Consider the following 65,570-nt stretch of genomic DNA (forward strand, 5'->3'; position numbering starts at 1 on the left):
TTGGTGAGGAATGAGATTCAGTCCTTAGCAAGAGGTGACTTGGGAACAGGGGAAGTAGAGTCTGTGTGGATTGAGCTGAGGAACAGTAAGGGTAAAAAGACCCTAATGGGTGTTGTGTACAGGCCCCCAAACAGTAGCGTGGATATTGGGTACAAGTTGATTAGGGAGTTAACATTGGCATGTGCTAAAGGTAATGTAGTCGTTATGGGAGATTTCAACATGCAGGTGGACGGAGAATCAGGTAGGTGCTGGACCCCAGGATAGGGAGTTTGTGGAGTGTCTAAGGGATGTATTTTTGGAACAGCTTGTGCTTGAGCCAACCAGGAACGAGGCTATTTTGGACCTGGTGATGTGTAATGAACAGGAATTGATAAGTGATCTTGAAGTAAAGGAGCCATTAGGAAGTAGTGATCAGAACATGATAAGTTTTTATCTACAATTTGAGAGGGATAGGGGCAGATCAGAGGTGTCAGTGTTGCAATTAAATAAAGGAGACTACGGAGCCATGAGGGATGAGCTGGCCAAAGTTAAATGGGCGGATGCCCTGGCAGGAAAGACAGTGGATCAGCAGTGGCAGATATTCTTGGGCATAATACAAAAGATGCAAATGCAGTTCATTCCAATGAGAAGGAAGGATTCAAAGAGGGGGAAGGGGCCACAGTGGTTGACAAAGGAAGTCAGAGATTGTATAGCATTAAAGAAAAAGAAGTATGACAGGGCTAAGATGAGTGGGAATACAGATGATTGGGAAAGTTTTAAGGAACAGCAGATCTTAACTAAAAAAGCAATACGGAGAGAAAAAATCAGGTATGAGCTCAGTCTAGCCAGGAATATAAAAGGGGATAGCAAAAGCTTTTTTAGCTATGTGAAGAGAAAGAAGATAGTTAAGAACAATGTTGGCCCCTTGAAGAATGAATTGGGAGAAATTGTTATGGGAAACAGGGAAATGGCAACAGAATTTAATGCATACTTTAGATCTGTCTTCACCAGGGAGGACACAAGCAATCTCCCAGATGTATGGATGGGCCAGGGTCATAAGATATCAGAGGAATTGAGACAGATTGACATTAGGAAAGAAACTGTGATGAGTAGACTGGTAGGACTGAAGGCTAATAAATCCCTGGGTCCAGATGGTCTGCATCCGAGGGTTCTAAAGGAGGTGGCTCAGGAAATTGCGGATGCATTGGTAATCATTTTCCAATGTTCCTTAGATTCAGGATCAGTTCCTGAAGATTGGAGAGTGGCTAATGTTGTCCCACTTTTCAAGAAGGGAGGGAAGGAGAAAATGGAGAACTATCGCCCTGTTAGCCTAACGTCAGTCGTGGGGAAGATGCTTGAGTCCATTATTAAGGACGAAATAGTGGCACATCTAGATGGCAGAAATAGGATTAGGCCGAGCCAGCATGGATTTACCAAGGGCAAATCATGCTTGACTAATCTGTTGGAGTTTTTTGAGGGTGTAACAAGGATGTTAGATGAGGGTAAGCCAGTAGATGTTGTGTACCTAGATTTTCAGAAGGCATTCGATAAGGTGCCACATAGGAGATTGGTGAGTAAAATCAGAGCTCATGGCATTGGGGGCAGGGTTTCAACATGGATAGAAAACTGGTTGGCAGATAGAAAGCAAAGGGTAGCAGTGAATGGGTGTTTCTCAGACTGGCTGGAGGTGACTAGTGGGGTACCACAGGGCTCTGAATTGGGACCACAGCTCTTTACGATTTATGTCAATGATTTAGATGAGGGCATTGAAAACTATATCAGCAAGTTTGCTGACGATACTAAACTGGGTGGCAGTGTGACATGCGAAGAGGACGTTAGGAGAATACAGGGAGACTTGGATAGGCTGAGTGAGTGGGCAGATACTTGGCAAATGTCATTCAATGTGAATAAATGTGAAGTTATCCACTTTGGAAGCAGGAACAAGAGGGCAGAGTATTGTCTGAACGGTGTCGAGTTAGGTAAGGGAGAAATGCAAAGAGACCTAGGAGTCCTAGTTCACCAGTCAATGAAGGTGAATGAGCAAGTGCAACAGGCAGTGAAGAGGGCAAATGGAATGTTGGCCTTTGTTACAAGGGCAATTGAATACAAGAGCAAGGATGTTCTTTTGCATTTGTACAGGGCCCTGGTGAGACCACACCTGGAATATTGTGTACAGTTTTGGTCTCCAGGTTTAAGGAAGGACATTCTGGCAATTGAGTGCAGCGTAGATTCACTAGGTTGATTCCTGGGATGGCAGGGCTGTCTTACGCAGAGAGATTGGAGAGATTGGGCTTGTACACGCTGGAATTGAGGAGATTGAGAGGGGATCTGATTGAAACGTTTAAGATAATTAAAGGATTTGATAGGATTGAGGCAGGAAATATGTTCCAGATGTTGGGAGAGTCCAGTACCAAAGGGCATGGATTGAGAATAAGAGGTCAGTTATTTAAAACAGAGTTGAGGAAGAGCTTCTTCTCCCAGAGAGTTGTGGAGGTGTGGAATGCACTGCCTCGGAAGACGGTGGAGGCCAATTCTCTGGATGCTTTCAAGAAGGAGCTGGATAGATATCTGATGGATAGGGGAATCAAGGGATATGGGGACAAGGCAGGGACTGGATATTGATAGTGAATGATCAGCCATGATCTCAGAATGGCGGTGCAGACTCGAGGGGCCGAATGGTCTACTTCTGCACCTATTGTCTATTGTCTATTGTCTAATTCTTAAATAAAAGTCTTACTCAGACTACGAGAGTAGCTCTTCTGTCTCCCTCGTTCAGAGTGAGTGAGTGAGTGAGTGTGTGAGTGTGTGTGTCTCATATCTGTCTATCTATATATATATCGCTCTCTCTTTCTCTGAGCTGAGAAAGCTGCCGGCTGACGTCACTGTTTGTCCTGCCTCGGTCAGGAACTTTCTTAAAGTGACAGTCCACAGCAATCGAAACCTAGGGATTCGTAACACCTGAGAGAGGTTGCTGCACAGATAACAGATGCAATGGTCATGACCTGTCAAAAATCACTTGACAAGGGGTTCCTTGCAGAAATTCACAACAATGTGGTTAACAAAATGAAAGAAAAATCGAAAGTACATGAAATACAAATAATAAGGCAGTTATTTCTGCACTATTCTTGGTTGGTGTGTCTGTAATGAAACCCAATTTCCCTCAGGATCAATAAATTATGTCTGTCTGTGCAGAAAATGCCAAGTGAAATCAGACACAATCCAACACATTTCAGGACCCTACAGCAGTTTAACTCAATCTGATTATTTACAAAGGTACAATCATTGGCAAATATGATTCACCAAAATCTTGCTTTAAAATACAAATGCATGAATGCCCACTATCACTTCATCGAGGAACTGTAAGTTCAAGCCTGATCCACTTTTTGAGTGAAAATCTTACAAATTATATGATAATCAACACATTATATCAGACAGGATATCTATAATAACCATCTGGATATAATATTACAGGTTAAACAAGCAGGAACAACTCCCTCAATAGACAAAACCATTCTCAACACACTCACGTTCCTTGGACAGTGCCGCACCTCACAACAGATATTGTTTGTGTCATCAGTCAGATAACTGAATTATTTTCTCTGCCAATCAGCTTCCAAATGTTGCTACTCTGTCATTTGTTGCCACATCCTGTTGCTGATTCCCTTCTCCTCATCATACGTTCTTAACCCGACCATCATCCAGAGCCTCAAACACTACCCTGTGTGGACCTGCCTCTGGTTTCTGACCCTGCTCTGTTGAACATCCAACTAATGGTTTCCCATTCTGCTTTCAGGGTTTGGAGGACTGTGCTTTTTTCTAACAACCCTTTAGAAGCAGGAAAAATGACTCATAATGTGGAAATGAGCCCTGAATAGGGAGGTTAACAACCAATGTCATTCTTCCTCAGCCCAGAGATTTGAGGCGCGAAGAACATCTCAGACAGAACTGCAGTCAGCTCGACTTCTTCATTCTGCAGAAAATTCAAGGGAAACCTCTTCACCCACAGAGTGGTGACAGGAACCCCTCCCACAGGGAGAGTGACAGATGAACAACAGGGGAGGATTTAAAAGGACTGTGGCAAACAGTATCAATGTCAGGGTCCAACCGGCATGAGTTAACTCTCTACTGTACACTAGGTGTGTTATAAATTCACTAACTACCAGAGACAGTTTAAAATTTATTTGTCACAGATCCAGTCCCATTAAAGGTGAATATGCAGCACAAGGAACTCCTCCCACGTCAGTGACCAGGGTGCAGAACTGGGTGTGGTGAATAGCAGCAATAATTGTAGAGTTCTGCACCGACAGTCACTGTCGAAATTGCATTCAGCAACGGCGATGGACAAATATCAAGCATGCACCTTATTGAAACTTTCTCCCCAGTGTGAAACCGCCAGTGTCTCACAAGTGTAACATGCTGCAATGTAACACACTGTAAGGTTTCACTGCTAATGTAATGGCCTCTCTGTAATGTTTCACTGCTGAGGTAATGGTTTCTCTGTAGCAGAGATAACAGGGTTTTGGAGTGCGGTGCTATCCAATGGGAGAAATGTTCTTTCTTTCTTTGAGTCTGGAAGAATAATTTTCATGGTCACTTGCCGGGACAGATGAGAAAACACAAATGGAGAAAATGGACCCTTAGTTTTTCTTTACTAACCCTATAGTCAAAGTAAGATTTATAGAGATCAGTCCTTTAATGACATATTGTGTACTGTTTGTTATTTCGGGGTACGAATCAGGGGACACATTGTGCAGCATCCACCGAAATAAGATTTCTTATGTTAAGCCACTAGGCGAAGTGAGAGTTACATAAGGTTAGATGACTGAGTGAATCCCTCTCCACATACACGGAGCAGATGAATGGCCTCTCCCCTGTGTGAACTGACTGGTGTGCTTGTAGGTTGGATTACTGACTGAATTCCTTCCCACAGTCTGAGCAGGTGAATGGCCTCACCCCAGAGAGAACTCGCTGATGTACCTTCAGTTGAGATGACGAAGTGAATCCCTTCCCACAGTATGTGCAGGTGAACAGCCTCTCCCTATTGTGAACTCGCTGGTGAGCAATTAGGGTGGACGACTGAGTGAATCCTTCCCCACAAATTCAGCAGGCGACCAGCCTCTTCCTAATGTGAACTGACTGGTGTGTCCACAGGTGGGAAGACCATCTGAATCATTTCTCACACACAGAACAGGTGAATGGAATTGTCCCGGTGTGAACGTGCTGATGCACCTTCAGTTGTGATGACCAAGTGAATCCATTCCCACTGTCTGAGCTGATGAATGAGTTCCCCCCGTGTAAGATGATGGGCATGCCAGTCGGTCAGATGATTGAGCAAATCCCACCCCACAGTCTGAGCAGGAAGGATGATTGAGTGAATCCCTTTCTCCACTTCTTAAATATCTGGACAGAGACAACAAAACTGGTGTGTTGTGTTTGAGATTCACATAGACAAGTTCCTTGTCATTTTTAACCTGTGAAAAAAATTACAAAATCCATCAATGGGTGTAGGGCATCATTTCAGATGAGTACTCTTGGGTTATCAAGGTGTCATCTGGCATTACACTGTTCCAATGAAGTTCAACCCAAGCTGGAGAGAGAAATCATCTTCCAACTGGGCACAGTGGAATGACCCTCAAATTCTCTGATGCTGTTCCTATCTGTATAAGAATGGGGCATTTCTGCCATGTACAATCTGTCACCTGGCTCAATTTGACTGTCTGCATTCCCTGTTCCCACTGAGCTGCATGGATTCCTCGAAGTGGAAGCATTGGACAGGCAGGAGGACAAAACTGTAGCTAAACTGAGAAGCCAAAGCCAACATAAAAGCCAAAGAGAGGGCAAAATATAGAGCAAAAACTATATGGAAGGTTTTAGAAACCAACAGAAGATGACTAAAAAAAAGCCAGATGAGCTCAGGGCATGGGATTATGATATGGTAGTCATTAATGAGTCTTGGTAGCACCCAGAAGTCTGTGGCATTTACGGAACCAAAATATCCCGGGCCTCAATATCTCTTGAAGACGAAGGTTCCCTGCACCAGTTACCTTTCAACATTTATTTTGGTAGGCACATACAAACATTACACCCTCAAAATTTCACTTCTGAAGGCCTCCCACTTACCAAGTACTCCTTTGCCAGAAAACAGCCTGTCCCATACCACACTTGTCAGATCCCTTCTGATACCATCAAAATCGACCCTTCTCCAATTTAGAATCTCAACCCGTGGTCAAGATCTCTCTTTTTCCACCTTTACTATGAATTTCATGGATTATGATCACTAATTTCTGTCACCAGCCCTGGATCACTTCCTAATGGCTTATTGCACACTTCTACATCAGGAATTCTACGTACTGATTAAGGGCACATCTGCCGCATCTAGTCCTTTTACAGTATGGGAGTCCCAGTCAATATATGGAAAGTTAAAATCATTTACTGAATCAACCTTTGTTTCTTGGCATGGTCTGCAATCTCTCTACAAATTTGTTCCTCTAAATCCCTCAGACTGTTGGGTGTAAGCAAGTCCCAGTGATGGCTACAATATCATAATTCCCTGTCCTGAGTACAGCTCAGCACATTCATCGAACCATGCTCAGCCACTTGATTGCTGACTCTGTCTGCGGTCTGAAAAACATCTGATTGGTATCAAGAAAACAACCTCTCCCTCATTGTCACAAAAACAAAGGAGCTGATTGTGGACGACAGGAGGATTGGAGACAGGCTAACCCACATTGACATCAAGATATCAATGGATCTATGGTTGAGAGGGTGAACAGCTTTCAGTTCCTTGGCAGAAACATCACCAAGGATGTCACATGGTCTGTACATACTGCTGTGTTGTGAAAAAAAAGCACACCAGCAAGACTTTCACCTGAGACGGTTGAAGAATTTTCGGATGCAGCCCCAAATCCTCAGAACTTTCTACAGGGAAACAATTGAGAGCTTCCTGACTGGCTGCATCACTGCCTGGTATGGGAACTGTACTTCCCTTAATCACAGGAACCTGCAGAGAGTGGTGCGGATAGCCCAGCGCATCTGTAGATGTGATTCAGGATATTTACAGAAACCGGTGTGTAAAAGGGGCCCAAAGGATATTGGGGAGCCAACTAACCACAACCTCAAAGTGTTCCTGCTGCTACCATCCAGGAAACGGTACCACAGCAAAAGGACCCACAGGCTTCATCTTCTACCAGGCCATCCGACTGATTAATTGATTTCTATGTTATATCGACAGTCCTAAGTACAAGCTATTTATTATAAATTACTATAAATTACACATTGCGCATTGAGAGAGACGTAACGTGAAGATTGCTACTCCTCATCTGAATGAAGGATATATGTAATAAAGCAAATTCAATTCAAATCACCCTCTCCACTATCTGTTCTGTCATTCTGGCTCCCATTCCCCCTACAACTTATTTTAACCACATCACCCCCCCCCCCAACACTAGCTCTAGTAAGCCTTACCACTAGGATATTAGTCCCCGCTTGCACTGTTCCCGTAACTAACAAATCCCCTATCAGCCCTTTGACTTTCTTCTGCCAGGTAGAGCCCCCCGCAACCGTTTCTAAAGTGGTCCACCTGCTGTTGTGTTTGATGGCCACAAGAGTACCCTGCAATGGCTAATTCACCCCTATCCCCTTCCTGACTCTCACCTAGTTTCCTGTGTCCTGCACCTTGGGTATAAATCACCTCTCTTCATGTCATATCTATCACCCCCTCCAACTCCTGGATGATCCAGAATTCATCCATTTTAAGTTCCAACTCCTTGAAGTGCAGGGTTACAAGCTGCAGTTGGATGCACATCTTGTAGGTGAGGGTGTCAGGGACACAGGAGGTCTCCCCACCTTCCCACCAATGTCCTCTCTAAGTTGTAATGACCATGTACTGTCCATTTTTTACCCAGTGACAACATGTGCACAGTGAATTTTATATAGAGAGGAATTCATTTTAACAGCTAGCAAATCACTGTTTATAGGATCTTTGATTTCCTTTTGGTTCAGTCCAGTTCATCTGCACTCTCACACAACCTGTGTAACAGGCTTATAACGGGTAATGAAGGATTTTCTCACCAGAGCTTTTGCACATTGTCCATATGTGATTTGCTTGCTAAATTACACTTAAAAAAGTCAGATTTCCAAATATCACTCCACTTATTCCTACCTGCAAATTCGCCAGCAAATTTTATACACACAGGTAACACCACTTTCAATATGGTACTGTAAAGGGGGTTTCTTTTTTTTCTTTGTTACTGTTGGGAAAGGGTTTCCTTTTGTTAACTAGCAGGAATGCTAATTTACTGATAACGAGAATGGTATTCCTTTGTAAACCAAATGGGGATTAATGTTCATTCTTCTGAGTCTGTAAGCTTTTGTTGACGGGCTTTTGGGCAGATCGGCGCGAGGGGGTCGAGAGAGAGGACGCAATGCTCTAAGCTGGGCGAGGATCGGACCCCAAAGGGGGGTCCGAGGCCGGGAGATTCTCCGAGGAGGGGGGGGGGATGAAGCTAGATGTGCTTGTTTGACCACTCGGAGGGTCCTGAGCTGCGAGACGAGGAGTTCGGAGGGTCCTGAGCTGCGAGTCGAGGAGTTCGGAGGGGATCGAATGGTGGCCAGAAGACTTCAGTAATTGAGCTCCAACGGCTGTGCACGAAGTGGTTTGGACTTTGATAAGTTTGGCGCCTTTTCTTTAATTTTCTCTTCATATATACTGTATCGTTATTAATCACTTAGTTATAGTAACCTTTATAAATTGTACTCATTTAATCGCATATGGTGTACTGTCTGGTTTTGGGCGAGGCGGGGACATCACACAGCATCCACACCAGCTGATTACCCAGTTTGGCGGGGCCGAAGGCTGCTCCCCCTAGACAAGAACGAGCTGAGCGAGCCTGAGGCGACCCAGGGAGTTGCAGTACATAAATATTTCCCCTGAACTCTCCCCCAAATGACTGATGGTGGTTAACTCAGTGATGGCAATGCCAGTGAATATGAAGAGAAGGGCTGTCTCACTAGAGTCTGGCACATTTGTGATGTGAAAGCTACGTTGCCCAGGACCAAGGTGTTTGATATCATTATGTACCCAGAGAGAATGGATCAAAACATGTCCTCACTGGTAGAAAATTCCAGACCAAGAGGAGGTAGAACAAGCAACACACACAAAATCCTGGAGGAACTCAACAGGCCAGACAGCATCTATGGAAGAGTACCAGTGCTGAGTTCCTCCAGCATTTTGTGTGTGTTGCTTGGATTTCCAGCATCTGCAGATATTCTCTTGTTTGTGATTGGAGGTAGAACAAAGGTGATTTTCTCAACAGCTGATGGAAACGATTTTGTTCCCTTTCTCTGAGTTCCCAGTCCTCGCATTTAGATAGCTGGAGCTCAGCTCTATCTGAGAGATCCATTCCCTCATCAGCCAGAAGCCTCCCGGGGCTCGTGTACGGAACGCGGGGCTGTGAGAGAAGGAAGAGAGCGGGACTGTCCCGTGATTGCGAGTCAGGATGTGCTGAGTTCACAGCAATAGCCCCTCAGTTGTTAGTGAAAAGGCTAACCCGGCGAAACACTTACCATTTACCGAGGCCTTTTGTGTACTTCGCGCATGCGCGATATTCGGGAACATCTTGAACCCTGACGCCTGCGCATTCGATCGGTGCATCAGCAACAGTGAAAATTGTTCCGCAGAGCTTTCAGCGTAATCACGGTGCCATTAAAGGTTTCTGCAAGCACCGGTTCCATTCCAGACCTCAGTTTTGTTCTTGTGTGGAAAACTCAGCAGCTCTTTTAACGCAGAAAGCAGCTTTTATAAAACATTGCACTTAATACCAGCAAACGTTCCGCATTTCTAATGCCGAAGTAGAACCTTCTTACAAATGCAGATATAAAACACAAGAGATTATGCTGTTGCTGGAAATGTAGACACGTACACACAAAACTGCAGATCAGGTGGCAACTAAGCAGAGGAGTGCACAGTCTAGGCATGCTGAACGGGCTCGGACTAAATGTTGCCTATTTGTTCCTCTCCTCATTTGCTGCCTGATCTGTTGATTTCTAACAGTGTCTTGCAGAAATAAACCACTTTTTGTTTCGATCAAATAGTTTCCAAATGTTGCTGATCTTTCATTTGTAGCCACATTCTACTGGTCTGATTCCTCTTCCTCCTCCTCGTAAACTCTAGACCCAATCCCTTTCCGGAGCCCCAATGCCCTGACTCAGGCTGGCAATTCTTTGGTTTCTGAGTCTGCTCCATCGAAGATTCACTCGCTAGTCTGCTGTCAGACTATAGAGGTGCATTGCAGCAACCCAGCTGTCTGTGGCACAGTCCTTTGAAATGAGTGAAAATGACCCAAAAAGTTGAAAAGAGCAGGGAAGAAGGAGTTTAACCACTTCAGTTCGGAGCCCTGGAGAATTTCGAAACCATAGTGTGTTTATTGTCTTATTCATACTGAAGAAAATCATGCGGGAAATTCATGCAGGTGTATAAGATGAGGAGAAGCAATGGTTCTGTGGATATGCAGAGGCTTTTCCCAAAGACTGAAACGGATAACACGAAGCGGCAAAAGTTTAATCTGCTTGTAAATAGGTACAGAGGAGATATCAGAGCTACGTTTATTGAACAATGTGTGTGGAATGCACTTCCAGCGATGGTGGTAGAGGCGGATACAATAGGGTTTTTTTAAGAGACTTTTAGATAGGTAAATGGAGCTTAGGAAAATAGAGGGCAATTGAAAGATCGACGGAAATAATAGAGGAAAGATTAGAGGGAAATTGACAGAGTATTGTGTGTAGTTTTGGGATCCTTATTTTAGAAATGATATACTGATATTGGAGAGGGTTTAGAGAAGATTCAGCGAATGATTCCAGGAGTGAAAGGTTTACCGTATGAGGATCGTCTAACATCTCTTGAGCTGTATTCCATGGAGTTCAGGAGAATAAGGGAGATCGCATCTTGAATGTTGAAAAGCCAGAACAGATTAGATATGGCAAAGTTAACTTCCCATGGTAGGCAATTCTAGAACAAGATGGCACGACTTCGGACTTGAAGAACGTCCATTTAGAACTCAGGTGCGGGGAAATCACTGTAGTCAGAGGGTGGTAAATCTGTGTAATTTGTTGCTCCGAGCATCCATGGAGGCTAAGTCATTGGGCGTATTTAAGACCGAGATAGATAGGTTCTTGATTAGGCAGGGCATCAAAGGGCATGGGGTGAAAGCAGGAGAGTGCAGATGTCTGAGATAATTAGATCAGCCCATGATTCATTGGCGGAGCAGACCCGTTGGGACGAATGGCCTACATCTGCTCCTATATCTGGTGGTCTTATGGATTCACTTCTTCGTGCGTCTACATCCGTCTGAAATTTTCAAAAAATATGTACATTTCTGCTGCCACTACGGCCGCTGGCACACTGGCATCAGCGCTGGATTTCGAGACGAGAGGTTCTGAGTTCGAATCCAGCCTGATGCTGGATTCCGGATGCGACATACCCGAAAAAATGTTCGTTTCAATATGTTAAACACGTGGATTTCAGCAGATGCTGTAATCCCAAAGCAACACACACAAAGTACTGAAGGAACTCAGCAGATCGTGAGGCATTTATGAAGATGATTCCACAATGGAGCAATAGCAACATAGTTCCTCTTGTCCTGCCCTACCACACATTGACCCTCTGCAATCAACGAATTCTGCTCATGCAAGCGGGCAGTTCGCTCCACTTTGTCCATGGAGTTTCACAGCATTGATGTGTGTAATGAGGTCGACGATGTCGACGCCGATCTCTTTAAGTTTCAGTTCCAGCAAAAAATTTACCTGCGATGAGGACCTATCCGCGCTTCTGTCCATCGATCTATTTTACTGTCTTCCATCTATTTTTCTGTTCATTCCTCCCTGTCACACACACACACACACACACACACGCACACACGCACACACACACACACACACACACACACACACACGCACACACACACTCACACACACACACACACACAATGGAAATTCGTTTTTTCTTCGGTCTTTTTCACTTTTTCACATATTCTGCGCTTATCTTTTCACCGTTCACTGCACCTATGGTATTCGGGAGTATTTATTGAAATTCATGAAGAAGTGCCAAATGGATTTTAGTGAGAATTTTGATAATATTCCCCAAATTAGGCCGGATCAGGGTGGCAGGAAGCATAGATCCAGGGAAACTTGGCTTTGCGGAAACCGAAATGACTTGACCACAGGAGGCAGAGGGTGGTGGTCGAGTGAGAAGCGTATTCTCTCTGGACGTCGTTACCCAGGAGTGTTTGGAAGCAATCTGTTCCGACAACACTGTTCGTTGTGATTTTTACTGCAAAGCTGCAGGTTCAATTGCAGCACTGAAGATAAGTTTGTGTGGGTACATGGATGATGGAAGTATTGACATCGAGAGTCTAGGTGCACGTGGATAGGCCCAGGCAGAAAATAGCACAGGCTACATGGGCCAAAAGCCCAGTTTCTGTACTGTAAGAGAATGAATTACACTGTCCGTTCGACACAAGTCCATTTCCCAGGAGACTTAAATCATTCCGACGAAATATTCTAAAAAAAAACAGCAAATCAAAGAAACACTTAACAGACAAAGAGTATCTGTGGAGAGGAACAAAGTTAATCTTTCAACCTGTGTCGAAATGGCTTCAAACAATTTCTGATGTGACTTCAGGTCTCCAGCATCTTGAGTGTTTCTTTAATTTCCAGCTGCTCGCAGACAGACGACAGTGAGTGGGAATTCCCAAACACGGTGAGGATACTGAACTCGAGGTAGATAACCGACGATGCAAACACTGAACAGCTGATTCCAGGTACTCACTGTCTCTGTGTATTGAGATTACCTCGCAGGTCTATTCGATTTGTCTGCTCTTTTCTATCTGTGGCCACTCAGTCCCTCTAACGATCAACAAGATGGTGGCTGCTCTTCCACCTCAGCGTGTTTCTGCCTGATCCTCATTTCCTCGATCTCTTCGGTCTCCACACATCTGCCGGCCTCTATTTTGTGTGAGGACGTTCTTTGAGTCTTCACCGCCCTCAGTGGTGGGGATTTACAGACATTCACCACCCTCGGAGTGGGCACATTTCCCCTCAGCTCAGTCCCGGACAGTCCACTCCTTTTTCAGAGACTGGGATCCCTGGTTCAACCGGTAATGATGTTGCGCATTTCAATGCGTTCACCTCTCAGTCTTCGATTCTCTAAATGAAAGAGTTATTGCATTTGATCTTTCTTCATATGATGACCCACCACTCCAGGGATCAGTCTGGTGAATCTTCATTGCACTCCCTATAACAAAAACTCTCTAACCTCTTTGTTAATCTTCTATGGAATCAATTTCCATCTTCAGCCCTGTGTTGCCCCAACCACTCACCTCCCACCCCTGTCGCTATTTCCACCTTCCCACCTCACCCTCACCTCGATCTACCTCTCACTCTCCAGCTTTTGCCCCATCCCCACCCCTCACCTCTTTTCTCTGACTATTTTCAGTTCACTCTCAGTCCAGAGGGAGGGTCTCGGCCCGAAATGTTGACGGTCCATTTCCCTCCACAGATGCTGCCCGACCCACTAAGTTCCTCCGGCAGTTTGTTCTTTGGTCTGTATAACCCGTGTTAGTCTGGGGAGCGGGATTTTACACCATATTCCAGGTACAATCTCAACAAAACCCAAATAATCGTCACATTGCCCGGACCATTGGCCCCGCTTGCAGGGCAAAAGTCTGCCGGTATTTGACCTTCATGTGGTGAATCCCTCTGCTCGCCACCACCGTGGGCTCAGATATTTCCACAGATGAGCCCCTCCTGTCCCCACCGGGACAAACATCCTGTCCGCCCCGTCTCACACCATATTCATCCTTTCAATAAAATGCCCCACCTCACCCTTCCCAGCCCGGGGAACGACATCAAAACGACGGGCCGAGCGGTCTTCTTCTACCTCTCAGCGATACGCTTCACAAACGCCCCCAACTTTCCTCGGAGGGGAATGGAAATAAATCAGAAAGCGGACATTTACTTTGAGGTTTTTCCGCTCTGATGAGGCGGTCGGGGCTTGAACGGGAGATGAACGAAGCGGTGGTAACGCCCACTCCGCTTGTCCGCCTCCGAGATTGAGGTTAACCAGTGATTGACATCGCTTCGCACCAATAGGAATAGCGCAGCTCCTGACTCCTCCGTTGACAGCGGTGGTGGAGTGTATGGTCACGTGGTTAGTAGCCACGCCGTTAAACCGATAAAGCTCGAGCTCTCCAGCGCGTGGGTGACGTAAGACACCGCGCACGCAAGGGCAGGTCCAGTTGTGGGGAGCCCATCTGTGACGTCAGGCGTGTGGCGTGTGTGTCTGACGTCACCTGTGGGAGAGCACTCACATATAAAAACACTTTAATTGACTTTTCTGATGATTTCAGTGGGCCAACAACATTAATCACGGGTTTCATCACTGAATCCAGTGTTGTGTGATGTAAAGTCCCCTGTTATGTGTCCGGCTGTGCCGTGTTGTTGGTGGAGTGGGCAGCGTGGTGTTTGTCTCGATTTGTGTCTGTCTCCTGGTAAACTTAACACCTTGACAATGTGAACCACAGTTACCCATTCCTCACCCGCCCCGTTTTTATTCCGATACGTTTCCCCGTCCTTCTCAGTCCTGAAGAAGGGTCTCAACGGGAAACGTCGACTGTTGACCCTTTTCGATAAATGCTGCCCGGCCTGCTGAGTTCTGCCAGCATTTTGTTTGTGTTGCTCTGGATTTCCAGCATCTGCAGACTTTATCGTGTTTGTGATTTACCTCTCCGTTGTCGCTCTGGCCTCCGGTACCTCTGTAGGGAACTCCGGTTCCGTGACCCGGGTCAAATAAAGTTGTAAACAGGGGAGGATCTGCTCCGTTGTATCGGACGCTCGGGTATCCTTTTAGGAAGAAACAATACTCTCTTCAAATTAATTATTGTCTAATCTTGATGTTAACATTGTGTTTGTTACAAGGCCCCAGTGTCTGGGAACAGTTGTCACCGTCATGGGCTGCGAGTGTGGAATGGGAATGGGGGAGGGGTGGCAGTGAACTTGCATCAGAGAAAGACACGTGTTTGTACAGCCTCTTGTAAGATGCAAATGTCCCGACAGTGGATTCGGATCTGCTGGCATATCTGGGGCTGAGGATAGAGAGTTTTAACTAGCGAACCATCGTCTGGGGTGGAGGGGTACAGGAGCTGCCTGATAGATGGTTTTAATTGTTTTATATATATATAATCTCACAGATGGTGACTGAGGAAGAAGCTTGTTGAGGGAGGATATCCAGAGGTGAGCAGGTCATGCACAGTATCAGGAGAGTGACAGAGATGTGATTTCCTGTGTCACAGGTATAGACAGTCGTCTCAAGTGAAGGGTTTGTGTGGAGATGCAGCTTCCCTGGAGGTGGAGGAAAGAGGACACACCAACAGGAGGACCAGCTGTGGGAAGACATGGTTTGTCAGGTCTGACGACGGGCTGAACGTACCTTCAGACTGAATCAGAAAACCATTCTGAGGGTGTTCGAAATGTCACATGTGATCAGATGTGCAGAGGGCAGAGGTTGGCTGTCCATTACACCCTCAGCGAGATGGCTCCAGTTGCAATGTGCAGGGATGAAAGCATAATGTTTGGGACCTGAGTTAATCATTGATTCCGACACACTGTGAGGTTAATTTGCTATAAGAAACACCAATAATGGAAGAAGATACAGGAACTTCATCAATTGCCAATTGCTTTGCAAAGGGTTGCCGGTTAGGGGTGGGGTGTGGAGTTTTGAAATCAATGCCTTGCGGTGCCACCATCGTTAATTTAGCATGTCCAGAGTGGAGGGTCACACAGCACGGAAACAGGCTTTTGGCCGGCCAGACTTGTTCTCACTATCCACTCACTGTCTACACTGGTCCCATTTAACAGCACTTGGTTCAGAGCCGACTGTATCTCGGCAGTTGCAATGCTCATCCACTTCGTTAATGTTGTGAAGGGACCTGCCTCCACCACCACCTCAGGCAGTGTGTTGCAGATTTCAACTATCTTCTGAGTGAAAAATCTCTTCCTCAGATCCCCTAAACCTCTTTGCCCTCTGCTTCAATCTCTGCCTTCTACTTGTAATATTTGACACTGTTCCACACTTGGAGATCCCACACTCCGCCGTGTCCTGATAAGCTGTGAGACCCTACACACAACGAAGGTTCCTGAGACACAGACCCACATTCCCCTGGTAGCGTCCTGACACACCTAGAGACCACACAGATCCCTGGAAGAGGTCTAACGCACTGTGAGACTTCAGACACCCCTTGAAGGATCCTGATAGACTGTGAGACCACATACACCCTTGGGAGGGTCCTGACACACTGAGACACCACAAACCTGTTTCAGTACTCACTACGGAAAAGGACCTTGGCGACTGGAGGGATGACTTACAGCGGACTGAAAAGCTTGAGCATAGACGTTAAGAAAGAGGAGGTGCTGGAGCTTTTTGAAAGCATCAAGTTAGTTAAGTCACTGGGGCCTTATATTGGCAGCCCAGTAGTAAAACCTAAAATTGGGTAGGGCTAGTCCACCCATCTCTTTATTTCTTTGTAAGTAAACTTTACTTAAATGAGCTTGTTTGTTATTCCAAATATAAGAGGTTAAAATTGAATCTAGAGAATCAAAGTACGTCTTAGGAATAAAAATAGGTAAGGCCTGAAAAAGATATAAAAATTTAGGAAGAATCTTCATGTTAATAGAATTAATTAGGTCAATTAGGGATAAAGAAAGAGGGGACCATTTAGAAAGCGTCTTTTTCACATAATTCAATAAGGGTTTTAAGTTTTCTTCGAATAAATTCTTGAAGTTTTTAGTAATTGTTACACCTAAATATGTAAATTGACTTGTAACAACTTTGAACGGAAATTTTACTTCAGTGGTTGGTAAGTTGATGGAGAAGATCCTGTGAAGCAGGATTTATGAAAGTTTAGAGGGGTATAATATGATAATGAATAGTCACAATGGCTTTGTCAAAGGCAGTCTGTTACGAGCCTGTTTGAATGTTTTGAGGATGTGACTAAACACACTGATGAAGGTAGAGCCGTAGATGTAGTGTATATGGATTTCAGAAAGTCGTTTGATAAGGTACCCCATGCAAGAATTACTGAGAAAGTAAGGAGGCAGGGGATCCAAGGGGACCTTGCTTTGTGGATCGAGAATTGGCTTGCCCACAGAGAGCAAAGTGTGGTTGTAGATGGGTCATATTCTGAATGGAGGTTGGGGACCAGTAGTGTACCTCAGGGATCTGTTTTGGGATCCCTTCTCTTCATGACTTTTATAAAAGACCTGGCTGAGGAAGGGGAGGGATGGGTTAGAAAGTTTGCTGATGACACAAAGGTTGGAGGTGTTGTGGATAGTGTGGAGGGCTGTCAGAGGTTACAGCAGGACATCAATAGGATGCAAAACTGGGCTGAGAAATGGTAGATGGAGTTCAACGAAGATAAGTGTGAGGTGGTTGCAGAATCGTATGATGGCAGAATAAAGTATTAATAGTAACACTTTTGGCAGCGTGGAGGGTCACAGGGATCTTGGGGACGAGCAGAAAGGAAGAGCGATAGAATCTTCATCTATATTCTGAGGAAAATGAGGGGAAACGTTTTCACCCACTGGATGGTGAGAATGTGGAACGAGCTGCTCCCGCATTGGTGCCTGTGAGCTCGTTTTCAACGTTTCAGAGAAGGATGGATAGACACATGGATGGCAGGGGCATGGACGGGTGTGGTCCGGGGCAGGTCGATGCGAATACGCAGTCCTTATTCACAGAATAGATGGGCCGAAGAACTGTTTCTGTGTTGTACGTCTCGATGACTCTGTCTCTATGTCTCGTTATTGGAAATCAAACCAACATCCAATTTCCATTAGTTCTCACTCTCACCGTCCTCTGAGCCAAGAGGTTTCCTCTGATGTTCACCTTAAATATTTCACCTTTAACGTCACATGACCTCTAGGTCCAGTCACACCCAACCTAACCGGAAAAAACTTGCTTGCATTAACCCTGTCTATACCCCTCAGAATTTTATGTACCTCTGCACTGTTCCCTACGCCACAACGGAGGTTTCCTACGCACAGTACAGGTCTCCGTATCCCACGCTGCGAACCCTTTCCTTCAAGCTAACTGTTTCGCAATCTCTTGCTCTCTCCCTCTCCCGCGTTCTCTCCCTCCCTCCCTCTCCCTTTCTATTTTATCTTCTCCCTCTCTTGCTTTCTCTCACCTATTTCTGTGCCTAATCTAGGTGTTTCTCACTCTCCATCTGTATCTCAGACTTTCTTTCTGTCTCTCTGTCATTCCTTTCTGACTCTCTCCCTCACTCTTTCCTCTCTCCTTTCCACCGTCTCTATCTGCCTCACTCTCTCTCTCATCCTATCTCTCTTCCTCTCTGCCTCCACCTATAACCACCCTCTCCCACTTTCACTCACCCTCATCCCCTTCAACACTTTCCCTCTCACTCACTCATCGTTTATCTCCTCCTTCCCTCCACCGTCTCCCTCTTCCACTCACCAATCTCACTACCCGTTTTTCTGTTTACTCTCTTCCTTTCCAAATCTCTCTTTCTCTCTCATCCCTTCATCTCTCCTTCCCCCGCTTTCTCCATTCACCGCAGTCTCTGTCTTCTCCACTCATTCTCTCTGCTGTAGGCCATAGCCTGGCTTTGGTCTGCATCCACTTAAATATTTAAAAATTGGAAATCATTCTTTTCCGCACCCAATTTTCCTCCCACACAACTCCCTGGCTGGTTATTATTTTCCACTTCTACGCCACTCTCTCCATGACAGCCGGGTTAACTGCGGTGAAGACTATCAGTTTCCCCGACAGCCATTCTAATGACAGTGAGGACGCCCGTCACAAGTTCGTGCGTCACTCCCTCAGTCGCGCCCATTTCCAAACAAGCTCTATTGGCACAATTTCTGGCCATTTAGAATGGGAGTCTGTTAATAAAGATAAATTACTCAAATCTATCTGGCTCAGTGTGAATCAACAACCCGCTGGTTCACCGAGGGCGAAGGTGTTTCTTGTAGCAAGAATTTCCCGGATGGAAATACAATAATCAGTTAATTCTGGTGTCAATAAATGAATAATCATAAACTTCCCTGAATCGTACATGGGTGAAGAGGTTTGGTTTGTTTCCAGAAGAAAGGATGAAGTTGCGTGTTCCGGTACATAGAGTCATATAAAACGACAGCACAGAAACAGGCCCTTCAGCCCATCTAGTCAATACCGAAACCAGTTCATCTGCCGACCCCCCACTGACCTACACCGGGATAATAACCCTCCATATCCCTACTAACCAGGTATCGATACAAACTTCGACTGAACGTTGAGATCTAGCTCGCCCGCACCACTTGTGTTGCAGGTTCATTCCATACTGTCACGGACCTCTGAGTGAAGACGAATTACTTAGAGGTAACCCTAGGTAATTTCTAAAGTAAGTACATGTTCGGCACAGCATTGTGGGCCGAAGGGCGTGTTTTGTGATGTAGGTTGTCTATGTTTCTATGTTTCCCCTCACGTTCCCCATAAATTTCTCACATTTCACACCGATTGTAGCCCTACCCAACCTAAGTAGAAAAAGCCTGCGTGCATTTACCCCATCTATGCCCCTTGCAATTATGAACACCTTTATAAAACCTCTTCTCAATCTTCCACTTTCTGAAGAATCTAGTCTTACCCTGTTCAATCTTTCTTTATAACTGAGCTCCCGCAGAGCCTGCACCACCCTTTTATATTTTTCTATACTCCAACCTTGTTAACACCTTTCCGGCTGTTTGATTACCAAAACTGCACATAACTCTCCAAATTAGACTTCACCACCTTTTGACCGTGGTTGGTCGGAGAGAAGTGCAAAACCTTGCTCTTTTCTGCATTAAATTCCATCGGCCATTTTTCAGCCCATCTTTACAGCTGATGCAGATCTTTCTGCAAGCCATGATGCCGTCCTCATTGTCCACTACAGCCCCAAACCTGGTGCTATCTGCAAATCTGCTCATCATTAAACCAGATTATCCTCCAAATCATTGAAACAGATGACAAACAACAATCGACAGAACACCGATCCCCGTGGCTCTCTATTCTGAGGCTGTGTCCTCTTGTCCTAGACTCTCCCACGTCCTTTCCACATTTACTCTGTCATTCGAAGGCATTCAATGAGATTCCCCGCCCCCTCATCCTTCTGAATTCCAGTGAGTGCTGACCCAGAGTCATCAAACCTTCCTCGTGTGATAACCGTTTCGTTCCTGTAATCGTCCTTGTGAACCTCCTCTTTTACCTCTCAAATACCAGCACATCCTTTCTAAGCTGAGGGACCGAAACTGTTCACAATACTCAAGGAGATGCCTCACCCGGGCTTTGTTAAGCCTCAGCATCACATCCTTGCACTTGTATTCTAGGCCTCTTGAAATGAATGCAAACATGACATTTGCCTTTTTGACCACCGACCCAACCTGCAAGTTAAACTTCTGATTGTTCTGCACAAGGATTCCCAAGTCCCTCTGCATTTCAGATCCCTGGATTTTCTCCCTATTATAAAAATAGTACGCACATTTCCTTCTAATACCAAAGTGCATATCCATTCATTTTCGAGCATTTGCCACTTCCTTGCCCATTCTCCTAACCTGTCTAAGTCCTTCTGCATCTTACCTGTTTCCTGAACTCTATTTCCCTGTCCACCAATCCTTGTATCATCTGCAAACTCGGTGACAAACCCATCTATTCTATCATCTAAATTTTTAATATGCAGCTGGAAAAGAAATGCCCCAAAACCGACCCCCGAGGAACACCACTAGTACCTGGCAGCCGACCATAAAAAAGACACTTTTATTCCCACTCGCAGCCGCCTACCAATCGGCCAAGGGTCTAAGCACCTTAGAAACTTTTCTGTACTACCATGGGTTCTTATCTTGCTGAGCAGCCTCATGTGCGGCACCTTGTTAAAGGCCTTCTGAAAGTCCAAATATGCAATATCCACAGCATCCCCTTTATCTATCCTACTTGTCATCTCCTCAAAGAATTCCAACAGGTCCGTCAAGCAAGATTATCTTTTCCTGTGTCACCAGCTGCACTATTATTTCTCTTTTATTTTTAATATACTTGATCAAGAACTTTTACTATCTTTTACTGTCTTTGATATTATTTGATAGCTTTCTTTCCTATTTCATTCTTTCCCTAATGATTTTTTAGTTGCTCTCTGTAGCTTTTTAAAAACTTCCCAATCCTCTACCTTCTCACTTTTTTTTAAACTTTGTTGTATGCCCTTTCTTTTGCTTTTACAATAGCTTTGACTTCCCCTATCAGCCACGGTTGCACTATTTTGCCTTTTGCGTATTTTTTCATTTTGGAATACTGTAAGCATGTCCTGCAACTTCCTAATTTTTTTCCATAAACGCACTCCATTGCTCCTCTGCTGACATCCCTGCCAGTAGCTCCTTCCAATTTACATCGGCCAATTCCTCTCTTATAACACTGTAATTTCCCTTACTCTACTGAAATACTGCTACCTCAGACTTCACCAGGTTATCATTCTGGTCTTCCAGAGGTCCAACTTTATTCAGTGCAATTCTTTTGCTTGGATCATGTTTGTGGAATCCTCAAAAATTCCGTTCAGCTTGTCTATTAGAGGAACTTAGTGCCTCTTTTAGCCTCCCGGATTTCCTTCTTGAGCGTTCTCTTGCACTTGTTACACTCCGTAAGGGCCTCATCTGATCCTACTTGCCATTCTCTGCTATGCACCTCCTTTTTTCTTTTAATCAGCGCCTCAATATCTCTTGGATTTCAAGACTCCTACACTTGCTAATCTTACCTTTCATTCTGACAGGCATTTGAAAGCTTGCAGTCTAAAAATTTTGTTTTGGAAGGCCTTACATCTTCCAAGTACAGTTTTACAGAAAGCAGCCTGTCTCAATCTACACTTACCAGATCAATTCTGGCACCATCAAAAATGTGCTTTTTCCAATTTAGAATCCCAACCCACGGGTCAGGCCGAAATTTCTGCATATTTACGTGGACATTATGGCATCATGGTCAGTGGATGCCAAGTGTCCTCATACACAAATTTCTGTCTCCTGTCCTGCCCCATTGATTGATTACAGATTCAGTATTTCACACTCGCTCGTGGTGATTTCCGCTTACCGATGAAGAAAACTTGGAGTACTGTGCTCAGTTCTGGTCGCCTCACTACAGGAAGGATGTGGAAGCCATAGAATGTGTGCAGAGGAGATTTACAAGGATTTTGCCTGGATTGGAGAGCATAGCTTATGAGAATAGGTTGAGTGAACTCGGCCATTTCTCCTTTGAGCGACGGAGGATGAGAGGTGACCTGATAGAGGTGTGTAAGATGTTGTGAGGCGTCGATCGTGTCGATTGTCAGAGGCTACTTCCCGGGGCTGAAATGGTTGAAAATGGTTGAAATGGTAGAAAAATAGAGAGCTTTAGGTAAGCCTAGTAATGTCTGAGGACGGGACATGTTCAGCACAGCTTTACGGGCCGAAGAGCCTGTATTGCGCTGTAGGTTTTCTATGTTTCCACGTTCTACGCTTCTGAAACGTTTGACAAACTCTATCCCACCTAATCCATTTACAATCCGGGATTCCTGGTCATTATGTGGAAAATTAAAATCACAAATGTGTTCCACTGAATCTCTAGGACAGTTGGGCTGTCTTGAATGTAGTCCCATTAACGGGGCCATACATTTCTTATTTCTCTTTTCTATACAGAACGCCTCACTAGTCGCGTTTACTATTTTTTTCCTGACGGAACACTACCGCAACATTTTCTCTGACTGATAACGCCACTCATTCTTCATTCATTCTCCCCGCTCTGTCACGCATTAAATAATTTGACCCCGAAATAGCTGTGACGGGTGTGGAGTGCCTGAGTTGAAATTTGCCCTGCGCTGGACAGTCCCTCAATCCGGCTGGATCAAATTCACGGCTGAATTCACGACAGGCTGAATAAAACAGAAGCTCCGCCCCGCTGGTTGCGTCGGGGGAATAAGGAGGAAAAGAGAGATGTACATGGAAGTCCAGACAGAAACTACTTGCGACAGCGAGGGAAGGTTCACACAGCCTCTGTAATTCTGTTTGTGTGGGTACATTTTTCCTAGCCCCCTCTCCTCCCGCTGACGAGCCTGTACCAGGCTGGTGAGAAGGTTTGGGACCAGATCATTAACCCCAGCTCGTCGGGGCCTGTCTATCTGTAATGAGTGACTGACACTCTAACCCAACAACATCGGGAGCAGCAGCACAAACTGAAATCTCGGTGAATGGTCGGCACATTTGTCATCCGGGACAGCACTGAACACCGTCCGGTATCAACATCAGAGGTAAAAGTTATCTCCGATTCTGTAAATCAGTGGGCGCTTACAGCGGGGCTCGGTTTCTTGTCGGAATTTAGAGGAAATACAAGGGCAGAAGGGAGCTCTGACACGTTCAAGTTAACGAATTAATTATTGACCAACTGTATTACAGGAAACGACGTCGTTCCCTTCAGTCATTCATATTCTCTCGGGCGGTTTCGACTGAGTCATTGCAGATGAACCTTGCGCACGGATAATGATATTAAAAATGTCCCCCGGGACAGGGCAGGGTCCCTTCTAAGATTTTTTCTCTCTTTCTGTCAGTCACACAGAAACACACAAAAACGCAAACAAAATAAAAAACTAACTACTCAGAATAACAGGGATGTGCGGAATGTCTGTTCGGAATGTCACAGTGAAGAATGCCACAACGCAATTTATTTAATTAAATCGCCAAGAATGATATTAAAACTACAAATGAAAGGAGTGGGGTTAAAATTAAATACTGATCTGTCTGGTTGCAATTGTAACAAGTGGTTATTCAGGTTGCAGACACTGGGGAGCTTTCTTGTCTGTATCGATGGGTGTTTATCGTTTTATTTTTCTGTAACAGAAATACTTAAACACTTAAAGCCACCTTTGTGCACAGCTGAAGTAGAGCGTCGAACTGGTTTGTTCGGTTTCAGCAGAGAATCCGCCCTGTGGACAGGCTGCAGCTTGCACACGGAAAATCGCGCTGTGAGTCTCGCAGAACAACACCGGCCCCTCCCCCGCAGCTACTATATATCTGTCGCTGGTTGGGATGAAGTTCGCAGAAAAAGACTTGAAAATATATCGACACGGAAACAGAGCATTCATGGTGGACTGAGGTGAGACTAATTAAGCTTCCGAGATTTATTTCGAAACTTTATTTCCAATCTGTGTTTTGGATCAGTGATCAAGAAGTCATCATTTCTATTGTAACCCGCCTCTGGCGGTGGTGGGGTTAAGTGATCCTGCAGTTTATCGTCTGCTCGTGTGAGATATTCCACAATTTATGTCCAGGTTAAAAACAGTTCTCGAACAAATGGTTACGATTTCAAAACCAGCGTGCGAAAAGCTGTTTTGCCAACAAGGGTCCCGTTTCGAAACTTGTCATTTCCGATGAATGCATGTTCTTTTCTCTATGTGACTGTGTTGATTGTGAGTGCTTCGAGCTGATCTCTTAAACGTCATGTAGAAGCAAAGACTTTGATTTTGCTTAAAGCCTCGATACATAGAAAACAGTTGGGCTGAGTGATCAATTTCTGCGCGGTATGTTCAGAAGAAACGATCTGACTAGAATTAAAGTAAACCAATTTAATGCGAACGGGCCATCTCACATGTAAATTACCTGTCGCTGAACCGAAGCCAAACATTGCAGCAATTATATCATCCAGACCGTTAACATAGATGATAAGCAACAACAGACCCAGCACCGATTCCTGGGGCATCCCACCACCCACTGTTCGCCAGTCAGAAAGTTAAACTATCTTTTACCATTTGCTGGCTTCTCTCGCGAAGCAGATGGCGAAGCCAATTTTACACCACATCCAGCATTTCTAAGCCCCTGAACCTCTGACCATTAGACCATAAGAGAGAGGAGAATCATTAGGCCACTCAGCCAATCATTCAGGCCATTCAATAACGGAATAGTCCACTCCGCTATTCCGTTATGGTTGCTCCCGGATCTCACTCAACCCCATACATCTGCCTTCTCGCCATATCGTTTAATGCCCAGACCGATCAAGAGACGAACAACTTCGCCCTTAAATATACGCACGGACGGCCTTCTCTGCAGTCCGTGGCAGAACATACCACAGATTCACTACTCTTTGCAAAAAAACGCTTCCTTACCTCTGTTCTGAAGGGTTGCCCCTCAATTTTTAGGCTCTCTAGTTCACCATCGGAAACATACCCTCCACATCCATCCTATCTAGTCCTTTCAGCATTCAGTGGGTTTCAATCAGATCCCCACGCATTCTTCTAAATTCAACAGTACAAGCCCAAAGCTGCCAAACGCTCCTCATATGTTAACCCGTTCTCCAATGATAACACATCCATTCTGAGAGATGGAGTCCAAAACTGTTGGTAATACTGCAAGTGCGGCCCAGCTAGTGTCCTATAAAGGCTCAGCATAATCATCTTGCTTTTATATTTTTTTCCTCTTCAAATAAATGCCAAAATTGCATTTGTCTTTTCCCAAAGATACAACCTGTAAATTAACCTTCTGGGAGTCTGGCACGAGACTCCCAGAAGTTCCTCTGCACCTCTGATGTTTGAAACTTCTCCCCATTTAGATAATAGTATGCGCCATTGTTCTTTTTACCAAAATGCGTTGTCATACATTTTCCAACAGTGTGTTCCATCTGCCACTTTTTGCCCATTCTTCCAATTTGCCTAAGTCCTGCTGCAATTGTATTGCTTCCTCAGCACCGCCTACTTCCTCAATCTACATTCGTATCTCCACAAACATTGCCAAAGAGCCATCTATTACATTATCTAAATCATTGAAAAACAATGTGAAAAGCAACGGGCCCAATACTGAACTCTGAGAAACACCACTACTCACCGGCAGCAACCAGAAAAGGCCCCTTTTATTCCCACACGTTGCCTTTTGCTTGTCAGGCATTCCAGTCTCCATGCCAGTATAGTTTCTGTAAGGCCATCGGATATTATCCTGCCTCATGTGTGGCGCCTTATCATATGACTTCGGAAAATCCAAATAAATTATATCCGTTGTCTAAGCCCTTCTGGTATTCATAAGAAAATCTTAATATTGTTTTCTTTACTATTCCGAAAGCATCATATCTGAGGCCAGCCTAATAGTGCTATGGAGATGTGACTTTAAGATGACTGGGCCCAGTTGCTCGTTATTACAAATTACACGGTGCTGTGTAAGAACAGCAGGTCAAAGGGGAAAAATCGGCGGGGATGGTAGCTAAGGAATCCGAATGTTCTTTAATCGAGATATACATGTAGTATTGATGCAGAATGTGTGATTTTACGCACTTAATAGCAGGGAAAAGGGAGCTACGGCGATGGTAAACACCAGAGATTCTGCAGATGCGGAGAAAAGAGATTCACACGGGAAATGCAGGCCTGGCAACATCTATGGAGAGGACGCCTGTCTATTCCGCTCCATAGATGCTACCTGGCCTATGATTTCGACCAGCATTTTGTGGTTGTTGTGGTTACAGTGTCATAGAACACAAAATAAGATGTATCGATTGGTTGCCGGTAAGTAGCTTTTGAAGTTTTGCAGCTACATATTGACAGACGAGCCAATTGCCAAGGCTATCGTAATTTGTCACATTCCCTTTTAGAGTGTATGTTATAAACTTATGTGGGAAACAGTTATTTTGGGTTTACTCGTTTTGTGCAACAAATTCGGATTCATAAGAAACATTTTGAGTGGCGTAGTAATGGTCTTCCTAGTTATCCTCCTGCTCTTGATGAATGTATAGAATGCCTTAGGATTCTCCTTAATCCGACTTGCCAAGAATTTTTCATGACCCGTCTTAGCTTTCGTATTTCCCTTTTTCATTTTTTTCTGGTGTCTTTATACTCCTGATGTGCTTTGTCTTATCGTAACATCTGAAGATTTACATAAGTTTCCTTTTCTTTCTTGCCCAAATTCATTGCGTCTCCGGCGAAACGTTCCAGTGTCGTTTCATCCCCGTCCTTTCTTTTAACAGGAACTTTTGATAAATATTAGAAGTTGAATGAGTCACACAGAATTTCCCCAAGACCAGTCAAACAGCGTTTGACGTCATTGCATACTGTCACACCCACTTCCCTCACAACTGATGAAATGAAATGGAACCGGTTCGACAATTTTTTCTCATTGAGGTGTGGACAAAGTCACTTTAATATTGTCTGTAACCATTTCTGCTGCAGTGTAGAGTGATAGAGCCTTTAACGTGATATAAATAACATCACCTAGGGTCTCGAAGCCGTAACGTTACCAGTTACATTTGCTGCCCTGATTGCTGTGAGTTTACAAAATTTTATTTTTACCTCAACTGTCATCATCTGCATTTACTTTTCTTTGCTGATGACACAAAGCTGGGTGGCAGTGTGAAATGTCAGGAGGATGTTATGAGAATGCAGGGTGACTTGGACAGGTTGGGTGAGTGGGCAAATGTATGGCAGATGCAGTTTAATAGGGATAAATGTGAGGTTATCCACTTTGGTGGCAAGAACAGGAAGGCAGATTACTATCTAAATGGAGTCAAGTTAGGAAAAGGGGAAGTACAACGAGATCCAGGTGTTCTTGTACATCAGTCAATGAAAGCAAGCATGCAGGTACAGCAGGCAGTGGTGAAACCTAATGGCATGCTGGCCTTTATAACAAGAGGAATTGAGTATAGGAGTAAAGAGGTCCTTCTTCAGCTGTACAGGGCCCTGGTGAGACCCCACCTGGAGTATTGTGCGCAGTTTTGGTCTCCAAATTTGAGGAAGGACATTCTTGCTATTGAGGGAGTGCAGCGTAGGTTCACAAGGTTAATTCCCTGAATGGCGGGACTAACATATGTTGAAGTATTGGAGCGACTGGGATTGTACACACTGGAATTTAGAAGGATGAGAGGGGGATCTGATCGAAACATATAAGATTATTTAGGGATTGGGCACGCTGGAGGCAGGAAGCATGTTCCCGCTGATGGGTGAGTCCAGAACTAGAGACCACAGTTTAAGAATAAGGGGTAGGCCATTTTGAACAGAGATGTGGAAAAACTTTTTTTACCCAGAGAGTGGTGGATATGTGGAATGCTCTGCCCTAGAAGGCAGTGGAGGCAAGTTTCTGGATTCATTCAAGAGAGAGTTAGATAGAGGTCTTATAGATAGCGGGGTCAAGGGATATGGGGAGAGGGCAGGAACGGGGTACTGATTGTGTATGATCAGCCAAGATCACAGTGAATGGTGGTGCTGGCTAGTAGGGCCGAATGGCCTACTCCTGCACCTACTGCCTGTTGTCTATTGTCCATTTTTCAAGATACCTTCAAATAAACCAGTCCGTGCCTTTAAATTAAAGAACGTTTTGGAAACTTCAGCGTTCGTAGTCACAGTTCCTACGAAACTTGTAACTGCTATTGATGTAAGGGTGAGTGCAAGGCGATGACTGTGAGGGGACAGAGGAGAGTGATGCGGAGAGCAGGGTAAGGGAAGGGTAGGGTGAGTGTGTGGAAGATGGAGAGGGGGAAGATGAAATTGTGTGGGTGTAGAAAGAGTGGGGAGAGAGGGGAAGTGAAAGATTGGGAATGAGGGCGAACGCAAGAGAGGGGGAGTAAGAGACTGAGACGTGGAGGGTGAAAGAAGGGAGAGAGGGCCAAAGAGGGGGAGTGATGTGGGGAGAGGGAAAGCAAGGTGAGAGAAGTCTAGAAAGGTAGGTGAGAGGGACAGAGGGTGAGAAGTGCGGAGAGAGAAATAAGGGGCAGAGAGAAGGAAGAACAAAGAGAGGAGAAAATGTGGGGAGAGTGACTGAGAGAAAGGGAGTGAGAGGGATGGATGGATATTGAGTGGATAATGGGAGGAGTAGAGCGAGGGGAGTTGAATAGGAGGGGGTGAAGGAAAGTGGCAGAGAGAGAGGGGCGAGAGCGCGGAAGGAGTAAATGGTGGGGAGAGTGAGGAGTGAGAGTAGGAGATAGAATTAGGGAGAGTAGGAAGGGGAGGTGGAATAAATGGTGTCGAGGAGAGTTTGAGTGAGTGGGATGTCAAAGGAGTGGTGTGCCAGCGGGGCAGCGAGTATGGAGGGATGTGACTAGGTTGGCACGGAGGAAGGGATGAGTGAGATCAGCGGTGAGTAGGGAGAGGCGATGGGCTGTACACTGAGGAGGATGTGTGACTGAGCTGGGCGACGAGGAAAGACGGGCGAGTGAGAATGACAACAATGACAGAATAATAAGGGAGATAAGATTGGGGCAGAAGGTGTGAAGGTGTGGGGTGCGGACGGGTAGGACGGTGAGCACTAAGGGGGAGAACGAGAAAGGACGGCGGGGTTGATGGGTGGCGAGGAGAGTGGCGCCAGTTGGGAGGGGTGACGGAGAGGAATGGAGAAGAGCCCAGGGTGAAGATCGGTGGGGAGGAGTCATAGACGAGTGAGTGAGGCCAGAATGACTGGGTGTTCGTCTTGGATGATCAGAAGTCACTGAACAATTCTACAGTGGGATTGTGGTTTCAGGTCTTGGTATTCCAGAGCGGAGGTGTTTACCTCGCAAGTTTCCCGGTCTCCAATCTTGGATAGGATTGAACATACGCTTCTGTAATGTGTTTCCTAGTAGTTACATATGCATTGCTTTATGCGTTGTAATCTACAGTTAAAAAATTTGCTCCTTGATCAAAATTTTCTCTTTTGGAGGGAGGTGTGATGGACATGAACTGTGCCTTTAACAGAGAGAGACAGAAGCTGGTTACAGTTCTGCTCCCTGCATCTGGGTTGCTATGTTGAGAAAGGTGGAGTTGTGTGTTGGATAAGTTCGATGTTTACACATGCTCTATAGTATAGAAATATTATATATATATATCTCTACAATATATTTAAATAATTATAAAAATTATAAATTAATTATAAAAATAATTGTAAAATATATTATAATATTATAAATAATTAAATATTATAGCTCTGGTATAGAAAGAAATAGAAGCATAACAGGTGTAGGCAGGTAGGAAAATTGAGGTACTTATGGAGTCGAGGAAAGGCAAGATAACATTGAGGAAAGAACCCAGGAAGGCTCTCGGACAGCTGTGGGTCTGTACTCCCTAAACGTAGAAAAATGTGGAAGAATTTCATTGAACCTGACAGAATATTGAAAGGTCTAGGTGGGGTAGATGTGTAGAGGATGTTTCTTATGTCGGGGGCATCCAGAACTAAAGGTCACAACCTCAGAATTGAGGGGCAACCGTTTAGAACAGAGGTAAGGATGATTTTCTTTTTCTTCCAGCCAGAGAGTAGTAAACCTGTGGATTGATCTTTCACAGACTATGGCGGAGATGAAGTCCATGGGTATTTTTAAGGCAGAAGTTGATCGTTTCCTGATCAGTCAGGGCATCAAAAGATATGGTGAGAAGGCAGCTGTGTGGCGTTGAATGGGATCCGGAATCAGCTTTGGTGGAATTACAGAGCAGGCACGATGGGCTGAATGACCTAATTCTGCTCATATGATCATATGGTTTATATATTTGCTGCAGCTTCAATAGTGTGTTTCATTGCTCTTTAACCTGGGTTTTTATTTTGAAGGCGGCAAAACAACTGAAATGGGAGGAATATACACTAAATTTCAGAGAGAAAACTTATCGCAAGGGGAAGTTAATCGTGCCACAAAATCAAAGCCCTCTAGAAGATTTGAACATGGAGCAGGTTAGTAGTTTGCAAATCATTTCAAATTAAACATTGATTAGTCACTCAAGTATTACTTAAGAACTCATACTGATTCTGAAATTGGTGAAAACACAACATTCTGTGTGAACACATTTCTCAAAGGCAGGCACGTTTCAATACTCAGCGGGACATTTTTAGAAAATGTAGCTGTTTAAATAGATGAGCGGGAGTCAGTGGACGTGGCAAGAAAATTATTTTTCCCTCCTTCTCTTCCTTTCCGGCATGACCCAACAAGTCCACGCCGCAAAATATACGCCAGTGACTAATTAAACTACCAGCACAAACATCTTCGTAATGTGGGAGCAAACCAGAAACGTGTGGTCACAGAGAGAAACGAATAAACTCCTTAGACAACAGCGGGATTTGAACGCAGGTCAATGTGGTTGTAGAGCATTCTGCTAACCACACTGTTACCATATCACCCAAAACTAGATTCAAAACCAGTTCAACATCCTCTAACTCGAATCTTTAAATCCTTGCAACATCGTTGTAACTTTTCTCTGCACTTTTTCAATCATATTGATATCTTTCCTGTTGCTAGGTGACCAGAAGAGCACACACTGCTCCAAATTAGGACTCATCAATTTTTCTATACAATTCAACATAACATGCCAACTCCTCTATTCAATACATTGATCTATGAAGCCCAACGTGCCAAAATCTCTGGTTTCATACTATCCACCTGCGATACTACTTTCAAGGAATTATCCAAGTTCTCCCCCCCCCCACCACACTCACAGTGCCCTATAGTTCACTGTGTAATTGTTGCCCTATAGTTCACTGTGTAATTGTTGCCCTCATTTGTCCTTCCAACGTGCACATTTGTCTGCATTAAAACTCATGTGCCATTTTACAGTCTCTTTCCCGGTAAGTCCCTCCTGCACACTGTCCGTATCAGTTGCATCCACCCGAAATGGAGGCAAATTGAATTGTACAAACTCTCCCGGATATGGCGTAATTATCAATGTGTGAATTTTTTGACCTGAAGAAAGCGAGGTCCCGGGATTATGGAAGCACATGGCTGGGGAGGGTATGGGTCCTGAAGGATGATACAGTACGCGACATGGTGAAGGCAGGGTACCTGGAATGAGATATTGTGAGACACTGGGAGTGTGTGGGGTCTGCCAATGAGACGTTTGGAGGGTCTTGCGAGTGAGATTATCAAATTAGACTCGGGAAGATTAATGGAAGGTGGGTGAAAGGGTGAAATGGAGGCAGACTGCTCTCGGATTGTAACCCTGGGGCGATGGAACAGCCTGTTCCTCAGGCAGGACAGTAGCTGAAATCTCCTGCAGTACAGACTGCTACCGGTGGTCATTGCAGCATACCTGCTGATGACCAATTTTGGAACAGGAACAGGACCGAGCAGGGTTTCGAGAAAGTGTTCCCAACTTGAAGTCCAGAGACCCATTAGTTAATGCTAAGGGTCCATAAAGGGCATGAAACTCTCATTTTGCGCAATAGGGAAAATGTTTCCCTACAAAAAAAAATTCAGGCAGAGGGTTGTTGGAATCTGAAACACAAGACGGGATGAAATATGTGGGTCGTTACGAACACAACATTTGCAAATTAATTACATGATGACAGGCACTGATGCAGTACTTGGTAAGGCTCAGGAGACCTGTGCCAACAACCTGACGAGGGTGTTGAAATACATTTTCAATCTCTGATTTACACGTTCGGAGTTTCCCACCTGCTTCAAGAGGTCAACAATTCAACCAGTGCCCAAGAAGAGCAGGGTGAGCTGTCTTAACGACTGTTGCCCATTAGCACTCACATCTACAGTGATGAAGTTATTTTAGAGTTTGGTTATTGCTGGAATCAACTCCAGCTTCAGCAAGGAACTGGATGCACTTAGGTTTGTCGTTCGCCATAATAGGTCTGTGGCGAATACGATCTCTTTGCTCTCCACGCAATCTTGAGTCACCTGGACATATAAATAACTTTGTCAGGATGCTTTAATTGACTACAGCTCAGCATTTAACACCATCGTTCCTAAACTTCTGAGTGAACCATCCAGAAACTGGACCTCGATCTCCCTCTGCAACTGGATCGTCGACTTCTTAACCGGAAAGCTAATACTTGTGCGTCTTTAGATTGCGAAAATAAAGCGGATTACCCAGAGAAAACCGTCATGCACACGAGTAAGATCGTACGAACGTGTTCACAGACAACCGGACCTGAACTCCAAACTATGATGAACTGTGCAGCAATAGTGTTACACTCACCACTGCACTGCAACGTGGCTCATGATGCTGTTCCATTGTTTGAGAAAGGCTCTAAAAATATTCTGAGGAAAGATGGGGTGGTGGACGTGCCATCCGTAATGGGAGATGTGTTTAAAGGTGCTCGAAGTAATCGAAGTTTGATGGACAGAGTCGGATTATGGATATACAACATGGTTGTGTCATGACATGTCGTGTCCTTCTGAACTTGTAGAGATTTCTGAGGAAGGTACCAGGAAGGTTAATGAAGGAAAGGCGGTAAATAGAAACATAGAAAACCTACAGCACAATACAGGCCATTCGGCTCACAAAAGTCCCTACCTTAGAAATTACTAGGGTTACCCATAGCCCTCTATTGCTCTAAGCTCCATGTATGTGTCCAAAAGTCTCTTAGGAGACCCTATCGTATCCGTCTCCACCACTGTTGCCAGCAGCCCGTTCCACTCTCTCCATAAAACACTTACCCCCGACATCTCCTCTGTACCTACTCCCCAGAACCTTAAACCTGTGTCCTCTTGAGGCAACCATTTCAGCCCTGGGGAAAATGCTTCAGACTATCCACTCAATCAATTTTATCCACCTCTATCTGGTCACCTCTCATCCTCCGTCTCTCCAAGGAGAAAAGGCCGAATTCACTCAAACTATTCTCATAAGGTATGCTCCCCAATCCACTCGACATCCTTGTAAATCTCTTCTGCACCCTTTCTACGGATTCTACATCCTTCCTGCACTGAGGCCACAGGAACTAAGCGCAGTACTCCAACTGGGGTCTTTCCAGGGTCCTATATAACTGCAACATTACCTCTCGGCTCCAAAATTCAATTATGATTGATGTAGGCCAATACACCGTATGCCTTCTTAACTACAGAGTCAAACTGTGTACATGTGTAAACACATGAATAGTCTAGACTGGAAGTAGAGTTCATGAGTTAAGGATGAAAGGCAAAATGTTTCAGGGGAACAAGAATTGCATCGTCTTCATAGACAGTGGCGAGAATGTGTAACACGCACCCTGCGGAAGTGGTGAGTTTGTGTACAATTTAAGAGAATTCTAGATAGGTACATGAATGGGAAGAACATGAAGCACTCTGTTCCGGGTGAATGTCAATGGGACGAGGCAGATTAATATTTCGACCGAAGGGTCTGTGTTTTAGTGCTGTAGCGTTCTATGAGTCGAAGGAATGAGGGAATGGATCGACTGAGTACTCGGGTGTGTATTAATGTGCTGACTGGGAAGAGAGGTATGATGAGAAATTGACCCAGGGAACAGGAGGTCACCCAGAGTGGAGTGATGGTGACATGCAGGTCAGACTGTGTTGACGGACATAAGTTACGATTTTGTATCCATAATCATAGGAATTAGTGCAATGTTCTCTAAGGAAAGTTCAAAAATAGGGATGGCCACAGAGCATTATAGCAGTTTGGCTGATCTAGTCCGTGCCTCAGTAGATGAGCTGTCCAGTCTGCCCTGTCAGAGCGTTTCCAAGACACCTTCCTTGTATAGTAATGCCACACCTTCCGCTTTGTTTCCTCTCGCTCTGCCATGTCTAAAACAACGGAAATCGGGGTTATTAAGCTGCCAGTCCTACTTCTTCAGCAAACAAATCTCACTAATGGTACCATTTAATAACTCCACATAATGATTCGTACTCTGAGCTTATCTGCCTTGCGAACAATACTTATTGCACTAATATATACGCAACTCTGAACAGTGTCCCCATTATGCTTACTCTTACCATATCTGACTTTATACGTAGATCTGGCAACATTCTCCACACAACCCCTCCACTATCTGCCCCAGTACTTCCCATCCACTGAAACTCTAGTTTAAAGCCCCTGAGTAGACCATAAAGCCATAAGCCATAGGAGCAGAATTAGGTCATTTAGCTCATCGACTCTACTCCGCCATTCCTTCATAGCTCATCCAGGATCTAACTCAACCCCATAATTCTGCCTTCTCGCCATATACTTCGATGCACCGACTGATCAGGAAACGATCACATTTTTCCTCAGGTATATCGCAGACTTAGCCCCCGCTGCAGTCTGTGGCAGAGCATTCTACGGATTCAATAATCTCTGGCTAACAAATTGCTCCTTATCTTCTTTTCTAAAAGGTCGCTTCAATTCTGAGGCTGTGATCTCTAGTTCTTGATACCCGACCATAGGAAACATACTCTCCTCATCTACCCAATCTAGTCCTTTCGACACTCGATAGGTTTCAATGAGATTCCGTAAGACCATAAGATATAGGAGTAGAACCAGCTATTCGGCCCATCGAGTCTGCTCTGCCATTCAATCATGGACTGATCCAATTCGTCCGGTCAATCCCGCTTTCCTGCCTTCTCCCCATACCCTTTGATTCCCTGGTTAATCAAGAACCCATCTATCTCTGCCTTAAACCCAATGACTTGGCCTCCACAGCAGCTCATGGCAACAAATTCCACAGATGTACGACCCTCTAACTGAAGTAATTTCTCCGCATCTCTGTAATAACTGGACGTCCTTCAACCCTGAAGTCATGCCTTCTTGTCCTAGACTCCCCTACCATGGAAAATAACGTTACCATATCTAATCTGTTCAGACATTTTAACATTCTAAGCCCCACCCCAACCGTCATTGTTTTAAACTTTCAGTGAGAACAGGTCCAAAGCTGCCAAACGCTCTTCAGATGTTAACATTTTCATTCCTGGAATCATGCTCATGGTATCTTTCCAATGACAATAAATCCTTTCTGAGATATGGGATCCTAAAACTGACAATACTCCACGTGCGCTTTGATCAATGTCTTATGACTGCTCAGCATTATCTCCTTACTTTTATATTTATTCTCCTTGAAACAAATAATAACATTGCATTTTCCTTCTTTAACACAGATTCAATTTATAGATTAAACTCCTGGGAGACTCGAGAGAGGACTCTTGTTACTAGAGATTTCTGATATTTGAAACTTCTCCCCATTTAGATAGTAGTCCGCACTATTGTTCCTTTTACTGAAGTGCATCATCATGCAATTCCCAACACTGTGTTCCATCTGCCACTTTTTTACCCATTCTTCCAATTCGTCTAAGCACTACCCCTCCACCTACCTTCGTGTCAAAGGCAAACTTTGCCACAAAGCTATCAATATGATCATCTAAATCATTTACAAACAATGTGAATAGTAATAGTAAAAATTCTGACCCCTGAGGAAAATCATTCATCACTGGCCCACTCGCAGCCTCCTGCCTCTCAGCCATTCTGCTATCCATGCCAGCATTTTTCCTGTAACACCATGGAGATTTTATTTTGTTAATTATCCTCATGCGTGTTGCCTTATCAAATGATAAAATAAATCGGTGGTGAACGGCCAGTGTCTGTAATTTCCAGAACCAAATTTGCTCACATATCCCACTCAAGGACCATGACCATGAGGACCTTCTTAATCCCTGTCCAAATATGACGCCTGGCCTATTGCAGCCGATTCTTACTTGCTCTCTGAAGTGAAGGTATTCCCTCTCTCTGGAATATGGTACAAAACAGTGGACAGACTTGTAAATGGTGTTCACATCCAAGGAAGGATGTTTGGCAGGATTCTATTAACTGATCCTAGAGCACATACGCAAGGGGAAAGATGGCTACTTTACAAATCCTACTGGAATATGCTAACAGTGAACATTGTTACATATGGGTTGGGTGGAGAATTAGAAATATTTTACACCCAATTCCTCGCAATCATGGTGGCAATGAGTGCGTTCGTTAGAAGGAAGGAACAGGTATCATCGTGATGGTATGGGCAACATGTGGGTGGACAACAAGGCTGCTCTATGGTGCTCAGGGTGCTGGCCTAATGTGAGAAGGTCATGTGTAGGTAGTACATATAGTACAGTGCAGACATGTATATAGCAACGGTGCTGAAAAGTGTTTGTACAATACGGCAGTAGTGTTATGTAATGGGCTATACTGCAGCTGCCAAAACGAGAAACAAAATACATAACGCCTGATTCTGATTCAGGTCTCTATTGTTGACTTAGAGTGGGAAAGGGGAAGGGAGAGGAGAATCATAGTTAGGAAAAGAGGAAGAAAGAGTGCACCAGAGAGACATTCTGTAATGATCAATAAACAAATTGTTTGGAATCAAATTACCTTGTTTGGTTTGTCAAGACTAGGTGTGTCTGCACCATCACTATACCTCACCCCTGGCACTTCTTCTCTGCCATCTGCACCATACCCCTCCTACCTTCTTTGCCGCGTGTCCCAAAACCCTCCCGTGGCGCTCCACACTAACTATTCGCAACATATTTCTGCTCTCCAGAAGAATTACCAACTCACTCTCCAGTCCACGTAACACAGCACTGTAGTAATCACGTTTATATTCTCGGATCAGTGACTGAGGGATGGACCACAGAATAGGATTACAACAGCAATTGCAACAGGAAATAGAAAAGGCATGTCAAAATGGCAATGTTATGATTTTAACATGGGGGTCGACAACGAACTTTGGGTGGTAATAGATCTCAAGAGAGTGAGTTTGTTGAATGCCTAAGAGATTGCTTTTTAGAGCAGTTTGTCGTTGAGGGGATCAGCTGTTCCGGATTGGGTGTTAGGTAATGAACCGCAGGTGATTACGGAACTTAAGGTAAAAGGTAAAAGAACCCTCAGGAACCAGAGATCACAATATAATTGAGTACAACTTGAAACTTGATATGGAGAAAGTAAAGTATGATGTAGCAGTATTTCAGCTGAGTAAGGGGAATTATAGTGGTATGAGAGAGGAGTTGGCAAAAGTAAATTGGAAGGGGCTGCTAGCAGAGCAGTAATTGTGTGTGCAGGACATATGTATTCCAAAAATGAAGAATACTCAAATGGCAAAATAGTACAGCCGTGGCTGACAAAGGAAGTCAAAGCTAATGTTAAAACAAAAGAAAGGGCATACAAGAGCAAAACTTAGTGGGAGGATAGAAGATTGAGAAGTTTTAAAAAACCTACAGAAAGCAACTAAAAGAATCATTTGAAGGGAAAAGATGAAATATGAAAGCAAACTAACATATAATATCAAAGAGGATAGTAAACGCTTTTCAAGTATGTACAAAAGTAATAAAAAAGAGATGAGAGTGGATATAGGGCCAATATAAAATGAGGTAGAAAAAAATAATAATGTGGCATAAAGAGATGGCAGATGAACTAAATCAGTATTGTGCATCAGTCTTCACTGTGGAAGACACTAGCTATGTGCTAGCTGTTGTAGTGCGTGAAGGAAGAGATGTGGGTGCAGTTACTATTACAAGGGAGAAGGTGCTCCAAAAGCTGATAGATCTTAAAGTACATAAGTCACCCGGACCAGATGAACTGCATCCAAGGGTTCTGAAAAAGATAACGTTAGAGATTGTGGCAGCACTAGAAATGATCCTTCAAAAATCAATGGACGCTGGAATAGTTCCAGAGTAGTGGAAAATTACAAATGTCACTCCACTCTTTAAGAAAGTCTTCAGTGGTTGTGAAGATGTTGCATTCAATATTTAAGTATGAGGTGATGAAGTACTTGGTGACTCAGGGCAAGATCGTACAAAATCAGCACGGTTTCCTTCAGGGAAAATGATGCCTGACAAACCCGTTGGAGTTCTTTGGGGAGATTACAAGAAGGATAGGTAAAGGGTTGCAGTGGATGTTGTATATTTGGACTTACAGAAGGGCTTCGACAAAGTGCCACACATGAGGCTGCTTACCAAAGTAAGAGAAGGTGGTGTTACAGGAAAGTTACGAAGATGGTTATAGCTTTGGCTGGTGCGAGTGGGAATAAAAGGATCCTTTTCTAGTTACCCGCCAGTAACTAGTGGTGTCCTGCATGGACCGGGGTTGGGAACACTTTTTTATGCTGTATGTAAATGATTTAGGTGATCATGTAACCATGTAACAATTACAGCACAGAAACAGGCCATCTCGGCCCCTCTAGTCCGTGCCGAACGGTTAATCTCACCTAGACCCATTGACCCGCACTCAGCTCATAACCCTCCATTCCTTTCTTGTCCATATACCTATCCAATTTTGCTTTAAATGACAATACCGAACCTGCCTCTAACAGTTCTACTGGAAGCTCATTCCACACAGCTACCACTCTCTGAGTAAAGAAATTCCCCCTGATGTTACCCTTAAACTTTTGCCCCCAACCCTAAACTCATGTCCTCTTGTTTGAATCTCCCCTACTCTCAATGGAAAAAGCCTATCCACGTCTGCCTCATAATTTTAAATACCTCTATCAAGTCCCCCTCAACCTTCTACTCTCCAAAGAATAAAGACCTAACTTGTTCAATCTTTCCCTGTAACCTAGGTGCTAAAACCCAGGTAATATTCTAGTAAATCTTCTCTCTACTCTTTCTATTTTGTTGACATCTTTCCTACAATTCGGTGACCAGAATACACAATACTCAAAATTCGGCCTTACCAATGCCTTGTACAATTTTAACATCACATCCCAACTCCTATACGCATGATCCTTTCCCTTCTCCAGCTCGGTATCACTTTCACCAATCACTTTTCCAGCTCTTAGCTTCATCCCACCCACTCCGGTCTTCTCCTATCATTTCGCATTTCCCCCTACACCCACTACTTTCAAATCTCTTACTATCTTTCCTTTCGGTTAGTCCTAACAAACGGTCTCGGCACGAAACGTCGACAGTGCTTCTCCTTATAGATGCTGCCTGGCCTGCTATGTTCCACCAGCATTTTATGTGTGTTGTTGTTTGAATTTCCAGCATCTGCAGATTTCCTTGTGTTTGCCCTATACTCAATGCTCTGATTTATAAAGGCCAACATAACAAAAGCGTTCTTCACCACCCTGTCCACATGCGATTCCACCTTCAGGGAACTATGCACCATTTTTCCTAGATCACTCTGTTCTACTGTATTTTTCAATGCCCTACCATCCACCATGTATGTCGTAATTGGATTATTCCTACCAAATTGTAGCACATCACACTTATCAATATTAAACTGCATCTGCCATCTCTCAGCCCACTCTTCTAACTGGCCTAAATCTCTCTGCAAACTCTGAAAACCTACCTCATTATCAACAACGCCACCTACCTTAGTATCATCTGCATACTTACCAATTCAATTTAACACCCCTTCATACAGATCATTAATGTATATGACAAACAACATTGGATCCAGTACAGATCACTGAGGCACACCACTATTCACCGACCTCCAACCTGACAAACAGCTATCCACCACTATTCTCTGGCATCTCCCATCTAGCCACTGTTGAATACATTTTACTACTTCAATATTAATACCTAACGATTGAAACTTCCTAACTAACCTTCCGTGCGGAACCTTGCCAAAGTCCTTACTGAAGTCCATATGGAACACATCCACTGCTTTACCCTTGTCAACTTTCCTCGTAACCTCTTCAAAACATTCAATAAGATTTGTCAAACATGACCTTCCACGCACAAATCCATGTTGACTCTTCCTAATCAGACACTGTCTATCCAGATAATTATATATACCATCTCTAAGTATACTTTTCATTAATTTACCCACAACTGACGTCAAACTGACAGGCCTATAATTGCTAGGTTTACTCCTAGAACAGTTTTTAAGCAATGGATCCATATGAGCAATACTTCAATGCTCCGGCACCATCCCCGTTTCTAATGACATTTGAAATATTTCTGTCAGAAGCACTGCTATTTCTACATTAACCTCCCTCAAGGTCCTAGGGAATATCATTGCAGGACCTGGAGATTTATCCACTTTTATATTCCGTAAAAGCGCCAGTACTTCCTCCTCTTTAATCGTCATAGTTTCGATATCTTCCCTACTTGTTTCCCTTACCTTACACAATTCAATATTCTTCTCCTTAGTGAATACCGAAGAAAAGAAATTGTTCAAAATCTCCCCATCTCTTTCGGCTCCACACATAGCTGTCGACTCTGATTCTCTAAGGGACCAGTTTTGTCCCTCACTATCCTTTTGCTATTAATATAACTGTAGAAATCCTTTGGATTTATTTTCACCTTACTTGACAAAGCAACATGGTAATTTCTTTTAGCTTTTCTAACTTCTTTCTTAAGATTCTTCTTACATTCTTTATATTCCTCGAGCACCTCATTTACTCCATGCTGCCTATATTCATTGTAGATATCTCTCTTTTTCCTAACTAAGTTTCCAATATTCCTTGAAAACCATGGCTCTCTCAAACTTTTAACATTTCCTTTCAACCTAACAGGAACATAAAGATTTTGTTCACTCGAAATTTCACCTTTAAATGATCGCCATTTCTCTATTATATCCTTCCAATAAAACAAATTGTCCCAGTCCACTCCTTCTAAATCCTTTTGCATCGCCTCAAAGTTAGCCTTTCCCCAATCAAAAAATCTCAACCCTGGATCCAGTCCTGTCCTTCTCCATGATTATATTGAAACTAATGGCATTGTGTTCACAGGACCCGAAGTGCTCCCCAACACACACCTCCGTCATTTGACCTATTTCATTCCCTAACAGAAGATCCAAAACTGGATCTATGTACAGCAGATCTATCTACATCTATGTACTGCTGCAAAAACCTGTCCTGCACATATTTTTCAAACTCTGAACCATCCATCCCTTTTACATTATGGGCTTCCCAGTCTATGTGTGGAAAGTTAAAATCTCCAACCACAACCCTGTGCTTAATACAAATATCTGCTATCTCCTTGCAAATTTGCTCCTCCAATTCTCGTTCCCCATTAGGTTGTATGTAATACGCCCTTATAAGTGTCACTACACCTTTCCCATTCCTCAATTCCACCCAAATAGTCTCCCGAGACGAGCCCTATAATCTATCCTGCCAGAGCACCGCTGTAATATTTTCTCTGACTAGCACTCCCCCTCTTGTCCCTCCGATTCTATCACACCTGAAGCAAAGAAATCCGGGAATATTTAGTTGCCAATCACACCCGTCCTGCAACCATGTTTCACTAATAGGTACAACATCATATTTCCAGGAATCAATCCATACTCCAAGCTCATCCACCTTTCTTACAATGCTCCTAGCATTAAAATAAATGCATTTAAGATATTCTCCACCTCTTCCTCTCGGTTTATCTCTAACAGTACAAAGAACTTTACTGTCTTCTTTTTCTTCCTTCTCCCATACATCTGTTCCTACACTATGATTCCACCACCCTCCCCTCCCCCATATCTAGTTTAAATCCACTGGATGCTCTCTACCCAACCTACCTGCAAGAATATTTGTCCCCCTCCTGTTCAGATGTAAACCGTCGCGCCGGAACAGGTCCCACCTTCCCTGGAAATAGATTGCTTTTTTGCCAAGTTTGCAGAAGAAATCGAGATTGGAGGGGCAGGTACTGTTGAGGAAAGAAGTAGGATGCAGAAGGACTTAGACAGATTAGGAGAATTGGCAAGTATGTGGTAAATGACATGTAATTGTGAAAGGTGCATGGTCCTGCACTTTGGTAGTAGGAATAAACGTGGAGTCTGTTTTCTAAACGGGAAGAAAAAACAAAAATCTGAGATGCAAAGGTATTTCGGTCTCCTTGTGCAGAACACTCTAAACATGAACTTGCAAGTTGAGTCTGTGGTGAGGAAGGCAAATGTAATGTTAACTTTCATTTCGAGAGATCTAGAATACAAGAGCAAGGATGTGATGCTGAGACTTTATAAGGCACTGCTGAGACCTCACCTTGAATATTCTTTACAGGGTTGGGCTCCACATCTTAGAAGAGATATGCTGGCTATGCAGAGGGTCCAGTGTAGGTTCACAAGGATGATTCCAGGAATGAGAGGGTTATTACACGAGGAACGTTTGATGGCTCTGGGTCGGTACTCGCTGAAATTTAGGATGAGGGAAGATCTCATTGAAACCATCGAATGTTGAAAGACTAAGATATAGTAGATGTGGAAAGCTTGTTTCCCATGGTGGGAGGGTTCAGGACAAGAAGGCATACCCTCAGGACAGAGGGGCGTTAATTAAAAACAGAGATGCAGAAAATATTCTTTGGCCATAAGGTGGTGAATTTGTGGAATTTTTTACCACATGGAGCTATGGAGGCCAGGTTGTTGGGCGTACTTAAGCAGAGATTTATAGTTTCTTATTTGAACATGGCATCAAAAATTATGGGGAGTCTGGGAAATGATGTTGAGGAGGTGTAAAGAAAAGGATCAGCCATGATTGAATGGAGAAGCTACTCCTATGACTTATTGTCTTTGTGGAAGTGGGGAAGGATTTAACAAAGTTAGAGAAGATACAGTGGAAATCCAGAAACTCAGTACAGTGAAATACCACACTCTGCCCGAAATCAGATTGAAACTTTCAAGACTTACCAATGCATGTTGGACCTGGTTTCATGAAAGCTTTTCGATGTCCACAGGTCGTGATCCATGTCAGCACACGAATATCACTAGAGGCTTTTGTGAGTTATCCTCGCAACTGAAAGGTGAGTGATGAAATAAACCATTTAAGTTAATTACTTGACAGAAATTATACTGAGCCGCGATTGTTCAGAGATTGCAGAGACTGGGAGCCCAGCTTTCAGCGTTTGTGGAAAGGGATGGCTTTGACTGGAAACCTCTATCAGTGGGTATTCTAAGTTTAAGTTACACTTCGGACAACTTCTGACACGTTGTGCATGTAGGGTTCTCAGTAATATTAACTGCTGGCTGCTAATAATTAAATGGCTTCTCTGTAGTGTTAACTATGAGGCAATGTTCTTTGTGGCTGAGAAGTTTGAGTTATAACTATTGATAACGGGGGAACTAACCAATGGGAGTCTTGTTATTGTATCTGTATGTGTGGGAACCGGGGTTGGTGCGCGGGAGATTCGGGAGGAGAAGCGAAGAGGAAGGACGTGCGGGAAATGCTCTGGTAGACCACCGTGGTCGGTCCCAGTCCGAGGGTCGAGGAGTGCATTAAACAGCATCCAGACAAACGTGATTACACCGTTTGGAGGGGCAGACGTCAGCTTTCTCTAGACGAACGTGAGTTAATCGAGCCCGAGTGTTACATGCAAGAAACTCAGTTCAGTATTTCGACTATCCAGCCGTAAGCATCACTGAGGCATCTACACCGAGCAAGATGTTGATGGAAGCACCAGAAGTGGCTGTCAGTGTGCTGATGTGTTGTGAATCGCCATACCCTGCTGCCTTTATAAAGTCAATGTGTTTTTTTAGCATTTTCATGTCATGCCCCAGTCCGTTCTTATAATTCCTATCAGGTACTTGTCCTCAGCTCTTTTCAGGATAGTTTTCTTTGCTTTTTGTTCTGTCTAGCTGACCATGCCTCTTTTTTGAGTTGAATCTTTGGCATACCATGATTTTCAAAGGTTTTCTCACCAACGGGTCCATATTGACCACAAACTCCCACTATTCACTTTTGAATGGATCCGGCTTACTGGGTGAACAATAACGTTCAATCATCTGCTCTCAGTGCTGCTGTTTACAATCAAAGTCATCCATCCCCTACTTCAAGATATCTATATCCAAGCCACCTTTTCGCCTTTCCATAACTGCTATGAAGTTCATCCTCATTATCACCATATTTAAAATGCTTAAACCACACGCCCCGCTACGTTCATGAATAGAACAAGACCAGATCTGCCCTTGTCTGGCATGACTGTCCACAGTCTTTTTCAAAGTAACTTCCCTTCAACGCACTTTCAAACTTGCACCCTCTCCAAACCGTTAATATAAGGCAGTTCATGTTCATTTTGGGGAAGTCAAAATCCTCTGCTCCTACAGCACTGTTAACATCTCTGTGTAATCTATCTAATCCAGTATCTTCTGGTGACGGTTCGGGGTCTGTGGTGTACCTGAATCAAAGTGGTCACTCAATTTCTGCAAGGAAGAGACTAAGTTCGTTATAAATTCGGTTCAGCTTCACGGTTAAATAGAATTACATTCTCTTGAAAAAAGTAGATGATTTGATTGATATGTCGTCTCAGATTTGTTATTTGCACTGATATTTATTGTTCATTACGTTAAAGAACAAGAGTTGGGAATCTAACTTATCATTGGTGACTACGTTAAAACTAATGCTACGTATCCAGGTGCAGTTTCAGACACAGAAAATAAAAGGGGAATAAGAAAGCTGATTGTTTCCTGATCGGTCAGGGCATCAAAGGAAATGGATAGAAGGCAGGTGTATGGGGTTGTGTGGGATCCGGGATCAGCCATGACAGAATGGCCTAATTCTGCTCCTATGTCTTATGATCTAATAAAGTGCCACGGTCCAAGGAAATCAGCGCCTTATTGAAGAAATCCAATTCAATATTCGCCACTCTTAGACTCCCAGTGTCCATGATTTTCATCATTTCAGCATTTTGCATTCGTTTCTGAAACACTCAATTTTTTACATCCCTTTATCAACCGTATCACAATCGACCACAATTCTGTTAATCTGATGAACAAGGGGAAATGAACGCTTATGATCTCCTTTTGCTTTATGGTTTCAACTGTCTCCAAAGTATTTTGCAAACTGTAGCTCAGCTTGTTTTTCTCTTGAACAGGTTCTATTTATAACATTGCAATACACCCCAATTGACGACCAACCTATTGGCCAAAGAGATATTGAATGTATCCAACAGCCAAAATTCCACATAACTCACAAACCCTTTTGAGTCCCTCCATAGCCTCATTTCAAATGGAACATTTGCCAGTGAATTATTGACCATAGTTGCCTGGCATATTCTATATGAATTTTCTCCAGAAATTCATCTAATTTTTTTACACATTCTGTCCCGATTTATGCATACAATATACCAGGTAACAAATACAGCAATAAAGGAGATCCTGGGAAGAGACTGAGGAGTTTTAGGCAATTGATATTATAGTTCAGATCCAGGGCTGCCAGTGGAAATGTCACGATCCGGTCCGGTGACTCTTCATTTCCGTTAATTTCCTTTTCACCGTGTTCCACCGGGCTCCTAGATTGGAGCACCTGATCCTCATTCGAACCGGCAGCATAAAACTCCGGCTTACATCTACTTTCTGCTGCTCCGCCTCTGGGGCTGTACTGCAATGCTCATTTCGGCTCCGCCGAGAATTCCAGACCTTCTTCCGATACTGTGCGGCAATGCTCGTTCCGGGCCGACAAGAATAATGAACCGTCTGCTGAGCCAGTGTGGCAATATAGGTTTCGGGCCCCCAAGAATCGTGGACTCTAAGTTGCTTTGGTGCCTGGGGTTGCTTTGTGAATTCAGTCGTTTTCGTGTCCTGCTGAGTTGGCGACCAGTTTCACGCTACTCCGAGTCAAGGTACAAATTCTGTCGTTTTCGTGGCCAGCTGAGGATGGCAGGCCGTTTTGCCGCTACTCCGAGCCAAGGTACGAATGAACTGTTGTTGTTTTATCGTCTCGAATCCAGCTGAGGAATGCACCGTTTGCAGCTACTCTGAGACATGATACGAACGTCTGTCGTTGATTAGCTTTGTCCTTTCGTGTCCAGCTGAGTATTGCAGGCCGTTTTGCTGCTACTCCGAGTCAAGATATGAATTGCCTGTCGTTGATTGGTTTTGTCGTCTCCTGTCCAGCTGAGGATTGAAGGCTGTTTGCCACGACTCCGAGTCAAGAAAGGACTGTCATTTCTGTCAATCAATTCAATCAATCTGTCGTTGATTGGTTTTGACGTTCCGTGTCCAAGTCCAGCTCTTTGTCCAAGACCGAGTCCAGGACCAGGCTCTGGGTCCGAGTTCAGCGTTCATGTCCGCGTAAGCATCTATCCTCGCTCCCGAGCTTTCTTGGCAACTATAAACAAACAGACTTCTATTAATGCTACTTACGTGTCTGTGTCCTGCACTTGGGTCCGTTCCGGTCCTACATTGCAACCGGAAATCTAGAGAATGTGGAGAAGCAGAATGGCTAGTCAGAAGGAGCAAAGGGACCATGTGGGACTTTGCGTTTGGACAGGTTAGCCAGACCGTGAGAAGCAGAATACTCTAAGAAAAGGAATTAACATTGCTAATTGAAAACATTACTGAGCAATTTTCAGAAATACAAGGGATGAGACCACCAGATCGCCAGAGTGGCCCTAAGGAAGGGGATGTTCCATTCGCCGTCAATGTCCCTCACTGCCCATCTTCACAATCTGTGTTTCTACACTGATCAGGAAGGGATTGTTATGAATGAAATTGTGGAGACATTAGAGATTATCTTTAAAGAATGGCTGGGTGCAGTAAGTGTTTCTGGAAAATCACATGTGTTGTTATGTGGGCAGCAGAACACAATAAAATATCACAGGGAACTTTTACCTTCATTGCTCACTGAATATCATATTGTACAAGTTTGTTCTTTTCTTGGTCATTGATTGCCGTCCTGTCCATTGTCCGTGAACCAGGTTTTATTGTCCACACTGTCATCCATTGAAATCCATTGTCATCCATTGAAATCCTGCAATATTAGTACAGAGTGTGAAAACTCCAGCTGAATGACAATGTTTTTGACAAGTGTAATGTGTTGATCATTTTATTTTTCCGATGGAAGATGTTCAACAGAAACACAAGGAGACTCTGCGGACACAAACTGAAACACTGAGAGTGAACACGATCCTAATGACGGAGAAGGAGAAGGTTTCCCGGCTGGTTGATCAATACACTGAGCTCACGGTCATTTCTACTGTTCGAGATCGGAGACTGGTGGAACATGAGTTGCTGGCCAGAGGCAGAGACCATGAGGAGTGGAGAGAAAAGCATCTCTGCGGAGAGCTGGAAAAAATCCAGACCGATCAGTTGTTCCAGAGCAGCTTTTCTGGGAATAAATACAATTCTGCGAGTTCCGCAGTAGTGGCCGGAGTGTCGGGGATCGGGAAAACAACAATGGTACAAAAGATTGTTTATGACTGGGCTACAGGGAAAGTATATCAACAATTCCAGTTTGTCTTCCGTTTCAAATTCCGGGATTTAAACTCCATTAACTGTCGAATAAACCTGAAGGAACTGATTCTGGGTCAGTATCCTTACTTTGGGAATTTACTGAGAGAGGTCTGGAATAATCCAGAGGGATTGCTGTTTATATTTGATGGTTTGGATGAATTCAAACACAGAATCGATTTTTCTGACAGTCGGAGAGATTCAGAACCCAAGCACCAGTGCCTAGATCCCGAGTGGCGGTGTGAAGTGTCGGACATTGTGTACAGTTTAATCCAGCACAAGCTGCTCCCAGGGTGTTCAGTGCTGGTGACCACCCACTCCACTGCGTTACATTTATTGGAAAAGGCGGAGATCGGTGTCCGGGCTGAAATCCTGGGATTTGATGGTGAGGAACGGAAGGAATATTTCACCAGGTATTTTGAAAATCATACGGTGGCAGCAGCTGTTTTCAAACACGTGAAGGAGAACGAGATCCTGTACACCATGAGCTACAAGCCCTCCTACTGCCTGATCCTTGCTCTGGCACTGGGCCCCTTCTTCACGCAAAGGGTTAGGGACCCGCAGCGAGTTCCCAAGACCATCACCCAAATCTATTTCCACTATATTTACAACATCTTGAAAAACCACCGCCGTGAGATAGAGAACCCACGTAACGTATTACTCAGGGTTGGTCAGATGGCCTTCAGAGGAGTGTCCGAGAAGAAGATTGTGTTTACAGATGGGGATTTGATCAACCACAATCTGCAGCCTTCCCAATTCCTGTCCGGGTTCCTGATGGAGCTTTTCGAGAGGGAGGATTCTGCCCGGAGCGTGGTGTATACATTCCCAGACCTCACCATCCAAGAGTTTGTAGCTGCAGTGGCACAATTCCTGAATCCACATCCCGAGGATATCCTGAAATTCCTCACTGAAGCCCATAACACAACAGATGGGCGATTTGACATATTTCTACGTTTTGTCGCTGGTCTCTCCTCCGCAATGACAACTCGGGACCTGGAGGAGTTTCTGCGTCCAGTTCCTCATCAAACAGCCTGCCGCGTGGTTGACTGGGTGAAGGAGGAGGTAAAACGCCAGTTTGAAATCACAGAGAGTGAACATAGTAAAAGGAGGCTCCTGAACGCATTGCACTACCTGTTTGAGTCTCAGAATCGTGGACTGGCTCAGGCCACACTGGGATCAATGGAAACGCTTTCTTTCCGTGAAATGCGGCTCACCCCGATTGACTGTGCAGTCCTGTCTCATGTCATCGGACTCTGTGATACAATAAAACTCCTCGACCTGCAGAGCTGCCACATTCAGTGTGAAGGAATCCAGCGGTTGGGACCCGGGCTGCACAAGTGCCGCGAATTGGGGTAACTTGATTTATCTCTCACTTTGAACTGTGAAACTGTTCCATTATGTTGTTTCAATATAAAGGAATTCGGGTGAAACTGCAGCAAATCAGATTGTGAAATTTTCTGACAAATGCCCAGGGGATCGGTCAGTATATCTACAGGAACGGGAGGGTTTGATCTGCCTTGTGAAGGGGATTTAGAGACTTCATCACATTAGTGAACAATGGCCATTGGTTTAATGGTAGTAAATCACAGGAACGGCATGTTTCTTGCTGCCTGTGACACGTCCATTGACAACGTTCCTTCTCACTTTTACTGTCACCCAGACCGACACTGACTGCAGCAAGTGAGTCTGACCTGCACACTCTGTTCCGGATGAGGGACAAGAGACCGTCAGTAGACTGTCCCAGTGAGAAGGAAAGAGATGCCATTGAGAGATTGTCCTCCCCTGCCCTTCCCCGTGTGTGACGATCACCATCAGTCCACCTGTGACTTTGGTCACCACCAGATACTCAGACACAATTCAGGAATCTCCCCTCCCGATTGTGGGCCTCAGTTCAGACCCACCCATCCCGTACAATCTATTTCTGGATCCTCTCAACTTGTTGGATTATCTTTCCCATCCGTATCTTCCTGTGGGATCTCTCCTCCACATCCCCCTTCCTCCTGTCGGACCTCTCTTCCCCATCCTCCTTCCTTTCTTTGGGTTCTCTCTTCACCATTCCCATTCCTTCTGGTAGACCTCTGTTCCCCATTACCCTTCGTCCTGCAGGTTCGGTCTCTCTATCTGTTTTCCTTAGATGGTCCTTCCACCATCTCCCATCGACAGTTTCTCACTCACAAATCTTCATCACTGTGGGACTTTGTTTCACCCTTCGGCCCTGCCCCTTCCAACCCTCACGTCAGTTTAAAAAAAAAACAATTCTACCCATCGGGGAATGAGACAGAATATGTGGAGTTTACAAGGTCACACCGACAGACCAAATTACTGACATTCAGTGAATACCCCGGAGCTGGGCAGTGAGGGACATTACAATGATGGGAACACCGATCAGTGATTTACTGAAGGGTTTAATGTTTCCTGAAATATCCGAGTGAGAGAATTCCCTCGGACCCACAGTTTGAATCACTTTGTTCATTAATTTGTCTGTTTGTGTTTAGACTTGGATGGAATGATCTGGGAGAGTCAGGAATGAAACCGGTGTTTGCGGCTCTGAGGAACCCGGAGTGTAAAATACAGATACTGTGGTAAGTACCAGACTTTGTGAGATTGTGTTTACAGTCAGTGGGTGTCTGACACTAAACATTAATTTGGTCAGTAATTGTGTTACTGATTAACACTCGGGATTTGTACCGTCTCCTTTCTCTCTGTCACCGTCACCCTCTCTCTCTTTCATCTCCAGGCTGGTCAATGTCGGTCTCACAGATTCTGGTGCCGAGGATCTCGTCTCCGCTCTCAGTACAAACCCATCACTGACGGAGCTGAACCTGGGATGGAACTCGCTCACAGACCGATCTGGCCCCGCTCTCCGCCGCCTCATATTGACCCTCCCGAGTCTGGAGGAGATCCGGTGAGTGTTTGTGTTAATGTTCAATGTGATAAAATATCAGAGGATCCGAGGGTTTTCTGCTGATATTTGTCTATGTGTGTTGTTTAAACATTAACCCCAGTCCCCTGTTCATGTCACTGTTGTGTAATCTGGTTATTTCATTTTATTTTTCCATCTGTTTCAGGCTGCGGAACAATCTGTTCAGTGAGACTGGGAGGAAGGAACTGAGATCTCTGCAGGAACCCAGACCTGGACTGAGAGTGGCCGTATGAACATCTGAATGTGTGATCATCCCCTCCCGCGGGATGGCGACATTTTGGCCGATTCCCCGCCCTCCTATTTAAATCCCGACCTTACCTTTAACTCCCGCGCTCCCCTTTAATGGCCGCGCGCCGGGTGTAATTCCCAGCCGTTCTAATGGAACTGGCTCCACTATCGCACTCTGTGACGTTTGGAGCGTTTAGTCAGTGACATATTTCTGCCTCTTTCTGCGTATTTCTGACGAATCAGAGAAGAGTCCCGGCCCTATGTCCTGTAACCTAGGAGTGGTCTTGGCTCTATGTTCTGTATTTAAGAGGGGTACCCGGCCCCATGTCCTGTACCCAAGAAGGTGCACTGGCTCTGTGTTCTAGTCTCCCAAGATCAAGGCTCTGTTCTCCTGTTCTGCCAAGACCAAATCAAGGTTTCGTGTTCTCGTCCTGTCAATGTGCCTCGCCCAGCGCTGTGCTGGAGTTCCCTCTTCCTGTCCAGGAGTCTCACGTCCATTCCTGTAGTCATGCCACGTCCTGTAGCCACGTCTTGTCCTCGCCTAGATCCGGGGTCGGACCCTGAGTCAAGACCCAGGTTTCGGGTCCCTGTCCAGTCTCTGGCTCAGAGTTCAAAGTTCCTCGTCCTGGTCGCGCTTTCCTAGTCTAAGTCCTAGCCCAGGCCCTGAATCCTGGTTTCGTCCAGGGCCTGTATAAATGCCCAGCGTCGTTTCTTTCCCACTTCCCTTGCTTGCTTGACACTCCTAGTCCTCTTCCAAGTACTTAAGTGTAAGTGTCTTGCATTTGAGTCCGCTACCAACGCCGCCCTGTATGACAGTAATGGGTCGATGTAAAATGATCTGTTGGGAGTGAATGACACTCTGACATAAAATGGCCGCTGCATCACTGAAAATGCCTGACGGGACAGTTCAGGGTTAGTGATACTTTATTTAAAGTGAGCGATGGAAACGGAGGGAGTGAGACACCTATTGAAAACGGCCGTTACCGTAGTTAAATTTGTTGAGAAAAGGGGAGAGATGTAGTGATTGAAGGAGAGTCCGTTGGCTGGGTTGAAACGGACAACAAGGAGGGAGGGACGCCTTGGTTACATTGCGCGGCAGAGAAGGAGTGAAGGACACGTTGACTTCAAATGACTGCAGGCTTCACTTGAAATGGCTTTGGTCACGGTCAAAGTGACGGCTTTGGTCGAAGTGAGCGCAAGAGAGGGAGTGGTGCGTTGGTTGAAAATGGGCGAATCCTTGATTAATGCGGCCGCCAGGGATGGAGAGCGACACTGAATTGTTATTGGTTGTAATAACAGTATTTTATAATTTGTGATATATATAGTGTTGGATATTATATATATATGTGTGTTTTAATTAAAAAATTTTGTCACTGAATAGACTAATGGATATATCTCAAATATTCACACATACATATCTACATGTGGGTTTTGTGACGGGAGGAAGAGGGCTGATGAGACGATGAGCGTGGCGAAGTCACTGACTCAATGGGGGACGAAAAGGGGAGGGGTGAAGTTTCCTGTCACAAACTGCTGGCCGACATGGATAAGATACAGACGGGGTGAGGCAGAATGAAACGATAGCAAGGGAGCGGGAGTGATAGGACGGGGAGGAAGGGGAATGATGGGACTGGGAGAGAGGGAAAATAAGACGACCTGTAAGGGTGTGTGTGTCGTGGACAGGGAAAAGGTGGAGCAAGAGGTCGGAACGCGGAAGGGGCTGATGGGACGGAGATTTGAGTGTCGCAACGGAGGGAGGGGGAGAGACTCATCTCAATGACAGAGGGAAGGATTGGGTGGGGGAGCTTAATTTCCCATCAGAAAATGTTCACCACCCAGGATGTGGTGGATGGCGTGCGAAAGGACAAGTGGACAGAAAGGGGAGGGTATCAGGAGTGATGGGGTGAGTAGGGAAGTGACTCACTGGGTAACAGAAAGAGAGATGGGGATATGGAGAGGCGAAAATTTGCATCGCAAAATGGCAGCCAACCAACGTGATGCAGCGTATCGAGGTGGTGGGGAGAGGAAAGCGAGGGGGGGGAGGGAAGTGGTTTGCGAGTGATGAGATGGGAAAGGGGTTGACAAGATGGTGAGTACCAGGGAGTGACACACTTCCTGGCGGTGGAAGTGGGAGGGAGGTTCGCACACTGTCACAAAATGGCTGTCGGCAGAAGATTTAATGGAGAGTCGGGAGAGTGGGCACCCAGGGAAAGGAAATGAGTGATGAGGAGCTGAGAATGAATAAACAGGGAGTGAAGTGAGTAGAGGATGAGGAAAAGGGTGTGCCTCATTCTATGATGCTGGGAGAACAGTTGTGAATGGTAACCATCACAAGATGGCCGCCAGCCAGGGTGAGATGGACGGTGATAGAGGGGAGAGCGAGGGAACATAGAGCAGAGTGTTTCCGGAGTGACGGGATGCCGAGGAAGGGACAGGACGACTCATAACAAGGGAGCTGGAACACCAAGGGGTATCCATGGGGAGGAATGTGGCTACGGGAAGAGCTTGGCACCGTTACCAACCCACTCCCATCTCCAAAATACCGCCTTGATTCCCCCCACCCCCTCAGGTCGCTCGGCCGGAAACTTTCAGGCTGTCCCGTGGAGTGGGGAACGTGTCATCACTGAGGCCCCTCAATGGCAGGAGAGGGCGCGGGCTTGCTGTAGAAGATGGAGGCGAGGTCTGTCGGTGCGTGCTGGTTAGCAGGGGGCGGGGTGAGAGGGAAGGATCAGGTTGAGGAGGGCAGGGGAGAAAGAAAAGGTGAGGAGAGGAGACGAGATGAGTAAAACCATCATCGCCTCTGTGTCGCCCATTACCCTTTCCCTCAGCCTCTCCCTCACTACTCTCTCTTCCCCCTCTGTGCACTCTCCATCTCTCCCCAACCTCTCTTTCCCCCACCCAGTCCTCCAGCCCCTCTCAGCACCCTTTATTTCGTTTCTCCCACGTCCCAATCTCTCTCTCTACCCCTCCCGCGCTCTTGCTCCTACCTGTCTCTTCCTACTTTTACTCTCTAGACCCCCCAGTCTCTCTACACTCCTCCACGCCACATCGTCCCTTCTCTATATTCCCGGCCTCATCCCAAATCTCTCCCTCACCCCGGCTGCTCTCACATCTACGATTTCTGTCCCCCTCTTCCTGGTCTATCTCCCGTCTTGGTCTTTCCCTCTCCCTCACTGGTCTTTCTCCCCGTCTCACTCTCCTCCCTCACCAATCGTTATCTCTCCGTCCTTCCAGAATCTCTCACCAAGGTTCCCTCTCTCCAACAGTCTCTTTAAAAATTATTGTGGAAGTACATCTACGTCACCATATGCAGTTCTGAGTCATATTAGGAACATAGAACATAAAAACATTGAAAAACCAAAGCACAATACAGGGCTTTCGGCCAACAAAGCTGTGCCAAGCATGTCATTTTCTTGCAGGCATTCATAAAACAGCATAAATAATAAATATAAAAGAATCACTAGGGTTTTCTTCCTCCAGTCTCCTTCTCCACTCTTTCCTCACCCCCGTCTGTCTGTCTCAGACTCTCAGTCCCTCTCCAGACTCTCTACCCTAGAGCTCTCTCTCCCATCTTTCCCTGGTCTCTCTCTCTCTCTGCTGTCTGCCTCCCTTTCCCCCATCACAACAACAGTGATGTTGAGTGTGGAACGTCTGGTAGAGGTAAATCTCTCTGTCTCTCTCGCTCTCTCTCAAACACACTCTCTCCCCCGCCCCCATTCTTGCTGATTCCGAAGTCCTTTTCTCTCAATCACAACCCCCAGCGTCTCCCGCGGGAGGAAGTGCGAGGAGAGAGAGAAGAATTGTTATAGAGGAAGATTTAGAGGCAGTGAGGGAAAAAAAGAGAGGGGCAGTCAGACTGGCAGACAAATACGGGAGAGAGACAGAAAAAAAATAACAGAAAGCAAACCCAAGGGAGAGAGTGAGAGAGAATGTCCGAGACAGCAATGAGTAAAACCGAGAGAGGGAGAGATAGAACGAGACAGATAAATCAAGTGAATGAGAGAGAGAGAGAGAGAGAGAGAGAGAGAGAGAGAGAGAGAGAGAGAGAGAGAGAGAGAGAGAGAGACCGAGGCAGAGAGTTAGAGTAAAAAGAAAAGAGTGATAGTTAAAGAGAGAGAGGGGAGACAGACAGTGAATGTCAGGATCAGTGTCAATGGGAGACGAGATGTGGACGGAACAGCGACGTGTGAGAGGTTCCATTCAGAGTAGCAGAAACTCGCACCGCAGCAGCTCGGGAACAGGAGGAACTGGCGAACGGAGCGAGAATGGGAAAACTCGGATCCCTCCCCTTGTGCTACCTTGGTTACTGAGTGTGGGTCAGAGTGCATGGAACTTCCTAGTTCACTGTCTGAGTGTGTGTAGCTCCATAACCATCTTCTCTCCTCTGTCCACACGCCTCATCTCCTCCATCTGCCCCATCCTCCTCAGCCGTCACCATCCTCACACAGAGGTATGTCAGTAAATCTCCAGAAAAGCTCAATACTAAACACTATTAGATAGTCGGAAAGTTCTGAGCAATTGAGAAATGAGTGTGCCCGGACCTCTGGTTTTATCAGGTTGAGCCAAGAAAAGCAAAATAATACATATTGACGTGTATAACACGAATATTACATAATAGCCCGGTCTGAAACCGATTTGGAAAACTTACAAATGAAAATAAGGACTGAAATGAGGAATTTTAGAAAACACCATGTACACTCGAACTGCATATTTACTGCATATTAACTCCACCTGAGAAAGAAGGATGAACCGGAAAAAACATAAATATTTTACACAACAGTCAGATAAAACTTCTAAGGACATATTTTCATCACCGGAAGCATGATTTATCACTCCAACGAACATATACTATTCTGATTATCAGTACTCGAACCTGAAATTAAATGCTAGCACAAGGATGAAAAACTGAAGGAAGTATCATGACAGAAGAAACTGTTAACCAATGGAAGATCATGAACTCCAGACCCGGCCACGTCGACATCCCATCTCTGTACTTAACTCTTTGATAGATGAAGGCCACTGTACCCAAAGCTTTTTTTCTGGCCCTATCTACCAGTGACGCCACTTTCAACAGATTCTGGACCAGTATTCCCAGCTCCCTTTGTTCTACCGCACCCCTCAGTGCCCGACCGTTCAACCTTCCCTGGTTAGTTCTACCGAAGAGCAACATCTCACATTTGTCTGCGTTAAACTCCATCGGCCATTTTTCAGCTCATTTTTCAGCTCATTTTTGCAGCCGGTGCGGATCCCGCTGTAAGTCATTATTGCCTTCCTCGCTGTCCACTACACCTCCAATCATGTTGTCATTTGCAATTTCCCAGTAAGCTACATTATCATTCAGATTGTTGATATAGACGAGAAACAAAAACGTTCCCAGCACTGATGTCTGCAATCTACCTCCAGGTCTACTTTCAAGCCAATGCCTCATCTTGAATGCCGAGCAAATGAATCTTCGTGATCAACCTCTCACGCGGGAGCTTGTCTTCTGGTTACTTACACAGACACAATCACGCGGCAAACATCATTCACTAAAATCTTGCTTTAAAGGGCAAACTCATAAAAAGTGTCATACATTACTGTAAGTACAATCCTTGTCCTGTTTTAGAATCAGAGTCCTACAATAACATGACGACCGACCCACTATTACGGGTAGGGTGATCCATAATACATGGGACATCGCACCCAAGACACTCAGTCGTAAGCAGTAAGCAGAGGTGAGAATATGTGTGGAATTCTGAGATAGGTATACAAGTAATAATAGTTATAATGATAATGATGACGATGACGATTATGATGATGACAATGATAATGATGATGATAATAATAATAATAATAATAATAATAATAATAATAATAATAATAATAATACCTGATGAATACCTCCCGAATATTGCTCAAGTCTGCCGAAGTACCACCGATGTAGATTGGTTCAAATGTGCTTACTGCCTCCGGGACAGCTTTGAGAAGAGAAATGAAGATTAAACTGAAAGTCGGACGGTTACGCTCGATCATTTGTGAGGAAACAAGAGGAATCAAGCTGCTTCTGTGTGATTGGGGAACTCGTTTGGGACCAATGGCCATCATCATGCTCGTTTCCCGGTTGTTAGAGAGAGAAAACAGACATTTCAGTCACTAACCTAAATGGTGTGAACCCTACTTTCCTTGGCATCAGGAGGGAACAATGGGATCAAAATGTACGAAACAGCGCACCCTAACGCCTTCACCAGCGTATTGGGGATGTTAATCATGCTAGTCTGAAAAAAAATCACTAAGAAATTATCATCAACAGATCACTCGCAGTAGCAGAAGAAACAACACACTGAACCACTGTTACATCATCAACAAGAATGCTTACTGTGTTATTCCACGCCCTCAATTCGGGAAGTCTGATCACCTGGCTGTAATTCTATTCCTTAAGTATACGCAGAGACTGAAGACTGTATCATCAGTAGTGAGGACCAAAAAGGTATTGTTATGAATGCACCACAGCTCTGAGGGGCCGAAGGGTGCGGGGTAGCCCCCTCTTTTGTGAGAATCGTAAGAGCATTATTGGGTTAAGTCAGAGGACCCAGGAAATGAGAGAGAGAGACATGGCCATTGTCTCCTGGAGACAACGTTTGTGGATTGGGGACTATGCTACGTGCAGGCCCTCGGGCAAAGTGGGCTGGTTGAGAGAGAGATTGCATCACCCCAACCTGATTGACATCTACTACCCGGCGAGCTAAGATAAAAGGGGGGCTGTAGGGACAGCACCTCAGACGCACCAGAAGAAACGCTAGCGATCCCGCAATAGCGGGAAGCCATTTGAAGGAAGCCATGTGCGTTCGGTTCCCTTGCCTGGGGGCTGGTGGCTGGTACCACGGAAGACGACTTGTAACTAACAACGGGGAACCAACTCCCCCCGACTCAACGGATTGGCCTCAAAAAGACTCGGGCAAGTTTCAAACCGTCTCTCTCTTAAACCCAAAGAGCTGCAGCTTGAAGGGACAGTGACTTTTATCTTTCCATCGGACAATACAATATCCCCTGGACAAACGATAGCTATTGCTTAATTGATGATTATTATTATACCCGCGTTTTTAGATTGAGTATTGACGACGTATTTTATCTGAATGTGTGTATTAATCTTATTTTTGTGCCTTTTTATAAATAAAGACTTTTAAAAATAGTACCATCAGACTTCAACGGGCCTCTCTATCTTTGCTGGTAAGTGACCCAGTTACGGGGTTCGTAACAACAATTGGGGTTCTCGTCTCGAGATTTGAAACCAAATTGGGGAGCCAGTGTATCGGGCTTGTAAGTCCAAACTTGGATCTGATACGCGGGTAGCCAGACGGGAAACCAGCAAAGATGGACGTGGATGAATAAATTTGGCGAAGGGGTTAAACGTCGCAGAGGTGAGGTCGTCCATGAAAAAGCAGGAAGGGCAATAACCCAGTATTATATTGGGAAGAATGTGTTTGCAGCTGAGGTATTGGAAAATATCCCTGAAAAGGTACCAGCTTGTGGGAGGCTCAGTTAGAGTTGGAGAAATAAAGGTTGGAACATGAAATTAAGTTAAAGCAGCTGGAAGCAGCCGAGAAAGAGAGAGAGAAAGAGAAAAAGAAAGTGCCGAGAAAGAGAGAGAGAGAGAGAAAGGGCCGACAAACAAAGGGAGCATGCGCGCCAGCTAAAGGAGTTAGAGGTGAAACGGGATCAGGAGCTCCAGCTAAGGGCGTTAGAGGTGAAAAGGGAGCAGGAAAGAGCTGAGAAGCAAAGAGAGCATGAACTTCAGTTAAAAAAGCTGGAAGCAGCTGAGAGGGAGAGGGAGGCAGAGAGACAGAGGAAACATGACTTGGAGATGAAGTTAAAGCAAGAGCAACGCGGTCAGGGATCAGAACGAGAGGACCGGTTTGATGTTAGTCGGGCGTTGAGGTTAGTACCCCCGTTCGAGGAGACGGATGTTGATAGTTATTTCTTGCTTTTTGAAAAGGTGGCAGTGAATCAGGAGTGGCCCAGAGCACAGTGGGTGGCGTTGTTATAAAGTGTGTTAAAAGGGAAGGCACAGCGGGCATATGCGGCGTTGTCCATGGAGGAGGAGAGATATGACAAAGTAAAGGCGGCCATTCTCCGGAGTTATGAGCTAGTACCTGAAGCGTATAGACAGAAGTTCAGAACTTTAAAGAAAGGGTGGAATCAGACGTATACCGAGTTTGCCTATGAGAAGGGTGTGCTCTTGGACCGTTGGTACACAGCAGAGATAGTGGGGTGGGGGGAATATTGGCGTCTCAGAGAGTTAATTTTGATTCAGGAATTTAAAGGTTGTGTTCTGGAGGAGATCCGGATGTATTTGAATGAGAAGCCGAATAAGTCCATTTCAGAATTTGCTAGGTTCGCCGATGAATATGCCCTAACCCACAAGACAAAGTTTTCCTCGAATAAAAGTTCCCCGAGAGACCGCGGGAACGATCGAGGAAGTCCGCCGGCTGAGGCAGAGGTCCCGCCGGAGCTAGTGGTAAGGTTGAGGGGGAAAGGCCAGACGGCCAGAGATTTCAGGGCTTGACCTGTTTTAATTGTGGGAAGAGCGGGCATGTTGCGTCTCGGTGCTTTGCTCCGAGGAGGGAGACGGGAAAAGGGAAAGCAGCAGTCCCTATCGGATGTGCCGTGGTAATCAGTAGATCGACAAGAGAGCCCCGGGTAGACAGAGTACGAGAAGAGTTAGAGACTTGTCTGTCACACGGAACCGTGTCTGTGAGGGAGGGAGACCCACCAATTCCCGTACCAATCTGGAGAGACACGGGGGCTGAGCTGTCGTTGATCAGCAGTAAGGTACTAGAGTTTGGTCGAAAGACGAGAATGGTAGCTGTAAAGGGAATAAGTAAAAGGATAGAAATGATGCCCTTACATGAGGTCATTATGGATTGTGAGCGGTGTCTGGACCCGTTGAAATAGGGGTGCCATCAGAATTCCCTAGAACTGACGCGGACGTCCTTCTCGGTAACGATTTAGCAGGTGGTAAGGTTTGGGCAGCCATGACGAGGACCGGGCGGCCGGTGAGTGCTGAGGCTCCGCCCCTAGAGTCCCAGATCTATCCCGCATGCGCGGTCACTGGAAGCCTGTCGAGACAGGCAGCTGAGACCGAGAGCAGTTTAAATCTGGCCAGTTTTGATTTGGCCGAGACGTTTCTATCGACCCTGTACCACGAGGGTTTAGAGGGTGGTAAAACGAAGAGTAGTAAAGTGAAAGAGGGTAAGGGAGCGGAGGTAGATCTGCCTTTAGCGAGGAGAAAGGTCATAGAGGCAGAAAATAAAGAGGAGGAACCGATAGAGCGGTTAAGAGGTCCAGTGTTGGGCAGGGATGATCTGTCTGGTTTGGCAGAACTGTTTGAGGAAGTTGAAACTTCTAAAGGTGTTCCCGATAATGAAATGAGGGCAGCCCTAGATGAAAAGGGTGCCCTTACCTCGAAGAAGTCTGCTAGGTTGGCAGATGAGATTGTTTCAGCCCGAGGGTTTGAGTTTACTCCGGAAAGGAGTTGCCCAGAGAGTACCTGGGAGAAACGGGGGAACTTAGAATTTGAAAAGGGTACGGGTATTGAAAGCCTGGAAGAGGCCAATGTCCCGTTTGGGTGTGTCCAAGATGGGGATGCACGTGGTACTGAACCTAGTAACGGAGCTCAGAAAAAAGCGGAACAAGGCCGTCCTTGTGGGTCAGATAGACTTGGTTCCGTGGAAAAAGGGTTAACCTGGGAAACAGTGGGAAGTGAGAGTTCCCAGGTGTTTGTGCTCGAAGGTGTGTTCAAAGTTAATGTAGAATTTAAGAATGGGGAGATAAGAATTATTATTGAAGGAAACGGAAAGTCTGTAGTTCCCAAGTCGAATGAAGAAATTTTAAACCCGGCAGATTGCTTACAGTGTAAGCCGGGAGATAGCGGGGCCCCCTACTCTATTATTATGCCAGGATGTGGTGTGAAGAGGCCGAATTCGAAATGCTGCTTGAACGAAGAGTTCGAATTAAAAACCAATAGCCTGAAGGGTCCTGACGAAAGGGCTAGCCACCTGGGTAAAATTAAAGAATTGCGTGGAAATGGTCTAAGTTTGGGACACGGTGTTGATAAAATAACCCCTATGAAAAAGGCGGACGGGAGTTTACCTCGCCAGATTACTCAAGTTCCCCACGTGGGAACTCACCGGAAAAGAGGCGATGGTTAATGGGTATGCCATTTTAAGTAGCAAAGCAGGTTGTACGGGATTTCGCTAAAGCCTGTGAATAATAAAGGCAACCTCCTTGGAAGCCTGCCTGTTAAGTGAAAACGACCGAAACGATTAGTACTCACATAAACTTTGGTAGATGCACATAAGCTAAGATCACAACTCCTTAGTTTTGTTGCTAAAAAAAAACCAGGTGGTTATTAAGTTGAAGTCTGATGCTACAAGACTTTAGTAAGGTACAAGATGTTAAAATATTAAAGGAAATGCCAGTGTAATCGTTAACCGTTTGGATGCTGAATTGAATGTATCACTGTATTACTCTGTAGAAAAAAAATCGTTTGTATTGTGTTAGCTTCTAAAACCCTGTAAGACACTGTACTACTTCGTTTCACCGCTGGTGAAAACGCTTTGAAGAAAGGGGGTGTTATGAATGCAGCACAGCTCTGAGGGGCCGAAGGGTGCGGGGTAGCCCCCTTCTTTATGAGAATCACAAGAGCATTATTGGGTTGAGTCAGAGGACCCAGGAAATGAGAGAGAGAGAGACATGGCTATTGTCTCCTGGAGACAACGTTTGTGGATTGGGGACTGTGCTACGTGCAGGCCCTCGGGCAAAGTGGGCTGGTTGAGAGAGAGATTGCATCACCCCAACCTGATTGACATCTACTACCCGGCGAGTTAAGATAAAAGGGGGGCTGAAGGGACAGGTTCTCAGACACACCAGAAGAAACGCTAGCGATCCCGTAATAGCGGGAAGCCATTTGAAGGAAGCCAAGTGCGTTCGGTTCCCTTGCCTGGGGGCTGGTGGCTGGAACCACGGAAGACGACTTGTAACTAACAACGGGGAACCAACTCCCCCCGACTCAACGGATTGGCCTCATAAAGACTCGGGCAAGTTTCAAACCGTCTCTCTTAAACCCAAAGAGCTGCAGCTTGAAGGGACAGTGACTTTTATCTTTCCATCGGACAATACAATATCCCCTAGACAAACGATAGAGCTATTGCTTAATTGATGATTATTATTATACCCGCGTTTTTGGATTGAGTATTGGCGACGTATTTTATCTGAATGTCTGTATTAATCTTATTTTTGTGCCTTTTTATAAATAAAGACTTTTTAAAATAGTACCATCAGACTTCAACGGGCCTCTTTATCTTTGCTGGTAAGTGACCCAGTTACGGGGTTCGTAACAGTATGGACAAGGGAAGCGCAGCAGCGCCTACAGGACTCCTTTGAATCGGTGGACTGGGCTGTATTCAGGGATTCAACTTCGAATCTGGATGAGTCTAGTGTAGTGTATTTGTTACGGACTTCATTAAAACCTGTGTGCATGAGTGTGCGCCTACAAAGAATTACTGTTTATTCCCAAACAAAAGACCGTGCATGAACCAGAGGGTACGTCGTCTGCTGAAGTCTAGATCTGTGGCATTTAAACTGGCGACCTACGTCTGTACCAGAAAATGTGGTATGATTTGCGGAGGGCTGTTTCAAGGGCGAAGCTTCAATTTCCAAGGAGGTTGTAGGCGACATCGGATATATGACAACTCTGCAAAGCAAAATCCTAAAGTATTAATGGCAGTGATGTTTCACTACCCGACATATTCAACGTCTTGTATGCGCGCTTTGAAAGGGAGAATATAACTACAGCTGTATAGATCATTGCTGAACCCGGTGACTGTGTGATCTTCGTCTCAGAGGCTGTGTTTAAAGTGAGTGAATCCTCCAGGGCGAAAAGTTCGATGAATTCTTGGTAAGGCTCTGAGAACTAGTGCCAACCAACTGGCGGGAGTATTCAAGGGCATTTTCAACCTCTCACTGCTACGGGCGGGATTTCCCACTGCTTGAAAAAAAACAATTATACCAGTGCCTGAGAAGATTAACGTGAGCTGCCTTTATGACTATCGCCCGGTAGCACTCACATCGACAGTGATGAAATGTTTTCAGGGAGTGGTCATGACTAGGGTGAACTCCTGCCTCACCAAGCATCTGGACCCACTACAACTTTCCTATCGGCACAACAGGTCAATTGCAGATACAATCTTAATGGCTCTTCACACGGCTTTAGACCACCTGGGCAATACACATACTTATGCAGGATGCTGTTTGGTTACAATAGCTCAGCATTCAACACCATCATTCCCTCAATCCTGATTGAGAAGTTAGAGAACCTGGGCCTCTGTGCCTCCCTCTGCGGTTGGATCCTCGACTTCCTAACTGGAAGACCACAGTCTGTGCAGATTGTTGATATTATCTCTTCCACTCTGTCAATCAGCACTGGTGCACCTCAGGGCTGTGTGCTTAGCCCACTGCTCTACACTCTGTATACACATGACTGTGTGGTTAAACATAGCTCATATACCATATATAAATTTACTGATGATACGAGCATTGTTGGTAGAATATGCATGGAGACGAGACGGCGCACAGAAACGATATATGCCAACTAGTGGAATGGTGTTTCAGCAACAACCTTACGCTCAAGATCAGTAAGACGCAAGAGCTGGTTGTGGGCTTCAGGAACGGCAAGACAAAGCATCAGATACCGATCCTCATCGAGGGATCAGAAGTGGAGAGAGGAGCAGTTTCAAGTTCTTGAGTTTCGGGATCTCTGAGGGTCTAACCTGGTCCCAACATACCGATTCAGCTATAAAGAAGGCAAGACAGCGACACTTCTTCATTTTTTATTTGGAGATATTTGATATGCCAACAAATACACTCAAAAACTTTTATAGATGGGAGGGCAATCTGACAGGCTGTAGCAGGTTTGGGGAGGAGGTGTTATTGCACAGGACCGAAAAAATTTAGGCAGCTCTATCTTGGGTGTAGCATCCGTTAGTCTCGCGAGACCGTGGATCTGCACCTGGAAAGTTTTACTTCAGTCTGTGTTGGTAGAGCAGCATCTGTTGTGGTTGTAGATTCAAACACGGGGTTTGCAGTCTTGGCTATAGCGACTGCATTTGAAGGCGCTGTCCTCCAGTGTTGTTTTGGTGCTGTTTTTATTTTCGGCGAGTGCGCTTTTCTTCAGTAGCAAGCCATAGCTTCTCTTGTCCTATTTTAAGCCCTCTACGTAGATCCAGCCTCCAGCGAGAGAGATCGCTTGCAATGTCCTCCTACCTCACTTTCAGGTTCATGTCTCTCTTGCAGACATCTTTGAATCGAAGATGGGACCGCCCCTGTACTCTCTTGCTGGAGGCCAGTTCCCCGTACCGCAGGCCTTTCGGGATCCTCCCGTCTGACATGCGGTGCACGTGGCCATGTCAGCGGGGACGGCGTTGCTGCAGCAGAGTGAAGAGGCTTGGTATCGGGGAGCGGGTCAGGACCTCATCTTTGGTGACTCGGTTAGTCCACTTGATGTCCAGGATGCGTGTCAGGCTGCGAAGGTGGAAGGCATTAAGACGCCGCTCGTGTCTGGAGTAGAGGCTCCGAGTCTCTCTGCCGTAAAGCAGTGTGATGAGGACGTAGGTCCTGTAGACTGAAAACTTGGTGTGCGTCGGCAGCTTTCTATTCTCCCAGACTCTCTTTTTCAGCTTGGCGAATGTTGAAGCTGCTTGGCTGATCCTTCTGTTGATCTCGGGGTCGAGGGAGAGACTGTCCGTGATGGTCGAGCTAAGGTATGTAAACTCCTGAACTACCTCCAGCTCGTATTTGTTGATGATAATGGCAGGGTGTTGCTCAACACCTTGGTCCAACACGTTGGTCTTCAGGCTGATGATCAAGCTGAAGCACTGGCAGGCTCTTGAGTAGCTGCCCATGAGGCGCTGCAGTTGTTTTTCAGAGTGTGTTGCCAATGCCATGTCGTCTGCACACAAAATGACACTGATGAGTACTTCACTAACCTTGGTTTTCGCCCTCAGTGTGGACAGAATAAACACCCTCCCCTCCGATCTGGTGTGGAGGTAGACACCATCAGTTGATGCTCCAAAGGCGTGTTTCAGCATGACTACAAAGAAGATGCCGAACAGGGTGGGGGCAAGCAACCAGCCCTGCTTCACACCGCTGCGGATGTTGATGGCGTCTGAAGAACAGCCGTCAAACTGAACGACACCTTTCATGTCTGTGTGGAATGACTGAACTATTCTGGGGAACAACCAATCCTGGCGAGGATTTTGAACAGGCAGTCTCTGCTCACAAGGTCGAAGGCGTTCGTGAGGTCAATGAAAGCGACGTAGAGTGGTTGACTTTGCTCTCTGCATTTCTCTTGTTGCTGTCGAAGGGAGAAGATTATGTCGATTGTGAAGCGTTCTGACCTGAAACCGCACTGAGACTCGGGACATACCCTACTGCTATTTTCTGCAGTCTGTTGCGAACCACAAGGGCGAAGACCTTCCCAACGATGTTCAGCAAGTAGCTTCCCTGTAGTTGCTACAGTCGCTTCTGTCCACTTTGTTCTTATATAGGGTGACAATGTTGCAGTCTCTCATGTCTTCTGGCTCTGCTCCCTCAATACAGCACTGGCACGGCAGTTCGTGTTTAGCAGGAGG

The 65,570-nt window shown here is 45.2% G+C and overlaps 1 protein-coding gene across 1 annotated transcript; it reads left to right on the top strand.

The window, feature by feature from the left end:
* The first annotated feature begins 23,002 nt into the window (after window positions 1-23,002).
* LOC132384419 (NACHT, LRR and PYD domains-containing protein 3-like) lies at window positions 23,003-52,282 on the top strand. Its single transcript, XM_059955557.1, has 8 exons — window positions 23,003-23,318; window positions 23,905-24,160; window positions 30,547-30,666; window positions 43,265-43,330; window positions 47,368-49,105; window positions 50,249-50,335; window positions 50,491-50,658; window positions 50,822-52,282. The coding sequence occupies exons 3-8, from the start codon at window positions 30,564-30,566 to the stop codon at window positions 50,907-50,909; spliced, it is 2,250 nt and encodes a 749-aa protein (XP_059811540.1). The 5' UTR covers window positions 23,003-23,318; window positions 23,905-24,160; window positions 30,547-30,563; the 3' UTR covers window positions 50,910-52,282.
* Window positions 52,283-65,570: the final 13,288 nt, after the last annotated feature.

The sequence above is a fragment of the Hypanus sabinus genome, chromosome 32, assembly GCF_030144855.1.
Source record: "Hypanus sabinus isolate sHypSab1 chromosome 32, sHypSab1.hap1, whole genome shotgun sequence".
In the NCBI taxonomy this organism is placed as follows: Eukaryota; Metazoa; Chordata; class Chondrichthyes; order Myliobatiformes; family Dasyatidae; genus Hypanus; species Hypanus sabinus.

Coding starts and splice junctions, on each gene's coding strand:
- LOC132384419 (XM_059955557.1), top strand. CDS start 30,564: ATGGGAGGAATATACACTAAATTTCAGAGAGAAAACTTATCGCAAGGG. Junction 30,667..43,264: donor AAGATTTGAACATGGAGCAG/GTTAGTAGTTTG, acceptor CGATGTCCACAG/GTCGTGATCCATGTCAGCAC. Junction 50,336..50,490: donor TGTAAAATACAGATACTGTG/GTAAGTACCAGA, acceptor TTTCATCTCCAG/GCTGGTCAATGTCGGTCTCA.